At 47.2% G+C, this 63685-nt stretch overlaps 4 protein-coding genes across 10 annotated transcripts; 1 reads left to right on the top strand and 3 right to left on the bottom strand.

The window, feature by feature from the left end:
* Window positions 1–1946: 1946 nt before the first annotated feature.
* CCKBR (cholecystokinin B receptor) lies at window positions 1947–10822 on the bottom strand. The gene is given in 5 exon segments (XM_074335879.1): window positions 1947–3199; window positions 3201–3338; window positions 3648–3897; window positions 4051–4302; window positions 10295–10822. Coding segments are annotated over 5 exon segments (1170 nt in total). The 5' UTR covers window positions 10446–10822; the 3' UTR covers window positions 1947–2820.
* Window positions 10823–23718: 12896 nt separating this feature from the next.
* On the bottom strand, window positions 23719–29044 carry CNGA4 (cyclic nucleotide gated channel subunit alpha 4). Its single transcript, XM_019755830.2, has 6 exons — window positions 28926–29044; window positions 28691–28792; window positions 28390–28496; window positions 27431–28076; window positions 26312–26661; window positions 23719–24630 (listed from the first exon to the last, which is right to left on the bottom strand). The coding sequence occupies exons 1-6, from the start codon at window positions 28985–28987 to the stop codon at window positions 24170–24172; spliced, it is 1728 nt and encodes a 575-aa protein (XP_019611389.2). The 5' UTR covers window positions 28988–29044; the 3' UTR covers window positions 23719–24169.
* Window positions 29045–33244: 4200 nt separating this feature from the next.
* On the top strand, window positions 33245–56463 carry FHIP1B (FHF complex subunit HOOK interacting protein 1B). 7 transcript variants are annotated; one of them, XR_012497494.1, is made up of 12 exons: window positions 33245–33357; window positions 42755–43083; window positions 43229–43867; window positions 44224–44382; window positions 44559–44645; window positions 44859–45026; window positions 48699–48778; window positions 48994–49199; window positions 49581–50360; window positions 52989–53190; window positions 53341–53503; window positions 55940–56463. XR_012497494.1 is itself a non-coding variant. In XM_019755864.2 (12 exons), exons 2-12 carry the CDS (start codon window positions 42946–42948, stop codon window positions 56299–56301), a joined length of 2919 nt encoding a protein of 972 aa, XP_019611423.2. In that variant the 5' UTR covers window positions 33245–33357; window positions 42755–42945; the 3' UTR covers window positions 56302–56463. The 7 variants fall into 7 exon arrangements, 6 of the variants coding, with proteins under 6 accessions (XP_019611423.2, XP_019611421.2, XP_019611422.2 ...); XM_019755864.2 differs by having other exon boundaries at window positions 48994–49157; window positions 52989–53167; XM_019755862.2 differs by having other exon boundaries at window positions 52989–53167.
* Window positions 56464–56791: 328 nt separating this feature from the next.
* Window positions 56792–61691, bottom strand: LG06H11orf42 (linkage group 06 C11orf42 homolog). The gene is made up of 3 exons (XM_019755833.2): window positions 61494–61691; window positions 57152–57950; window positions 56792–56922 (listed from the first exon to the last, which is right to left on the bottom strand). Exons 1-3 carry the CDS (start codon window positions 61563–61565, stop codon window positions 56792–56794), a joined length of 1002 nt encoding a protein of 333 aa, XP_019611392.2. The 5' UTR covers window positions 61566–61691.
* Between the last annotated feature and the right edge of the window lie 1994 nt (window positions 61692–63685).

Genomic DNA, 63685 nt, shown 5'->3' with positions numbered 1-63685 from the left:
GTTAATGTAACTGAGACTCATTGAGATTGAGACTCACTGAGATAACTTGCACAAATCCACAACTTTTAAAAGGCAGGACCACTGGAACCCAGGTCTTCAAGGCTTGAAAGAAAGCAACACAGCATAATGGAAAGAGGAAAAACTTTGGAGGCAGATACCTAAACTTAGTTCTTGCCTTCATTCAAGCTGCAGGACCTAAATTTCTCAGCTTCACTTTCCTCTTCTGTCAAATGAAGAGAAATGCTCTGTAGAAGAGTTCTGAGAGTGAAATTAATTTGTGTATATAAAACGCCTGTCATGTAGCACCGAGAAGCATTAGATTTCACCACCGCTCCCCTCCATCACTCCTAGGCCCAGGCTCAGTCATCTTCCCACTGCGTCATGTTGTTCCCAGTCCAATGTGGGAAATCAGGCAGGGTCGCCAATAACTACTCGTATCATAGAAGAGAGAAAGCAGTAAGTAATGTACAAGCTCATGAGTTTTGCTAGGAGGGTCAAACAAGACTTCATGAAGGCAGCAAAATAAATCTGGACTTGAAATGTTTCGTCACATTTCAAGAGATGGGAAATAGATGGGAGACTCCCAACATTCCACATCTCGTAACTAGATAGGCTGTAGGGAGGAATGATGGATGTGTAAGTATTTCGTGGACTAAAGGGCTGCCCAGTGTGTGAAATGGGGTTATTCGGGCCATGCCTATGTGCTAGATTCTAAGCCAGTCCCATCCCGGTAGTACCTGACCTGACACTCCACGCTGAGGCTGGACTGAGCCCTCCCTCATTGGGCTCCCCACTGCCATCTGGTGGTCATGAGGAGCCCAGGCCCCAGCTGGAGGGGCTCACCAAGGCTGCATCTCTTCAGAAGGGATGGTAATGACAGTGAAGATGGGCGGCAGGGAGGGCAGTGAAGTCTATGGGCAGCCCTACTTCCACCTTCTGGAAAAATTGGTATGAGAAAGAAAGGCCCAATATCTTGCCTTCAGCTCCTCAGACCGGCTGGGATTCTATTTTTAACCAGCACTGTCCTGCTTGACAGCTTGGAACGCCTTCTCTCTCCTTTTCTCTTTCCTCCTGCCTCTTGTAGCCCAGAGCACCGTTGGAAGGGTGGATGGGAGCTGCTTCAGCGATGGTGAACAGGAGACCCACTCTCCTTTCTCACTGTCCTTTGCTCCATCAAGTCTTTGTCCAGTGTAGTTAGTGGGTGGATTTTACAGGCATTTTTGCTGTGAAGCTAATGAGGCTTAAATTTCCAGGTTTCTCACTTGTACAGGCCTCTTCCAAGGGCCTAGTCAGTGTGCTAGCAATTTTATATCTGTAATTTTGTATTCCTTTTCTTTAAAAAGGACTTCAAATGTTATAAGCTCCAGGTGCCACAAAACTTGGCTACCCCTCGGTGGGTATGGCTACTTTCCCATCTCTAGCTTAGCTACATCAATAGGGTTATTTCTGTCTTGCTCTAATTTGCTGTATGATCTTGAGCAGTTTTCTTTCCTGCTCTGGGTCTCAGTTTGCCCCTCTGTTACAGATAACGTCAAAGAAGCCCTCTCCCAACATAACATACTTTTGATTATCCACGTATGTTCCCTTGGTGAGGTCATCTGCTTTTCCCTGTTTGTCATTGTGTGTATGGAGTGATGTTTCTGTCTCTACCTCTCTCTGGGGCTGGATCAGTCTTACAGTCAAAAGGGAGGCTGAGCTGTGGGACTCCTATTCAGGTCCAGCCTCCTTCACCCCCCCCCCACGCCCGCCACCTCGCCCACACACCCTTTGTCATTGCTGGCCAGTAGGGATGCTTCTATGGGGCAGAAGCTTGACCAGGTTCTGCTACTAGAGAAGAATGCATTGAAAAGGCCCTAGCTTTTAATTAACTTCTGTACCTTCTGTATATCTGTCATGGTCTGATTTCTGATGTTTCAAACACACATTGAATAAACTGAGTCTCACTATACAGTGCTTCTTTTATTTTTTCATTAAAATTTTAATAAGCATCTATTAACATGAGTATAGTACCGTAACAATGGCATCACTTTAGGAAAATGTGCTCAGGACTCATGATGTATTATGGATATCCCACTTCCCACCCTCACCCCTATTCTCAGCTACTATGACACTGGTGTGTAGGTGGGTCTGGGATGACAACCCAGAGAGAATACACACAGCCTCATCTAGCTTCAGATCATGGGCTTTCTGGCAGGAGGTCATACTGTGCATGAACTGACAGGGAAGATCACAAAACCCCATGCCGCCTCACCTGCCCCCCAAAAGTCCAGAAAGGAAGTTTAGGAGGAAGCCAAGCCATTTATTATTTCTTGAAGAGGTCAGGTGAGGGAGGAGGGGGCGGGGGCATAGTATTTAACTGGAAAGAAAGGGACTTTTCAGTGCAAATCAGCCTTTTGGTCAGGGATGTGAGAGATGAGGATGGTATTTCCAGTGCTGATTGGGGAAGGGCACTGTGAGGTCAAACTGGGGGCAGCCTGGAGCATCTCAGGAGTCAGCCCCATGCCAGGCTCCTATAACAATTAGTGCCCTTACTCTATGTGTTTGAGAGGCAAGTCACCCATCAGAGCTCCCACTGTGGAGGGATAATCCATTGCTAGGGACGCTGTGCCTGGGTATGTCCTAGGGCAGTGCCATTTCGATGTGCCATGTCAAGAATGTGCCTCGTTTCCTGTGTGGGGGTTTGGTTTATTTCCTGTGCATTGGGTTTAATCCACGCTATTGGGTGTCAGTATCTTGTGTCAGTTTTGGTCTGTGTCTCTTGTGTGTCTGGATGGGTCAGTGCTTGTAGGAATTGGTCTGTCCTGCCTCAGTCCCCACCCCTCAGCCAGGCCCCAGTGTGCTGATGGTGGTGTAGCTCAGCCTGGACAGTGAAGCAATGGAGGGGGTGGGAGGGTCCTCGTCTGGAAGAGGCCTGGGGCGAGCTCGTGGCGGCCGGGGACAGCAGCGGGCGCAAGTATCGAGACAGGCCTGGCGAAAGCGACGGTGCATGAAGCAGTAGACCAGGGGGTTCACACAGGCCGAGGCATAACTCAGCAAATGGATAAAAGAGATGGGAGCACCTGAAAGTGCACGGTGGGCACCAGGGCCATCAAAGGCGCGCCAAGTGTTGGCGCTGTACACTGGCAACCAACAGAGGAAAAAAAGCACGACGATCACTAGCAACATGCGCACCACGCGCTTCTTCGCCAACAGCTTGGCTTCGGACTCGGCTCTGGCTCTCGCTGTCACTGTCACCGTCAAAGCGAAGCCCTAAGTAGAGCTCGCGGGAGATAAGCCCGTAGGCCACTGCCATTACCACACCCGGGATGAAGAACAAGAGCAGGAGCAGCAGTACCGACCTGAAGGCAGAGCACAGACCAACCATGGTCTCTGTCAGCTATAATTACAGGTGGAAGAAGAGCCAAGGATTGATGTTTCTAGGGTTGGTGATCAGGCCCTAGAGGCAGATGTAGGATTTGGACTTGCTGCTGGGAAGGGCTAGAAAACTGCAGAGGGTCCCCAAATAGGAATCTTAGGGTGGTGGGTGAGGAAAGGGAATTGGAGTGGTAATTCTTGGAGCAGCTAAAGGAAGATTCTTGGGAATGGTTCTAAGCATGTGATGGAGATGGAGAAGGGAATTTCCAGGTGTAGGTAAGGGGCACCCTCACCAGGTTTGGCGAACCCGCGCACTGGGCCAGCGATGCACGCACTGCAGCACACGGGGCCCCGCTGGCTGCACCACGGTGTACACGGGATAGGGCACCATGAGCAGTCCAGACAGCATCCAGGTGGCTACGATCACACGAGCTGCGTGGGAGCGCGTCTGCCACACTCGAGCCTGCAGTGGTCGGCAGATGGCGCTGTACCGCTCCAGGGCGATGGCCACGAGGCTTAGTGTGGACACACTCACAGACACCCCTAAGCAAGGGAAGGGGAAAGGGTCACCTAGGAAACTTGTACTACACATTCGCTAGTGTCACATTCCCAACCCTTACCAGGAAACACCCTGATTTCTGCCAAGGACTTTAGAAGAGGAGAGGAGCAAGGGGGCAAGGTGGTAGTCTCACCTACCCATGAGGTAGGAAACCGCCTTGCAGACGACTGTGCCAAAGATGAATGTACCCATGAGATTGGGCAGGAGGGTGAAGGGCATGCAGGCCACAGCCAACAGGAGGTCGCTGACCGCCAGAGAGAGCAGGAAGGCGTTGGTGACGGTCCTCAGGCGGCGGCTCAGTCCCAGGACCACAATGATGAGCACATTTCCTCCAACGCTCATCAGAAAGATCACTGCATAAAGGGTGACTCTAATGGCCAGCTCCAATTCTGGATAGGAAAAGGGAGAGGTGACAATAGGGGGTCTGGCCTCCACTCAGCCAGATCCTCCAATCCCACTTATTCCCAACCCCCACTACCCAGCCAGATGCTCTGCTTTCCAAGAACACCACCCCCCCACACACTCAGTAAATGGTGAACTTGAATTCCTTGCCCTTCTAACCTGTTGGGGCTTAGTTAAATTGGCTTAACTCTACCTTTCCTTAAGACAGCCTGTCTCTAGATATAGAGAACAAACTGATGATTGCTATACAGGAGGGGGGTGAGGGATGCGTGAGAAAGGTGAAGGGATTAGGAAGTACAAACTGGTAGTCACAAAATAGTCCTGGGGATGTCAAATACAGTAGGGGGACTATAATCATGAATGTAAAGACTATATAGGGAGTCAGATGGGTACTGGACTTATGGGGGGATTACTTCATGTATTATATAAATGCCTAATCACTGCACTGTACACCTGATACTCATATAAGATAATATTGAATGTCATATATATATATATATATATATATATATATATATATATATATAGTCACAGGATGTAAAGTACAACATAGGGAATATAGTCAATGGTATTATAACAGCTATGTACGATATCAGATGGGTAGTAGACTTGGTGGGGTTATCACTTTGTGAAGGGTGTAAATGTCTAATCATTATGTTGTTTTGTACATTGAAACTAATAAAAAAACAATAGAGAGGTTATCCAACTAGTCTTAACCAAATCATATGAATCCTTAAAAAGCCAACAGTTTTCCCTGGTTGGCAGCAGAAGAGGAACTTCAGGAAATTTGCTTGTCATAAGGCCCCCAGCCATCTCAAGCCAGCAATACACTGTTGCTGGCTTGAGATGGCTGGGGCCATATGACAAGGAATGAGGGTGGCTGTGGCTCACTGAAAGATGGAGCACAGAGCAAGTACCTGAGAATGGCCTCTAGATGAGAGCAGTCTCTGGGTGACATCCAGCAAGAAAATAGGGACTTCAGTCCTACAACCACAAGAAACTGGATTCTGCTAATGACAAGAATGAGCTTGGAAGCAGATTTCCCCCCAGAGCCGAAACTTATGGCCTACAAGTCTGTGAGCTAATAAATGTGTGTTTTAAGACACACACACACACACACACACACACACACACACACACACACAGAGAAAAAGAAAAAAGAAAAAAAAAAAGCCTGTTTCTTCTCAAGCTTTACTACAAATCTTTCCTAGTCTTTGCAGCCAAACTTCTTGAAAGGATTATTTGCATCTTTCCATTCACTCCTCAACCCATTACAATCCAGTGCCCCATCTGACCCCCCATCACTGTTAGGACACTTCTTCCCAAGGTCACTGAGCTTTAACTGCTAAATCCAAAGGCCTCTTCTCAGCTTGGGGTGTGGCACCCCCGGGTCTGGTCTCCTGGGATCCGCCCAGGTCACCCCGACACCCCTTCTTCCCCGGGGGACAGGTCAGATCATGTCCTTAATTGTCTAAAAAAAAACCACCTTCACCTACTCTCTACTGTCTAAAACCCATTAGCATGTCATCCAGGTTCTCCGAGAACTGCCCTGTTCCTGCTTCTACCTCCTCCCTGTAATGCACCCACTTAAGCTGCTGGATGACTCAGTTACTTGAAGGCATCATGTGCACTCATGACTTCCTCTCTAGCTCATGTTGGTTTCTCAGTCTGGAATGCTCTTTCACCACCCTCCTCCCCACCCCCCTGCCTCCTATCACAAACTTGTTGTCTGTATCTCGTGCATTCCAATTTACCATCGTCCTTAAGACTCAGATCAAATGCCCCCTTTTTTGTAAGGCCTTTCTGGACATCTCATTTGGAGTTAATCTCCCCTTCTTCTGACCCATGCATGTTCCTTACACATTTGTTAGAACCTTTTTTACTTTCTGCCTTGTATTTTAATGATCTCCAAACATTCATTCTCACTCACCAAACATTTACAGAGGATTCCCTTTATGCCAGGCACTGGGGACAGAGAAGAACATGAAAAGAAGGAGGGAAACTCAGATATATAAACAGACAATCGCCACACAGTGTGATAAGGAGTGAGGTTGAGGAATACAGAGTGCTGTGGGAAGTCACAGGAGGGACACTAGGTTTGCTGGTCTAGACAGAGGGCCGACCCCAGATGGGATTTGCATCACCATCTATTGGGAGATTGGTACATCTTTGGGCTCTATATCACAGCAAAGCAGATCCAGACAAAACTGAATTGAATTAAACTGGCCTAGTTACCCATACCCATGGCCTCAGCATGAGGGAGAGAGGACAGAGCCTTCCAGGTTGCCTGTAGAGAAGGGCCCAGAAGTGCAATTTCCTCTTCCACAGCCCCTATATATTGGCTTATTTTTGCCTTAGCCCCCAAATTAAACTGTCTTCTCATCAAAATAACCAACTAATTCAGAAGCTGTCATAACCATCAAATAAATACTATTTACAAGAGATCCCTGAACTGAACCCAGCAGTGACATAATTTACTCAAAGCACACAACAAGTAAGGGGCAGAATCAGAATAGAAGCCAAATCTCCACATCTGTAAAATGCTTGCCTGCTACTGCTCCCACACTTGTCTGTCATGCATCATGCTGCCTCCTTTCCCCAATCAAATCTCAATCTCAGTGCCTCTTCCTTCCTCTGTTCTCTATCATGGCATTTCTCACTACATTATGATGACGTTTAATTCTGTCTCCCTCACTAGACTAGACTATGAACTTCTTGAGGACGAGGGCAATGTCCATCTCGTTCTCCAGCATATCCCTAGCACTTGGCATAATGTCCCACACATAGGTGTTAACACATGCTTGTTGATGAATCTGGAATGAGTCTCTGTCACTCGGCACACAAATGCACCTGCTTTGTTCTTCCTCATTCATCCTTCATCTCTGTGCCTCTAAAGCTTGAGACTGCCCTCTCCTCTCTGCCTCTGTCTTGTTGGAGACAGAAGTTATATCCAAGTATGTGTGGACAGTATTTAAGTGAGTATGGATGTGGGAAGTTAACGTGTTAAGACGTTAAGTGAGATGTTAACCTGAGTGAAATAACTGAGCACCCGAGTGAATATTTGAATCTTTGGGGGTGGTATCTGAATGTGTGAGAGTAATAACTGGAGAAGGGTTACTTAAGTGAGCATGGGTAATATCAGATTGTGTGTGGATAATAATAAAATGAAAGTGAGTGTGTTTGATGGATGAGTAAATCTAAATGATGTGGGCATTATTAATGTGAGTGTGGGTGACATCTGTTTTTCTGTGGGTAGAATCTGAGTGAACATGGGTAGCACTCAAGTTTGTGTGGATTATACAGACTAGTGTGGGTAACATCCAAATTTCTACTTGTAACACTGGAGTGAGCCTGGGTTACAAGCACCTGTGAGAGTAATATCTGAGTGAGCATGGCTAACAGAGCCTTTGTGGTAACTTCTGACAGCCTGTGTAACATCCCACTGCGTGTAGGTAACAACAGCCAGATAAGAGGCCAATTCTTATACCTGTGCTTTGAATCCCTTACATTCTGCTTTCTTACTGTCCCTTGCTCTATTGACTATCTCTGCTATCTTCTGCATGTTCAACCCTCTTGGATTTTCTTGCGTCTGTCTGGCATTTAAATATTGGTCTTTTTCAGGGTCCTGTCTCAGGACCTCTTTTATTTTCATCCTACACAATCTTTGTATAATTTTATCTATTCCCATAGCTTCCATTAGCTCCTCTAGGCAAAGACCTTTCAAGTCTATATTTCTAGCTCATACCTCACCCTTAGGTTCCAGACCCCTGGGTTTAATAGTTTACTGGCTGACCTCACCAGCATTTAAGCTCAGTGTGTTCCAAATCGAATTTATTATCTCCTCTTTCAAATCTGTTTCTGTTCCTTTGTTATCCTTCTCATTATATAGCACCACCATCTATCCAATTGTTCAAGCCAGAAACCTGGATGTTATCCCTTGACCTCTTCCTCCCTCTCCATTTCTTATAAATAGCTAAATTCTGTTGATTCCAGAAGTGCCTCTCAAACATCCACTTCTCTCCATCCCTACTGCCAGTAACTTAGTCTAAGCCAGTATCATCTTTCCCCAGAGCCAGTGTAATATAATAGCTTTCTAAAGTGTCCACCCACCCCCATCCCCCTTCCTTACATGTCTTGTCCTCCAATCCATCCTCTACACTACAGAATGAATCCTGGCAGTACTACTGAAACTTCCAGTAGTTCCATTGCCCTCAAGATAAAATTGACACTCCTTAGGTCTATAAAGCTCTTTAGGCTCACCTTTATTCTGAGTGTTCATTATTCCTTTCTTATAGTATATGTTTCAGGCATTCAGAAACTATGACACACTGAACAAAAGTGCCATGGTTTTAAACTTTGGGCTTTTACATATACTATTCCTCTGCTTGGAGTGCCTTTTTTTTTTTTTTTTTTTTGCCTTTTCTGCCATTCATTTGGCTGGCTTTCTTTCATCCTTTTTATTTTTATTCAGTTCATGCTTTGCCTCCCCAGGAGGCTAACTGATTTCCCAACGATAGGCTAGGCTACAGGTGCTCCTCTTCTGTGTTTCCACAGCTCTCTCAAGGCACTTTGTGCTGCAATTCCCTGCTTACTTGTCTGTCTCATTCACTAAACTGTGAGCTCCATGAAATAGGAACTGTGTCAGTTTTGGTGCCTAGCACAATCCCTGATTCAATAAATATTTGTTGAATAAAATAAAAATCTAAGTGAGAGTCTGTAACAACTGGTATGAAAAAGCATGCATTATTTTGTGGGGTAACAAAGTACTTGAATTATAATTTATTCCCATTTTCCCTTTTTGGGATTGGCATAATTTCCTTCTGCTTAACATTATTTCCTCTCCTGGAATCCCACTTCTTCCTTGTCTGCATAATAAACTCCAACTTCAAGACCCAGCTCCCAGGTTCCCTCTGTGAAGTTCTTGAATCCTTTTGGGTGCCCACAATTCAGACCCTTTTGTGGGTCTTCCCATGCTGACTGTGATTTTTCCATTGGTTTTTGTCTCCTCTCTGCACTTGACTATGGACCGATGAGGGTCCAGACTGGGTCTAGTTCATCCCTATGTCCCCATGGACTACAATAGCAGTTGCCCAGGAAACTTTTAGGGAAAGGAAACATACAGGAAGTAGAAAATATATAACTTGAGCTGGGTCATCAAGAAAATGCAGATGTTGGCTGATGGGAAGAGTGAAAATTATTTTGGGGACTGGGTGAATGGAAGTAGTCTGAAGGGGTAGTGGCAGCACAAAGTGATGGGGTGATGCAGGGTCCAGCCAGGCTCTAGGATGGTGAAACCTAAGGAGAGGCAGTCTGGAGGGGAGGCTTGGAAGGGACTTGAAGACGTTACTTGGTGACAGAGAAAGAGAGAGAGTTCAGACCTTGAGAAGAATTCCATGTTGGGAGGCCGGAAGATTTGAGGATGAGTGAAACGGAGACAGGCAGCTCTACTGAGCAGCACCCAGCCTAATTCAAGTTTGACAATCGCTTGGGGAAGATTGGGGGTTGGGGTTGGGGACACAGGAGATTATAACTCTAACTTCCCACTCAGGCCTTCCAGATTGCTCCCTTCCCCAAACAGCCCCTTTCTTTTTCCCAATCTTGCCTTCTGTTCTTTCTTTCCTTCCCCATTGTGGCCCTGTGAACTGGATGTAAAGGCAAAAGATAGACCTCGAAGGATTAACTCCCCACCCTCTGTGTATTGGGGAAGGTACTGTGTTTGGGGTGTGATTAAAAGCTCGGCTGTGACCCGGGAACCAGGGTGTGTAGGGTTTCTCACCAGGCAGTGTGAGATGGGATGAAGTTTTATGAGGTGAAGGGGACAAATGTCCTCCTCAGGGGAGCTGTTTGGGGACTGAGGGAGTGCCCTGAGGGCATGGTGTGGGTGTTTGAGGAGGCAATGTGGAGGCAGTGGGATCCTCTATTCGTGTCGTGGGGTGCAGTGAGAAGGAGCTTGTGGAGGGGGCTTAGGGAGGCACCCACCTCGTGTCCCGGCTCCGCGGATGCGAGGGGGCTCGCAGCTGAGGTTGCCTGTGCCGCTGCTGTTGAGGAGGGGGACCCCCGGGCGACACAGGGAAGCCCCTGGCCCGGGTCCGGATCCCGGCACGCTCCGGTTCAGCTTGAGCAGCTCCATGGCCCTGGCCCAGCCGGCCCCCTCCCTCAGCTCCTCCGGGCGGGCTCCCGCGGGGGCTCCACCTGCACGCGCTGAGATTCCGCGGAGGCGCCCGCCTCGCCTGGTCCCGCCCCCAACCTTGGCTCCTGCCCTCAGCTTTTCCGCGGTGCGCCCAGCCTGGGCTCGCGTCCCCCCAGCTCGGGTCCTCGGCTGTCCTGCCAGGTGATCTCCGCCCCCCTCCCCGCTCAGGACGTGCCCCCTGCGTGACTGTCCTCCAGGCTTGAGCCCTCCGTACCCTAAAATAAATCTCTCCGTTCTTCTTTTAGAGATTTTCTTCCCGCCCACTCCCCTTCACTACAGTCTCCGCCCCCGGGGAAGGAGAGAGAGAGAGAGAGAGAGAGAGAGAGAGAGAGAGAGAGAGAGAGAGAGAGAGAGAGAGAGCGAGAGAGCGCTGAGATGGAAGGGTGGGGTGGGGGTTGGGGGTGGATGTAGAGATGGTGGGGAGGTTGCGAGGAGGTAGGTTTCGGGGGAGGAAGGGTAAGAGGGGTGGGGTAGGGCGGGGCTGCTGCCGTGAGGTTTAGCATCTTTTCCTGGAGTGTCGGGGGACGTGGAGGTGGAAACAGACGGTGGCCGCGTGCGAGGTCACTGGCTTCGGCGCAAATGACTTAGCTCACAGCGAGCGCTGCAGTTACGATACTGTGCCGCAGTGGCCGCAGTGGCCGCAGTGACCGCGATGCTATCGTTCCCGTAGTTCCCTGCAGCTCCTCGCCGCATCCTGCCTCAGGCCAACACCCAGCCTTCCACCCAAAGCTCCCAGGGAACCCTCAGCAGCATGCGAGGATGGGGCGGGAGAGGCAGCATTTGATCACGGGGAACCCTGGCGGGGGAAACGGCTGCCGGGAGGAAGAGTCTGACTTGGGTGTTGAGGAGTCTGGGGGTGGGGTGGGGTGGTGAAAACTACCTAGGATAAACGGGGGTGGAGTGGGGTGAGGGTTGGGGTATGGTTCTAAACTAGCCCTGCGTAGGCGTAAGAGGGGAGGAGGCTGCTGGTTTTCTTCGTGGTCTCCAGGCAGCGCCCACCGTCACCCGACACGGACGCTCCCTGTTTGTTCTCCGCGCAGGTGGAGCAGCTTGTGTGGGGCGTCAGGTTCCCACGGGAGGGGCCAGAAGGGGGCTGGGTCACTGGGGTGCAGCGGAAACAAAGCTGTCGAGAGCATGCGCAGGACTGAGTCGGATTCAGCTCCTTGGGCTGGACTTGCCTCCTCTAATATTTTAGCCCAAAGAGCAGATTAGATGGGGGATGAGGTCTGAGTTTGTGGGGAATTCAGAGAGCCCTATCCAGTCTTTTGGAAAGGACCTGGTCCGCCTAGCGCCGAGTTTAAAGGGGCTGGGCGTTTAAGGAGGATTTAAGCCTGAGGTGGGTGGGGATGTCGTCACCTGCTTCTCCACCTCCCCTACCCCCACCACACACACTTTCCTCCTGGCACTGCCTGCCTTTCCCATCAGAGAGTCCTGGACCAGAGGATCCTGATTTGCTGTTTGCTCAACTCCAGCACAGGTGGGGCCTCAGATAACATGCTGGACTTTTCCCACATTGGATGACCGGAGAGTGTGGAGGTTGGGGGAGCAAAGGAAATGTAGGGGAGAGGGGAGTGGAAATAGAAGTCGATGGGCATTCGTTTATTTAGCAAGGTATATGCCAGGTATAAGGCTGTGTACTAGCTGTTCCATGCAGTCTGTGCCTGAGTAGCTTCCACTCTAGTGGGGCAGCGAGGAGGGGAGAGAATGACAGGTGAGCCAATGATTAGAAGGTATGGTCCACCAAGATTACAACATGCAACATCGACCAAAATGCACTAAGCAGAAATTTAGGGACCATCCTGGATGCCTTACTGTCTTATGCTTCTTCATCGCTGTGGTGGAGGCTGTGAGGAAAAGCCCAGACTCCTCTTCAGAAGTGAACAATTTATTCTCCAGTTGCTGAGAAGGCTGTTGGAAGGCAGTGCTCAACTGTCAGCCCTGTCAGGAGTTGCCTGAACGGAAGAAAGTCGACTCATCCAAAGTCATGTTCCCTTTCTGGGGCATCCTGCAACCAATGACTGATGAGTAGAGAGGTATAAAAGTTCAGTCCCCTCACCCCAGCAGAGAGCAACTCTGAAAGCTCTTCACAGCTCCTTCTGGAGTTGACTGAGGCCTTTGTTGAGACTGAACTACTGCTCAGTTTCTCCCTTTGTCCAATCCTCCTTTCACCCTCTCTTTCCCACAGGTGTTGACTTGAAGAGCACTCCTTAGTAAACATCCTCCACAGTAATCTCTGTCTTAGAGTCCACTTCCTGGGAACACGACTGCCTCACTCCCATATTTAATCAATCATGAAGCCCTGTTGGTTTTAGCTACTGAGTGTTCCTTGAATCCGTCTGCTGTGTCTCCACTGACATCACCTCACTGTTTCTTGCACTGCTTTCTAAGCTTCCTGAGTGGTCTACCTCATTTTACTGATGCCTCCTTATATCCAACCTCCATTTTATAGCCAAAAGGATATGATCAAGATACAAATCTGATCATGCCACTCTCTGACCTCTGCTTTTGGGATAGAGAAACCTTTTAAGAGAGTTTTTGAAGCCTGCATGGCTTGGCTCCTCCTAACCTCCCTAACCACCTTATTCCAAGTCACTGTGCTTCCTGTTCTCTCTGCTGTAGACACACTGGTCTTCCTATAGTCTTTTTTTTTTTTTTGATATGTGTCCTCCAGTTACATGTCTTTTGCACATGTTCTCTAGAGGCTTTCCTTCCTTATCTAGTTAATTCTCACTCATCCTTCTGATCTCAGTTCAAGGTCCCAGCATTTCTCAGGGGTGTTTTTCCTGGCTTCCCTCCGATGGTAGGCAGAATTATAAGTTGACCCCCAATGACTCTTGTATAATCTTCTATAATCTCACTCTTGTATAATCTTCCCTGAGTGTGGGTGTGAATATGAGGAGATACTGTGAATACGAGGAGATACTACTCCCATGGTTATGTCATATGGCAAAAGGAATTTTGCAGATGTCATTAATGTTACTAATCAGTTGACCTCAAGATAGAGAGGTTATCCACCTAGTCTTAACCAAATCACATGAATCCTTTAAAAGCCAATGGTTTTTCCTGGTTGGAAGCAGAAGAGGAACTTCGAGAAATTTGAAAAATGAGATTCAATACTCTTGCTGGCTTGAAGATGGCTGGGGCCACATGGCAAAGAATAAGGGTGACTGTGGCTTGCTAGACGATGGAGAAGGACACAGAGTAAGTAAGTACCGGAGAATGGTCTCTAGCTGAGACACTCTCTGGCTGACATCCAGCAAGAAAATAGGGACTTCAGTGCTACAACCACAAGAAACTGGATTCTGCTAATGACAAGAATGAGCTGGGAAGCAGATTTTCCCCCAGAGGTTCCAGGAAGGAATTTAGGCTGGCTGACACTTTTACTTCAGTCTGTGATACCCTGAGCAAAGAACCCAGCCATCCTATACCAGATTTCTGAACTACATGTCCGTGAACTAATAAATTTATGCTTTAAGCTACCAAATTCATGATAATTTGTTACAGCAAGAATAGAAAATAACACATTTCTCATTTTAGAAAGTAGCAAATGCACGCCCTTACAAGCCATGCAAGGAAGAAATGGGGGCATTGGAAATTTGTTAAAATTTAGAAAGATTTGGAGAGATTGCAGTGGCAGCTGGTGAGGAGAACAATTTAAGGGGTGGGATCAATTGGGAGTCTATGGTAGTAATCAGGTGAGAGATGACAGTGGCCTGATCTAAAGTCGTGGAGTTAGTAGAGAAGATGAATTCAAGAGCTATTTAGGAGGAAGAGGGACAGAATTTAGAGGCCATTTGCATGTGGAAGGTGGGGGAGCAGATGAAATTAAAATGAGTAAGGTTTCTGGTAACTTAGGATAGGAATGGTTTGATGATCAACTACTATATTCCAAGCATATCCTCACCAATAACTACAAATCTAGGTCCAATAGTATTGATGACTATTTTAGACAGAAAAACAAAACACCCAAAACTGGTTCAGAGAGTTTTAGTAACTTGCCCAAAGCCACAAAGCCACTATGTAAAAGAGCCATAGTTTAAAGCTAGGGATTTTGGAAGTCAGAATTCAGATGCTCATACTGTGCTGCTTCCCAGAATGAGTAAATTTTACTAAAAGTCTCTGATCACTTTCTTTCTCTCATTTTATAAATATTTTTTTCAAATTTTCTTGACTCACAAACTGTCTAATTTCACCACACACACACATACACACACACACACACACACACACACACACTCCCCACCCTTCACTCACAATAAGTAAGTCAGCCTCCCACTTCATAGAGAAAATAGTAACTATCAAAATAGTTACTATCAAACAGCAACTCCAAGCAGCAAATCTGTTCCATTTTGGACACGTTGAGTTTCAGATGCCTATTAGACATCTAAGTAAGAATGCCAGTAGGAAGCTGAATATATAGGTTGCAGAGGAAGTAATGTAAACCATAGCATTAATGAGAGTGTGCTGAATAAGATAAATGAGGAACCAGCTCAGAAGTCTGGAAAAAAGCATTATTTAAAGGTTGGATATAGAAAGACCAGCCTGCAAAAGAGACCAAGAGGAGCAGACAGAGGGGTGGGAGGAAAACAAGGAGAGCAAGGCATCATAAAAGCAAAAAAGTGCTGAACTGATTCAAATGGACCAAGACAGCAAGAACAGAAATGCTCTCTGAATTCGGTGACCTGGAGACCCTTGGTAACCTTGGAAAAAGTGCCATTGTGGTGAGGTTGTAAGAGAAGTTAATCACTAATGCAAAATTCCTGAGAAGGCAGGGAGGTATGGAACCCAGAGCACATGTGCAGGGTTCTAGATTTTGATAGGAGTGGCGATTCAATTGTAAGAAGAAGTTAATAGAAGAGAATAATTATAGATGAAAATAAATCATGGCCAACTTGGTAACAACTATATCTCCTAGATTATTTTTGCAGCTAAGTGTGACTTTATGACTATGTTCTCGACAGTGATTGTGGGTAGAAGTGATAAATGCAGCTTTCAGGTCAAGCTCTTAGAGAGGAGAAATGGCTTCTGTCTTCCTTATTGCCCTTTCCTACAGGTTGAATGTGGATGTGGCGGTAAGCTACCTTTAGTCACGCAGTGAGGGTAACACACTAAGGATGGCAGAGTGACAAGATGGAAGGAACCTGGGTCTCCAATAGTCTCAATCCATTTTACCACCCTTGGTTCTCCAGTATGAAAAAGAAAGAAACTACAATTTTAAGGCCATACAATTTTTTTCTCTCTCTTGTCATAGCAACTTGATCTGTATCTTAATTAAGAAAGTAGGTGTGTAGATTTGGAGGGGAGAGCTGCTGCTGTCTGATACTTTCTATTTTCTCTATGAAGTTGGATATCTGATTATACTGAGTGGTGTGTGTGTGTGTGTGTGTGTGTGTGTGTGTGTGTGAATGGATAGGGTTGACATTTTAGGAGTCAAGATGGTTTGAGAAAATTATGTATAATGGGAAAGGGAAAATGCAGACCAGAGGAATGCTGTAACATAATTAGGAAACCACTGAGGACCCACCGAAGAGTTAATAACCAAGAATATCTAGTGGTGTCAGTTTCTCCAGCAGAGATGGTTGGATGCAAGCATGGAGAATGTTGGTGGCTCAATTCATCCAAAGTTAAGATTTTACCAGGTGGGTGGGATGGAAAACCAAAGGGACAAGGATAAAATAATGGGCCATGAAATCTCAGATGGAACATGGAGAAGGCAGAACTATGAGGTAGGTGACAAAGTCTAAAGTGAGTAGTAAGTAGGTTCTGGAAGGGTAGGATTTGTCAGCAGTGATAAAGGGAAGAGGGTTGCTCAGTGAACATCTGAATGTCAAGGAGCAGGGCTCTATTGGGAGTGGAGAAGCGGCATCCATAAGTGCAGAGGACCCCAAATCTACATACATGGTTTGTGAGGGGATGAGAAACCACCCCTTTTTGCATCATCCTTCTGGATTGCTGCTTTTAGTTAACACAGGAGTTGGGAAAGTATTTGAAAAAGTTGGGGATATGAGTTTGCTAATGTTGGAAAAAGAGTTTTAGACGGCAAACTCCTCTGAAAGCTTTCCTGAACCCCCACAGGTGTGGGGTAGGTGCCTCTCCTGTGTACTTCTGTAACACTGTACCTATCACGATGGTAATTCTTACAATTACATGTTTTGTACTTTTCTTTTTACTGTTTATGTTCCAAGGGTCTGCTCCTGTCCATTTCTCCTACAGTCTCTCAAACTGCTCTCCATACTACTCACATTACTTATTTTCTATTTTTTCTTTATGCTCAAGGAAACTTGAGTTGCTTGTGGTTTAATGGTGCATTCCATATTTTCACCACCCTTGTACCTCACTCATAATCTGCCCTCTAAATGCAGGTGGGCGATGGGAGGTGAAGGCCAGGAGATGGTGGAAATATATTATCTCACGAAGATGGTTTGTAAAGAGAAAAAAACCTAAGTAATCACTACAGTGGAAGAGGGGTCCATACCATGAGTAGAGGAGGGGGTGAAAATGCAGGGCTAAGAGTGTTGAAGCTCATTTCCCAAATCAGGAAATTCCATCATGCCTGGGATTAAGTCAGCATTCAGAAAATGGGATTACTCAGGAAATGGCCCTTTAGATCAGAACAAGGAGGCAACTGGAAAGTCAGTATGGGTAGCCAGAGGAAAGAGACCTAGACCCTTGTCCCAGAACAAATCAGACACCTCGGAGGTCAAGGAAGCAAGGTGTCTTGAAGCAGAACCAGGCTCAGTTCTGAAGGAAGCCGCCTTTCTGACTCAAGCTTTGACCTTCCAAGGTTGTCAGTTTTTTTGTTTTTTGTTCTCTCTCTCTCTCTCTCTCTCTCTCTCTCTCTCTCTCTCTCTCTCTCTCTCTCTCTTTGTGTTTTGGAGGGGGTGCTGGCCCACTTACCTTGACTCTTGTAGCTAGAACAATTTATATTCTCTTGGGGAAGTCTCAATCACCCAGCTACTGCCCCTACTGGCCCCAGAGTGGGCAGGTCCTTTTTCAACATTCTGTATCACAATGGAGATAAGGGGAATATTTAGACAATACTTCAGTAAATGTTGAGCAGAAACATCTAAAGTGATGAGAATATAGCTCCTAATGCACAGCCAGATAACCTGCCTTACAAGGTATTGCTTATTCTAGGTAGCTCGCAGGCCCACAAAATATCAGCACTTTACTCAGGAAACCCAGTAATAACACACACAGAGGGGTGAATGTCAGAATAGGCTTGGCCTTGGGTGCTCCTGGCAGGTGGGATGAAGTGTAGGAGAGAAACCAGTCACAATTTAGTCCTTGGGGTGTCCACTCCCCCATTGGTTCAGTCCCTCCCTCTGTGGCTGATTAGGCTGCTTTCTCCTGACATCTTTCAAGGCCTTTTTTTCTCTGTATTTCTATGATATGCAGATATGCTTATGTGCTGAGCTCCTGCCCATGTAGGAGGCCCTTCTTTTGGGATAAGGAAAGAAGGAGGGGGCTGAGAAGACAGATGGGCTGGAACCAGAGCAGGCAGGAAATGTTGGGCAGAGATAAAAACCAGGTGACAGGACAGGCCTTCCAGAGCCTGGGGCTTGTGCTGGGGAGAGTGAAGGCACACCCCTAGGGGCTGGCTCTTACTGGATGGTTACGCTTGGCTTCAGACATAGGCTCTCACAGGTGACTCAAGGGGGGCCTGGATCTTCCCATCAGGGCTGAGGGCTGAAAAAGTCACAGGAAAACTCTCTCAGGAAGTCACCCAGAGAGAGGGCTTCAGTGAACACATCCATGTCATTAGCCTCTGGGGCATTATGGGACCTGTTGGTCAACTGCAATGCTGAGGGCAACAGGCCAAGGCACTGACATTGGAAAGGCAGTGCCAGACACATAGAGGACCCATGCCTTCTGTGGGAAAAGTGCAAGGATTTTTCAGGCTGTGTGGAGGGCAGTCCTGAATGCTCCCAGCCAGTAGATGGTGCTGCCCCCAACAGGGCTGCCTCAGGCTCTGATTTGGCATGGCTTCCTCTGTAACGTCTCTCAGCACCACCACTGGTGCATTTTAGTCTTTAACAATCTGAACAAGGGTTTTCACAAACCAGTCGAGACCACAATTCTGTCCCTAAGTTTCCATTTTTCCCTGGGTAATTCTCCCAACTTTACAAAGCAATGCAATCCTGAAGCCTGGTACGGAGCAGGAAGGAGGGGAGAAAGAAACTTCTGTGCCCTCTGCTGGCCAGGTCTGGCATTGCCAGCACAGCCCAGAGGCTCAGGGTTAAGCAGGGCCAGACAACCTGTGCCCCAGGGCCCCTCAAAGGCACAACTGCTGCTAGAGGGATAGGAATAATGGTCATAGCTACTATTCATTATTAAGCAGTTGCTATCCGCCAGGCGCTTATAGGCAGTTTATATTCATTATCTTGTTTACATTTAATTCTCCAAGTGTTTGTTTTTCAAAAACCCTGAAAGATTTTGTAGAGGGCTGAGAATCCCCCAGCTAGTGAGTGATGTTACAGAACTAAAAGCTGACGCTAATTGGCTCCAAGCACCTGATTGGCTCTAAGCTCTTTTCCATCTGTTGTGCTTTAAGGTCGGCCTAATACTTGCCCTGACTTAGGCCATGATTCTGATCACAGTTCTAACCACGATTAACCATCCATCACTGATCCAAGCCTCAAGCCAAACCGTAGCTTCAGCCCTAAACTAGAATCCACCCACCCTGCCTTCTGCTCCTGCTCCTAGTGTTTGCACCAGATACCTCCTTTGGTTGAATGGCTCCTCTCCCTATGAATCTGATTTCCTCCAAGCTTGATGCTTTATTTCCATCTGTCTTTGGGGGCTGGGAGCCAAATCCTCAGGTTAAAAAAAAAGGATAAAGTGGGAAGGGCCAAAGAAGCTTCTGTAGGGAGTAGCTAACTGGGAACACTGAGGAGGAGTATATATCCCAATTCTTAGCCAAGCCGAGGTGTCCTGAGGTTAGTGACCCAAGGAGGGAAGTGGATGAGGCTCTAGGTCCTGTGGGAGGGAGAAGAGCTAAGCCAGAAGCAGCTGGGCTCTCAGTAGGAGGGCCCTTGGACAGTTCTTGACACCCCTGTAAGCATCTAGCAGTGACTCCAAAACTCCTGCCCTCCTCCCATAGCTGCATGTAAGCAGACAGGAGAGCTGGAATTGGCAGTTCTTCTCTAAAGCAGTGGGTAGTCCCTTGTCTTTGGCTGCAGCCCTGAGATCACACTTCAGCACATTAGGCAGGCTTGCTGGTGATTCCCAGTCTTTGTTCTGTACGACTGGCTCCTTCTCCCTGGTTACCACTGTTACTGTCTGCAACAGTCATGCTCAAGAAAGGAAGGCAGCTTGCCTGGCCTCAGCTTAAATTGCGGTAGCCTCTTCCTTTATCTCTCTAAAAGAAACAGTAAGGTTTCATTCCATGTGACTTAGGATTCTTGTGATATTGGGCAAGTTATCTAATCTCCCAAAGGCTTAGTTTCCTCATTTCAAAATGGGGGTAATACTAACCTCTTTTTCATATAGTTGTAAGGATTAAGACAATACACTTAGTCCAGGATCTAGGATAAAATGCTTTACAATAATATATCGTATCTAATAGTTTTAGTTGCTCTATGGGCTTCAGTTTTCTGACCTGGAACAGTGAGCATAATAACAATTTAAACTTCCTAATATTGTTCTAAGAACTAAATGAGATAATATATGTGTAGCAGTTATTCAATGAATGATTCCATAACAGTGTGTTAAAAATTAGACATTTCCTTGATTCTGTCATTTGTGTTTTGTGGTTTTCTTTCCAGTCTCTTTCCCCCCCAACTTAGTGTCTTGCATAGTCTCTGGGGATTTTATATTGGACACAATATTTGGAGGTGGGGACGGTCCTGGCCTTCAGACCATGCTGGTTATGTTGGTATGCATCTTATTTTAAAAGGCTCTCCCCCTAGGGGGCGCTGTCTGAGGCCCCAGTGCGAACTAGGAGATCTTCCTCCAGTTTCCAAGACTCGATTCTTAATGTTCCCTATTCTGAGATCCCTGTGAAAGTGGGGTCCACGTTGCTTTCCTCCCCAGAAACCTTGTGAAAGGTAGAATTTGGGCTCCCATTACCTTTGCCCTCTGGTGTTGTTCCTGTGATAACAGCAAAAGGAACTTTGCAGATGTAATTAAGGTTAATAACCAGCTGACCTTAAAAATCAGGAGATTATCCTGGATTATCTGGGTGGACCTAATCACACGAGTCCTAAAAAGCAAGACCTTTCTCAGCCTTGTAATAGAAGGAGAAGTAAGAGATTTGGAGAATGAGAAATATTTAACACACTTATGTTGTCTTGAAGATGAAGGGGCCATAAAAGACCTCAGTCCTACAACCAAAAGGAATTCAATTCTTCCAACGACTTGACTAATCTTGGAAGCAGATTCTTTGTCAGAGCCTTTAGAAAAGAGCCTAGCCCAGCTGACACTTTGATTTTGGTCTTGGGAGTCTGTGAACAGAGGACTCAGTTGAGCCATACTGTGCCTGGATTTTTGACTCACAGAACTGAGAGATAATAAATGCATGATATTGTAAACTGCTAAATTTGTGCTAGGATGTTACAGCAGCAAAAGAAAACTAACATAATGTTCAAGAATCCCATTCCTTTTCTTAGTCTTGGGAAATCTCTCCTTGGGTTCAGAAGGTCCTGCTTCTTTAACTCTAAGCCCTCACAGATAATTGAGCACAGTTGGTTGTGAAAAGTTAGAAGTCCTGCTTTTCACAAACAAAAGCTAGGGCAGAGTTTCTGAAAATTTCTATTTTTGATGCTGCAATTCAAGAAGCTTTAAGTCCATGGGATACAAAGCTTTAGGTGCTTTCCTATAATGGAAGGAGGGATAAAATGTATCCAAACGAATATCTTAGCAAAGTTTTCTGCCACATGTACTCCTATAAGAATTTAGCTCAGTGCTTGATACACAGTAACTGATATTCTTTGGACTACAAGATTGTTTTTGTTTGTTTGTTTGTTTTTTTGCTATGTCAGGAACTTAAAATTTGGATTCCCTTCTTCCCATCCTGACCTAGCTCTACCCAGCTTAATTTTAAATGGTCAAAACATTGTCTTCCACATAGTGATGGAAATCACTCCACAACTAGAGGACCCCAGCATGGAATTACTGATATTCAAGGTATCATCTGGTGTAGTGGCTCCACCATGAGGAATTTGATATTATCCCAGAAAAGCAGAAGCAAAGCAAAATGTTCACCTGGCCACAGGAAAGTTTTGTTTCTGCATCCAGGATAGGGAAGGTGGCCAGTTATCACCCTCTTTGTGCTGTAGACCAGGATTCTACGGGGTGGCAGAGCTATGTGTTCTAAAAAAGCCTTCATTTCACTTGGGACAGGTGTGCACATTGTAGTATGTCAATGAAAAGCTTATTCTCAGCCCTAAATCCATCAGGTACGACCAAAAGGGCCTTCATAAAATACCCACGCATTCTAGCTCAACATGATTTGAGGGCAGAGATGGTAGGGAAATCTCTTGAGAAGTTAACACACATCTTCCTCCGACATCAGGCCTCTGTCTACTTCAACTCTCATCTCTTTGTTTGCCAAATGCTTATTTGGGTACTTACTATGAACCAGGTACAATTTTGACCCTGAGGGTCCATAGATAAACAAGACAGACTGAGTGTCAGCTCTATGGATCTCATATTTTGTGAGGAAGATATCACAAAATAACCACATATTTAACATAATTTAATGTGCAATGTCCCTCATAGTCTCTTCTGACACCTTGACCTCAGCTCCTATGACTATTTGTGAAAGTGTTGTTCCAAGTCCTTCATATCTGAGTGCATCTATGTCACCTGTACCCACCATACCCAAAAGGTTGGTCACCAACAGCTCTGGGGGACTGTGTCCATGACCACACATCAGCAGATGCTCCCCACACATGCAGCCCTTCCAGCACTGAGGACTCTACTTTACATTCTCTTGTACCACTTGTAATAACCATTCTTGTTATTCTGTAATTGATGATTTGGAATCTTGAAATTATGTGCCAAACTAATGACCAAACATCTCCCTGTGGTCCAGCTTTTATGGGTGCTTAGAAATCATATTATGAACCCTCCCCAAGCTCCGAAATCTGTGTTTCACTTCCTGCCTAGTAGGAGACATCCCCACCTAAAAACTTCCCACCGCTATAGTAATAAAGGCTTTTTACCCATGATTTCCCCTCTGTTTTTCATGTGTTTGTTTTTTGTTTTTATCTTTTAATCAATTCTGGTTCCTCCCCATGTGGTCCTGCATGGTACAGTGTGCCCTCCCCTCTCCTCTTGGGGATTGTAAGTAATAAGTTCTTTCAATGGCATTGACCTCTCTGTGTCATCACTCCATCATATTGATAATTAAATTCCAGGTACATTTAAAAATACCACATGGCACAACTCACACACAAAGCCTGGCTGGGCCCTGGAGGAGGTAAAGCTGTGACTAGGTACCAAGGTGAATCTGATTTAGAGATGACATCAGATTCCTCCCCACAGACCCCACAACACCTTCCCAGCCCCAAAACTGCAGACCTCCTTCCAAGTATGTTAAAATCCCCAAAACACTTATCTCCAGTTGTCCCCAGCCATGATATTCCACTCCACCTAGTCTCTCTCTGCCACCCTATATTTTGGAATACTGTATATAAAATGAGGGCTAGATAATATAAGTATCAAGGCCAGCTCCAACAACTGGCGTGGGAGTACAGGGCCAGGTGAGTGGTTCTGGGAACTAGTCTCCCCTTGAAATGAGTCCTGAATGCAGGGTAGCCCTGGCCCCAGGTTCCAGGCTGGGCGAGGGGAAGGAAAAAGGAGCAGAGCTATCTACTCTGGCTCACTAAGCTAGATCAAACTTCGCAGAGCTCACAAGGTTGAGGATGTACACACTGCCATGAGATGCAGTGATCAGTGTGTGTACAAGTATGTGAGTATACCTACGAACACATGCACACTCTCACAGCAGTGTGATGCATAAGCTTGCTTGCCTAGTTCAGTACTGGTTCTCAATTCACCAGCTACTTCAGCCCCCTTTGAATCCAACACACCAGCTACTACAGAGACCATGCCCTTTATCGTTATCACTCAGAATTTAGAGAGAAGTCACCCTGGCCCATTGTTAAACCAATAGCCTTTTCCTGTCAGCCCCATAAATGCTTAGTGAGGAGGCAAATATTTTATTGAAGTGCAACTTGCATGGTACACTTGTGACCACATATGGGTGGCATTAAAAGGATATTTCGGAACAAGAGGGCTGTGGGTATGCTTTTATGTGTTCACAAGTGTGTGCACACCTGTGGAGGGTATCTGTGTGTTTATTGGTGTATGACTCTTAGTATGTGTCTGTTTATGAGATTCATGATTGAATGTGTACATATCACGTGGGCATAAGACATATCTATGTGAGAAAACATGTGCGCTCTGAGAATGGGAACTCCAGAGCACTTTATATGGAATGCAGTCTTGGTGCTGGTGTGTGTATGTGCAACTGTGTGTGTGTGCTGGTAAGTCGGGGATGAACTTGTGCCGTACGTCTACATCGCCAGGTGGGCATCTGCAGACCCATTCACTCCCATCTCTGTAACCTAACAGATACGATGGCAGAGTTTCTGCAGGCAGACTTTCCTACAACCCTGAATTCACTTGAAGGTGGGGGCCTAAGGTTAGGGATGGGGTCACTCTGGGCCTGGGGTTCCTTTTTGGCCAGGCATGTCCTCTCCACCCTTGGAAGTTCCCTCCCCAGGCTCGCCCTCATCATCGGCTTCGGCTGTTTCCTCAGGCATTGGCCACTCTCGAGTCTGCCACTCCAGCCGTTCAATACGATAAGCAATCTTGAGTGCGCTGGACTCCAGCTCAGCCAGGAGGCGAGCAAACTTGGTCTGGAGATCATCCAGTTGCTGGTCCAGGCCTCGCAGCCGGGATTCCGTGGCCTCCTGTAGGGCGATCTCAGCTGCCTCAGCGTTTACGTCCAACTTGTTCATTTTGAGCAGGATCTCACGGCCCTTTTCCTCCATGACAGCCTGGGCCTGTGGATACTCGCTCAGCACTTCCCGCAGGTCCTCCTTGCTCAGGCAAAACAGGTCCGAATAACCAAGACTCTTGATGTTGGCTGTGCGGCGGTTCCCAGACATGTTCCCTGTGGTTCATGGGCCACAGATGGAAGGAGAGTTAATTAGAGTGGGTGTGAGGGAGCATTTCACTCCGAACCAAGACCCCCACCCTCCATATTTGTACTTCTGTACCTCTCTTTCTGCCTCAGTAATGCTTTCATTCTGTAATGTACTGGGGATTACGCCCTGTGCTGGGTGGGTATCAGTGACCTGCCTCCAACAAATCACACCCTAGAGGAGACAGACATTTAATCGGATAGTTACATATCAATATAGCTGGTGCAGTGCAGATGTATGCATTTGGTAATGTGGGAAGACAGGCAAAGAGCCCATAACTGTAAGGCAGAGAATTTAGGGAAGCCTGAAAGAAGTGATGCCTGACTGAGTGGGAAGTAACTTGGGGAAGAAGGAAAGGGGGGAGGGCAGCTAGGAAGAGGGAGGAGCGTGAGCAGAGGGATGGAGGTAGGAAAGAGGTAGGTGGGTACAGAAAGCAGGAAGCAGTCCAGAGTGGCTGAAATGCAGGGTGTGAGGACAATGGAAAGAGGAGGGGACAGCCAGGTAGACCAGATCTCCTAAGCCATGGTAAGGAGTTCAGACCTTACGCTGAGGGTGGAGGGAAACTAGGGAAATATTCTGAGCAGGTCATACCATTTTTAGGAAAGCATTGGTGGGGGATGGGTGGGTGGGAAGGTAGATTAGGCCAAATTTTGTACAGTCTCAGAGCTAGAAGGACCTTAGAAGGGGCAAGAGAGCTACCGTTTGTTGAAAACATGCTATATGCCAGGCGCTGCTCTGGGTGCCTCACTCACATAGCTCATTTAGACCTCACAAATAACTTTTTGGGTTCTTAATATCATCCTTATTGGAGAGGTAGGGAAACTGAAGTGCAAAAAAAGGAAATGCCTTGTCCAAAGTCAGGTAGACAGCAGCAAACTGCATAGAGGATATGGAACTTGAGGGGGCCGTGGAGGACAGACGTGAGGCCTTTAGGGCAGCTGAAGAGTAGGATCCCCAGGCTGAGAGCGCATCTAGCCTCAGTCAGTGACAGAGGGCTCACCCCCTTTCCAGGCTTTCCCATCTCCCGTGGCCTCAGTGTCTTTACCTGTGATTAGGCATAACAACTCCGACTGCACAGGCGCTAAGAGCAATACATGAGCCTGTACAGTACAGTACCTGGCTCCAACTGGAGTTGATGTTCAGTAAATGGGAATTCCTTCCTTTCCATTTACTGTGAGAAAGTTGTTCCTTGTACTGTCCCCAAGTGTGTGTACTTATTGCCCGTTTGACTTTGGACAAGTTCCTAAACCTCTCTATGCTCTAATTTCCTTACCTTTAACATGCAGATAATAGTACCTACCTTATAGAGCTGCTGAGAGAATTTGAGTTGGTACATGTAAGGCACTTTGAACAGGGCATGTAATAAGCATACAATAAATACTATTACTATTTCTGCCACTTTGCCCTGGAATGTTGGTGCCTCAGGTCGATACCCATAGAGCAGGTCTATTATCTCTTCCAAACACTCACCCTGTTCATTGACCTTGGCTCAGCTTCTTCTCAGGGAACAGACCCTCTATGATCTTCTTCTCTCCTGAGCCCTCTTGTGACTCAGGCAAGGGCCAGTGTCCTTACTCTGTAGGCCCTGAAGTACCATCTGGTCTCAGTACTGGGTTCTGCTGTCCCCAGAACAAATGTTGGGATGCCCACCTTTGATGTTGATGATGCTGATCTCCCCGAAGTAGAGCCCTGCACCAAGCACAGCATACTGTGTGACGCCATCATCTGCCACCACGGCCAGCTGACCCTCGCGAATGATGTACATCTCTCGGCCAATGTCGCCCTTGCGGCAGACATATTCACCTGGTGAGTAAGTCTGAGGTTGCAGCTTCAGCACCAGCTCTTCCAGCAGGCTGGCTTCACAGTTCTGGAAGATCTGCACCCGGCTCAGAGTAGACAGGTGTACAGACACAGCAACTTCTGCCCGCAGCCTCTCGGGCAGGTGCTGTAAGATGGCTACCTCATTGGTCATCTTCTTGTTGATCCGCAGGTGCTGGTACCTGGGGACAAGGACAGCACCAATTCCTCACCAGTGTCCTACATCCCTCCCTCCACTTTCCCCATCAGGGTTCAGTTGAGCCTCAGCCAAGAGCCCAACCACACTGAGATCTCACAGGGATCATGAGAATACGTGACAATTGGCTGATGAATATCTTTAGTCCACAGTCTCCTTTGCTGGTCACAGATATGCTTTGACTTTTTCTCCCTCACCCAGGGAGGAAGCCTCCATCAGCAGACAATAAATAAGACAACCTTTACCTCCTGTCAGGTTCTACCCTATCCACCAATTAATGATGTCTTGTACCATCCCCCTGATATCCAGTTCAATCACCAAGCCTCATCTTCTCTAGAAGTCTCTGCTATAGTTGGTGACACTTCCTTTTGTTCAGCTCACAGTATAGACTACCATGACCTAGTAAACCATCTTGTTGTTGGCCATCTCCTGGGGGGTATTGCTCTTCTCCCTTACTCCTTCCAGGGCTTTCTGAGCCCTACCAGGCAGTGGCAGTTCCCATCCGCTGGTCTCCAGGTTATCCTTACTTGTGGTTAAGTTCCTGTCCCTATCAGTCTCTCACCCAACTCTTCCCCTTAAGTACAGATTCAATTAGTGGACAACATCCTTTTCCAAGCCCCACCCACTGAACCCCACAATGAATGCCACTTCCTGATGGCCTTCCTGACCCACAGGCAATAAGAACCTAGCCACCTGCCTCAGATTCCCCCCAGTACACCTCTCCCTGTCCTGGTCTGGATCCCCAGCATCCTCACCAGTCAATAACTCGCCGCTCCAGCCAGCGGTTGACGTGCTGTAGCTTCATGTACTTCTTCACCAGCGCGTGGTCGGGGTAGAAAGCCGCATCTGCCGTGTTCATGTTGTAGATGACAGAGCTCATGCTACCCATGATGGTGGCGAAACCCATGACAGCCAGCAGGAAGTCGCCCACCATGAAGAGGTACTCCTCCTCCCGCGCTGGCAGCGGCGTGTCGCCTACGGTGGTCAGGATCAGCGTGGAGAAGTAAAAGCTGTAGAGATACTGGCGCCGAAGGCGCTCAAAGCCAGGCTGAGCAGGGTCCGGGTACACCCAGGCGTCACGCCCGAAGCCCAGGTACTGGGACAGGGCAAAGTAGAGGCAACTGTTCCAGTGGATGACCACAAAAATGTAGAGCATCAGCTTGGCGATGCGAAAGGCGTTTGGGTAAGCTGTGCGGGTTTCTGTGCGATCAAAGGCCTCAAAGAGGCGGGGCGCACGCAGAAAGCGGTTCAGCCTCAGCATGGGTGTGTGCACGCCGAGACGCACGTAGGCCACGTCAGTGGGCAGCAGCGAAGCCAGGTCCAAGAGGAAGCTCCAGGTGCGAACGTAGCGACTCGATATCCTGCCCTTGTCCACCACCAGGATGCCCTGTTCCAAGAATCCTGGGAAAGGGAGGGGAGGACTGGTGGGATCAGTCATGGGATGGGGTCAGGTACGGGGCTAATTCAGGGCACCCGTCTGCTCCAGCAATCAGGGTGAGGGTGGGCAGGTCAAGAAAGGACAGGAAGACAGTCACCGGGACAGGGTGGGGGCGGGTATAACGCTGCCCCAGGGTTTCTGGGGTGAGCATAAGGGATGTTGTCAAGAATAGAGGCATGTAAGAGTGCCGTCTGGGAGGGGTCACTTTCTTGTTAGTAAGAGGCTCTCTTTACAAAAGGAACTGGGAACAAAGGGCAAGTACTGGGACTCACTGACCCGTGTGGAAGCGGACCATGACGTCCAGTAGGTACAGCAGATCACTCGTGTAGTCCAGCACAAACCAGGCCACCAGGTAACCGTGCTGTAAGTCAGGAAAGCAGGCTCTGTGTGGCGGGGACATAAGGGATTGGCTTAAGGGCACCCTCTGTGTGTGAGACGATCTCCCAAGCCACTGAGCACTCCGCCCCGGGTTCTCACTTAGGCCCCGCTCCTCCTCCGGCCCCGCCCCTCTTCTGTGCCTCCCTCTGTAGCTCTTGTCACTGCTAAGGCCCTTCCTTCCCTTAGTGCCCTGCCAAACCTGCACACGATGATGATGAGATTATACATCACTGGGAAGAGCATTGTGTTCAGCCACCAGTAGTAGTAATCCCCAGATGGGTCCAGCACTGGCAGCGACTTCCTGTGGGCAAGAGGGGAAGTCATCTTTCATTTATTCATCATTAATGTTGAAGTTGTGACTGGAGGCACCAAGAAGAATCAGGCTCCATCCAGTGAGGCAGACAGATCTGACATGGGAGACCAGGATCTCTCACCTGGTCTTGGATGGGGCAGAGGGGCTGGACTCTGTCGTCTTCACTTTGCTGTCCTGGCTCATGGTTCTGTGGACTGGTGCCTAGGTGTGAGATAACGAGGGCTTCTGCCTGTAGACAGCTTCAGGAGGTGGGGGCTAGTGACTGAAAGCCTCAAAGAGGCTGCCCTTGGTCTCCAGCTGCGACTCCAGTGTTTTTGGCTTCTGAAGCTCTTAGCAACACAGCCAGGGCCAGCACCACTGAAAGGGCGGAGGCAGTGTGGCTCCAGCGCCCTGCACTGTCTCCCAGGGCCTGAGTTTACACCTGCACAGCTAAACATTGCTAATGAGGTCCCTGGAGATGGTGGGGGTGCATACTTCAGCAGTAAGGCTGGGCCTTGTCTCCTCCCGCCAACTCCAAGCTGAACTATATAGGGGTCCTCTACTCAGGAGACCTGGGTGACAGTGTAGGCTCAGACATTCATTCTGTTTTACTTTGTGCAAGTTCCCTGCTTGGGCCTCATTATTTATTCATCTAATAACTATTTACTGAATGGCTCATTTGTGTCAGGTACTGAACTAGTCTCCAGGGACAAACAATACTTGTCAGATAGACGTGAGCTCTGTTTTCGTGATCTGCACCCTGTCTTACAACCACACCCACCTTACTTTATTTCTGCTGGATCAGTGTGACGGGGGTGGTTCTGTGGTGTTTTTGCCCCATTTCTTTCTTGTTATCTCTAGTGCCTGATCCCACCAACTATTCCCTGTGTTTTCTGGAAACTTAATCTCTTTCAATTTTCCCTTTCTGTGAACATGGTTAAATCCCTCCCATACCAAAACAAAACCCAAACCTAAAATTTCTCCTTTAAGTTCATGTCCCTTTCACTATTATCATCTTTCTCAGTCAACAAGTCATAATCAGGACAGCTGCCATGTGTCAGGCCAATATTGTACTAAGTATTGGAGATGAAAGATGAATGAAAGACACTCCTTGTCCTCTGGTAGGGGAACAATCTGGTAAGGGAAATAGCTGGGTAGGTAGGTAATTTCACATCAGTCTGATGGGTATTCTATTAGGTGGGTACACAGACGGCTATTACAATACATAGGAAGTGTCCCAACTGAGCCTGGGTTCTGTATAATGAATAGGATTTAGTCAGGTATAGAGAGGGTGGAGGGTGGAGAACACTAGAGGCAAAGTGCATAGAGTGTGCAAAGACATAGACTTCAAAATGCATGGGTAACTGGGGGTGGATGGGTGTCTCATTTGGTTAGAGCACGAGCTATGGGCAACAGTGTTGCCGGTTCGATTCCCACATGGGCCAGCAAGCTGCTCCCTGTACAACTAGAATAAAGACAAAGAGCTGCTGCTGAGCTGCCACTGAGCTCCTGGGCAGCTGGATGACTCAGTTGGTTGGAGCGCATATTCTCAACCACAAGGTTGCCTGTTCAACTCCGCAAGGGATGGTGGGCTGCGCCCCCTGCAACTAAGATTGAACAACGGCAACTAGACTTGGAGCTGAGCTGCTCCCTCCACAACTAAGAGTGGAAGGACGACAACTTGACTTGCAGCTGATGGGTCCTGGGAAAAACACATTGTTCCCCAATAAAGTCCTGGAAATACACAGTTTCCCAATAAAATCCTGTTCCTCTTCCCCAATAAAATCTAAAAAAAAACCCAAAAACAAACAAACAAAAAATGCATGGGTAACTGGGTGAACATTAATTGGTTTTTGTTGAGAGCCTAAGGGGCTGGTGGTGAGAGATGAGGCTGAATGGTGGAGAGGATAGCTCAGGGAGCTTTGTCGGCAATGTTATAAAGCTAGGATTTTATCTAAGGGCGATGGAGAACCTGTGAAGTGTTCTGCACAGTTAAGTGATATGGTCCGGTTTGTGGTTTTGGAGAGTTTCTTGGAAGGAACATATATAGTCCCCAACATTTTCAGTTTTTTTTGAAATCCTCTTTTCCCATGGCTTCTGTGACACCCAACCTCTTGGTTTTCTGTTTATTTCTTCTTAATCTCTTCCATAAACCTTTCTGCCTATCCCTCTGTGTTGGTGTTTTTATAGGACTCTGTCCTAGGCCTTCCCTTTTTCCATCCTCCCGACTCTCTTTGGCCAATCTCAGTCACCCACAGGATATCCTTTGCCATCTAATGATTTCCAATAACTCTTTCTGAGCTGCAGGCCTATCTATACCACTCATTGCTCACTGGATGTCCCTGCCTGGATATCCTACAGTCATTTTCTGCCCATGGGTCTATAACTGAGCTCATTATCTTCCTCCATCTGTTCTTTCTCTTATAATCCCTATCTTTGGCTTTCAGCCAAAACACCTAGTACCAGTATTTGTTATTACTTAACATTATTATTATTGTAAGACACTGTGGCAGTTTTTAAAAACAGTCACAAATTATTTGATACCCTGTGACTGTTTCAACAAAAATAGTATAGCAGGAGTGATGTGTGTGACTTCTGAGGCTAGATCAGAAAAGTCCATGCAGCTCCCTTCTGGTTCTTTAGGAATGCTCGTTGTCCTGAAGCTCCCTGTCAGGATGACCCCTCTTGGAAGCTAGCTGCCATATTATGAGAAGTCCAAGTCATAAGGAGCATTCATACGTCTGTACTCTGTTTGACAGTCCCAGCTGAGGTCAGCCTTTGAGTTATCCCAGTCCAGGTATCTGACATATAAATGATTCCAGTCACCAGCCTCAAGTCACCTCCAGGTGTTTGAACTTCCTAGATGAGGCTCCAGATATCATGAAACAGATATACCATTCCTGCTGTGTCTTGTTTGAATTTCCAGCAGAATAAAATGGCCATTGTTTTATACCACTAAGTTTGGGATGGTTTGTTACACAGCATAACCAGAACAAACAACATACAGAAAAGTACATATTTCCTACATATATAGTTTGACGAATTTCACAAGGTGAACATGCTCATGTAACTATCACTCACATCAAGAGCAACACTCTGCCCTTTTCCAGTCAGTGCTCTCTAGTACCTGACCTCTGTCGGTGTGTTCAGCCTCATCTCACATTGTTTCCTCTGCATGTTCCCTAGGATCCAGACAGGCTGTACTGATTCTAATTCCTAGAGCACGCCCGACGTGTTGTCCATTCTCCTTTGCCTTGGTATGTGCTGATCTTTTGAGCTGAAACTTCCATTTCTTTTTCTTTTTCAATACTTTTTATTTTGAACTAATCTTAGGCTTACCAAAAAGTTACAAAAAAAGTACAGAAAGTTCTTGTAAACTTCTTACCCATTTTACCCTGTTATCGTCTTATATAACCAGAGTACAATGATCAAAACCAGGAAATTAACATTGATACAATAATTTCAACTAAACTACAGACCTTATCTGAAACTTCCAAAGCACTATCTCAGTTTATCTTACTCTTGCTTGTTTCACAAGACTGCTCAGACATCACCTCCTCTTGGAAGGCTTCCCTAAGGCCCGGCGCCTTTCTTTTCTCTCATCCTTTATACACACAAATCATGCCAAGTGCTGTTTCTCCATGGCACTTATTACACTATGTTGCAATTGTCTGGTTAACGGGCTGAGTCCTGGAGGGTAGAGGCCCGTTCTCATTGATTTGGAATACCCCCTGACATGGAGGCGCTTATTCCGCGTTCCTGAGTGACTGAATAAGATAGTACCCAAGGGATCATGGGGCAGCAGGTGTTGAGAAGCCGAGAGTAGCGGTCATCGTCCAGGTACTATTCAAGCCACGCGTACAGACGGGGCAAAAATGACCTAGATTGTTCGCAGTCAGCCCTCTCTACAGCTCCGCTTTTCCACAGGCCCCGCCCCCACACTGACTCCACCCCTTCAGACCTACCCTTTCAGCTAGCCCCGCCCCTCCCACGCCCACTCTTCCACTCTAAGCACCTCCCAGGACCCGTGGCCCCGTCCCTTCCCTGCTGGTCTATTTCACTCCCGTCTCTCTCCAACGTCCCCGCCCTCCGGTATTTCCCGGGTTCTTAAACAGTAGTGTCCCTCTATAGGTCCCGCCTTCTGCCCTCTGGTTCGACTTTTCCTCTTCAGGATCCGCCCCTGCCCTGCGGGCCCCCGCCTCCCAAGAGGTCTTCCCCTGTGATACATCGGAGTGGTTCTGAGGGGCGGGGTTTACAGCACGAAGGGGCGGGACCTGGGGAAGAGGCGGTGCTTCTTTCTCTACCGGCCGTCGGCGACCCCGCCCCTACGCTCAGCCGTTGCCAGGATACAGGCATCGACTCTCCTGCTTTGGTTGGGCCCGGCCAATGAGCTGGCACGCCACTGCCCAGTCGTGCGTCGCTGGGTGGTTACGTGTGGTGCGCGGGGGCGCGGGTTGCGTGGGGCGCGGGGCGGGGCGCGGCTGGTGCGCCTGAGAGCGATGGCGGCGGCCTGAGCTCACCTAGTGGCGCCGTGGCGGTCGGGCCTGGTCAGGGTAGGGGTTCCGTGAGTAGCAGTAAGTATGGGCCGGAGAGCCCCGAGAGGCGCGTGAGGGGATGAGGGACGGGGCCACGACGGCCCCAGGTTTGGTGACTACGGGTTATGAGGGGACAGGGTGAGGGGCTAGCATGTGGTGAGGGGTCGGTTTTGAGTGTCTCAGGTGGGAGAGCAGGGTGGGAACCTAAGGGTGAGTGGGCAAACCAGGAGCTGGCTTGTATTGAGGGACTGCGGTGATTTCCGAGGGGCCAAGTGGAAGGGACTTGTGAACACGATTTACCGAGAGCCTGGGGCTCCTGTAGGCAGAAATGAGGGACAGTTCCGGGACCCGAGTGAGGGGGTGAGGCCTGTGCGGGTTGGGGAGAGGAAAGGGCGAACGCGGGAACATGCAGGCTGGTGGTAAATTGATGAGGGAGTTGAGGGCAGGGCATGGGAGGAAGGACTGAGGGTTGTGAGCCTCAGATAAATAAGGGTGAGAGCTTGGTTGGTTCTGAAGCTTCCTTCAGTGGACTGCCCTGCCCAGTGAGAGCGCTAGTTCTAGGTTGAGTAGGACAGCTTGGGTGGAAGTGTTGTGCACTTAGCTCTTCTGCGTCCATGGACTCGACATATATTGGAGGGCAAAAAAAACAAAAAGTCTTGGGCGATACTATGATAATGAAATAATTTTTGAGGCTTAGTCTTCAACAGAATAGTTACTGGGACCCACGTTCCCTCAGGTTCCTCCTTGGGACAGCAGACTTGAAGATGGTTCCTCTCAGGGCGGTTTTTTGCCTATGACTGCCTGTTTTTGTTTTCTCTCCACCTGCTTCTGGGCAATCTTACTCTCCTGCTGCTCCTCACCTATACTGAGCTGTGGGGCTTTGATGGTTTTTATCTGTATTGGACTAACCACGTTCACTTGCTAATTCTATTTTGGTGGAAATCACATGGTTTGTTACATACAACACTACATTTAGGCTCCCAGACAGGGTGGCTTTGCTCTCATTTTCTTACAGTTAAATTTTCTGAAAAACTACTTAATGGAGGTAAATTTATGTACAGCTCATAAATAAACTGCTCATATTCGAAGTGTATGTGTTTGATGAATTTTGACATATGTTTTCATCTGTGAAATCAATACCACTTTCAAGATACTGAATATTTTTACCACCCCCAAAAGTTTTCTCCTGTCCCTTTGCAATTCATAGCTTCCTCCACCACCTGATATTGGGTTCACTTTGCTAGCATTTTACAGGTCCCTATCTCCCTGCTAACTCACATGCACATGAAAATTTTGAAAGTTCTGGAAAGCTGGATTGGCACTGAGTGACAATGACCACTTTTATACCACTAAATTTTCCTCTTTATTGACAGTGTGCCACAATGCCTAGACAGCTTCCCCAACCTCAAGAAGAGTTAGGCCTTTCCTATCCAGAACATTCTCTCAGAATTAGGGGCAGCCCAAGTTCCCATCCTGTTCCAGAGTCTCAGTATCAGAGCCAACTACTTTTCTGTCCCGTGGTATATTTTCATCGCTCCTTTCTGGAGGCCAAACAAGGTTTCATGCTTGTGGAACCCTTGGCAACTTGCCCAGATGGTCAGAATGCTGTGAAACCTTACATGTATCATGACAGGGTTTAGAGCAGTGATTCCTAAACAGAGGGCCTAGGATGTTGCCAGTCCATGATAAAGTTCATCCATCCAAGGTGGAAGGAGAAAAAGATAACATAAGAAATATGAGTTTTTCATAAGTTTATTCTGTGATTATTATTTCTGTTATTTTGGTGTTTAAATGCTCTCCCACTGATGAAATAATGATGACAGTAGATGATGGGTTTAAAAAATGGTCTTATTTGTTAAAATAAGCAAGAACCCCATTTTTTAATTAAATTACTTCTACTGGCTCATGAAATCCAGAAACTTAGTGATAATGATGTGGCTGTTGTGTTATATTGAGGAAGCATGCATTTATACAATAATTCTATGTAAGTTCTGACATTTGAACAGCGTTGTGGTCTACATAGCAATCACAAATTGTACTGGATTTATATAGATATCTTTTGAAGTAGGCAAGGGCAGGAATTCTTATTTTAAGGATGAGGAATCAAGTTCAGAAGCCAGAGGTCAGATAGTGATAAAGTCTCAAAACAGAACCCAAAATATGGTCTCCTGAGAGTGAGTGACTTGAGAAAGAAAGTTTGTGAGACAGAGTGCAGGTGATGTGGACTAACACACGCACGTGATGTGTAGGAAGGTTGTGATATCATGGGGGGCATTATACTGCCAAGAATCATTTTTTATGATTCCTAATGCTTCTGTTTCTAAAAAATTAAAGCTAGTTTGAGGGTGACAGGGATGAGGATTCTGTTTAATATTGTGGCAATGACATAGGAACAGGTACATATATACACGTAATACCTGGATCACATCGTGATAGTGATAGGATGAGTCAAGTCACATGTCAGGGTTCTTCGGGACGGTCCAAGTTCTTGGGTATTCTAGAGAAAGCACTGGGTTTGGTAAACTTAACTGTTTGCTGTACTGAACTCTTTGTTGACATAGCAGTGCATTAAGTATCGTGGATTTTGACTTATGACATATAGCTCAGTGGTATATTTGAGAAGAAACATAGATGAGAGTGATGATGTAGAGATAGAAACACGTTTGGGCCGCTGTGTGTAACCATTTATTCCACATCTGCTGTATGCCGGGCACTCTACCAAGTGCTGGAGGACAGATTCATTCATTCATATATTAATTCATTTATTCATTCAGCAAATACTTCTTCAGCATATAGCCTGCTCTTGTGATGCTCATATTTTATGAGATGTATAAGACACGGCCTTCTGAGTTCTCAAGGAATTCTCAATCTGGGTGGGAGAGATAGATACGTGAAAAGATAATTTCAGTTTGGAGACTATGAAATATAAAAATCTATCATGATAAGGTAATTACTTCTCTATATCTAGTCTCAATCTCTCCCTATGTTCCATCATATATATTTGGTGATCTACTATATATCTCCACAGGTATCTAAGTATCGCCAAAGTAACATGTCCAAAACAGAACTCATTGTCTTTGCTCTGAAAGCATGCTTTTCCGTCTTATGCTGCATCTCAGTCCATTCAAGTTTTGAGTGTTATCTTCCATTCTTTCTGTTCCTTCACCTTTTGACTTTAATTAGTCACTAAAATCTTAATACATTTTTTTTTTTGTTATCTCTCTTCATCTCCACTGCTACAGCTTCACTGTTACAGCTTTAGTTTACTTCCTCCTCATCTCTCATCTGGATGTTCCCCCCCCCCCCCCCCCAACAATCTCTTGCCTTCTAACTTGCTCTTTTCTAGTCTGTCCCTAGAATGATCTTTCTAAAAATATAAATCGGATCACGGAACTCCTCTGCTTAAAAACTTTTGGCTCTTTGTATTCTGTAGGACAGCATCCAAATTCTTTAATATGGCATCATTTGGCCTGAACTCACCTCTCCAGCCTCATCTGCTACTCTCTACTCTGTGTTCTAGCTTGAATAAATTGTTCACAGTTTCCTAACAAGCTCAAAATCTTTGTAGTAGCTGCTTCCTCTACGAGGAATGCTTTCTCTTCTCTGCCCAGTGAACTTCCCTCATCTTTAGGATCTAGTTCAGCTTTACCTCCTCTTTGACATTTTCTTTGTCACCCTCATCCAATGGAGTAGAGATAACCACGTGTGACGTGGGGATTCACTGTTGTAAAGGGGAGTCACAGTGTGATTCAGGTTGACATTGTTGAGTTACAAGGGCTCTGCTGGAGTCGGATGAGAGGATTCCCTGTAAGAAACAGGTGGTACTGGGGAGAGGTGAGGGAGTGAGTTGGGACCATTTGTCCCATTTGATAGCCCATTTGTCTATCACATATAGGCTGAGGGACAGACAAGCAGGGAGGAGATGTGTAAGCTAAGCTCCAGGTTGGTAGTCTCCTTTGAGGTGGTTCTTCCCCCACTCCACTTTTTGTATTCCAATGAGGTTTTAATCTGGTCTTTCTATGTTTAGTATGTAGGGTAACAGCCCGTCCATGCCTCTTGTATCAGTATCAGTCATCTTGTTTCGGGAGAGCTGTTGTAGGGAGAGAAGTGTTAGGACTTTACCAATCTCTTCTTGGAGGTCATTCTGGTCCCTCCCTGTGTGCTGTAAGTGTTGCAGGTGTTTCCCTGCCCCCAGCTCCCTCCCTCGTTTTGCCTCTCCCAGGGCAAAGGTTCAGAAGTGAGGCTGAGCCACTTCCTGCCCTGTGCTTGCTGTTCTGAGGTTGGTGAACACGCTTGCCAAATGTGCCTGGAACGCTATATTTTGGGCCCTAAGATGAATGTCTGACCTTGGCTGTTTGTGGGTCCGAAAGATCATCTTCTTTTTCCCTGTGACTGAACGTGAAGGTAAATCTCAGAAGAGGGGGTATACTTTTTTTCTAGACTTTGCTGTGGAGGAAGGAGCATAGTAATAGGGTGGTGATTCCAGAGTCTTCTTTGTCTCATTCTAAACTTTGCAGGGTTAACAGGGAGTCTAACTAGGTGATAAGGGACACTAAGATATGGTCTTCTCTGATGTATCCGCATTATGCGAACAGGGCCCATTAAGTGCTGGCTTCTGGGTTATGAGGCACTAATTCCAGCATGCCTCTTGTCCTTGAGGTCTTTGAAAAGAGATGGGGTGGGGACAAGGAAAGGCACTAGAGGCCATTCCCCCTTGGGTCCTGAGCAGTGTCCTTTGTTGGTCCAGCAGTGGAGCAGAAGTGGGCATCCCAGGTATATTTGCATGGTAGGTTTGTTAATCTTTGGAATTGTGTTCTAGAAGCTGGAGGCAGTTTGGACATGTTAAGGCCTAACTTTCTTGAGACTGGATGCTTGGCCTTTCTTGTCTAACCAGGATATGAGTGTGAGGTGGTGAGGATGGACGTGTCAGAGCAAGTTAGATCTTTTTTCTCAGTCAGAGATGAGGGCTCCTTGGTCAAACAGGACCAGGAGAGGGAAGTGGGGAAAGGTAAACGTCATTTATAGAGCACATGCTTTATGCCTGGAGTGCTACGTAGATTATCTTATTTAATTCTTAAAATAGTAACCACTATTTCATCAAATTTATAGATGAAGAAACTGAGGCTCCAATGTGTGAAGTGATTTATTTAAGGTCACACAGCTGGCAAATGGTGGACTGAGATTCACGCCTTTGTTTGAGGGACTCTGGAGCTCATGTTTTACCTACTTCGTGTTTCTCTTGATTGACCTTAGGGACTCTGTTTGTTTTCAGTACTCAAGTGCCATGCGATTGAGACAGTGTTCTGTAAACAATAATACTCTTGTCTCAGTCAGGGTCTTTGCAGGTAGACGATGGCACAAATTGGGTTTGGGAAAAATTTAATAAAGGGATGATATTTACACATAGATGGGCAGAATTTAAGCAATCCAGCAAGGGGTGATGCAGTATCCCAGGGCTAATAACAATGAGAGGGGTAGTAACAGGAGACTTCTTACCAGAATGCTCAGTTGTTCGCTTTGCCTTCTCCAGCCCAGGTCTACCTGGGACCATAAGTATTTGGGCAGATGGATGAGTACCTTTTCCAGTGCATCCCTGCTGCTGATAGCTAGTAGTCTGTGTGACTGTGTTTGATGGTTTGTAGGGAACCATGTGTGAAAGAATGAGCATTCTGTGGCTCTACCACCTTCTCACCCCTTCTTTTCTCTCTGAACCCCACTTTCTTAGGTGAATGAGGGAGGGACGGTTGGGAGGGATGATAGTGGTAGATATTAGCTTCCCTCTTTCACATTTCAGATTTACCTGAAGTGGCACCCATCCTTTATTTATTATTGTTGTCCTCCTTTCTTAAAGTGGTATACCTCATTTTTCTGTCAGTTATCCCCATCTTATTTACCCATGATCTGTTGCTTTCTTCAGATTTCTTTTCCTCACTTGGTTAGCACCTTTGAGGCTCTTCCATCCTAAAACAAAACAAAACAAAACAAAACAAAACAAAACAAAACAATAAAAACTCTTTTATCTTGACTCCCCACCACTCCTCTCAGCTTCTTTAAACTATTGCCCTATTTTCATCCTTCCCTATATTACGGAATTTCCTGAAATTTCATCTTACTTGTCTTTGGCTCCTAGTCATTCTTTAGCCAATGACTTTCCTAAGTTTATCTAAAACGTGATTGCTAAAACCGACCATTTTCAGTGTTTATTCTACTTAATCTCAGTGTAGACTATACACTATGGGCAAACTCCAGTTTTTTGAAACGTTTTTTTCCTTGATTTCTAGATTACCACTATAGCTTAGATTTCTGCTTCCATTTCTGGCCACCTTTACAGTTTGTTTTTAAGACTCCTCCTCCTTTGCTTTCCTAAATCCTGGTTTTCCCCAGGATGTCACTGTTAGCGCCTTTCATGATCTGCTGATCTCTTTGGATGATTCCATCCACTTCTATTGCTTCATCTGCCACTTATGAGCTGGTGACTCCTGGATTTGTATCTGTAGTCTTGATTTCAGTCTTGACCTCATTATAATATTTTTACTTGCTTTCTGGAGTCGTGGTTATCCTACAGGTGTCTCAAAACTTAACATATCCAAAACTGCACTCATTTTTTTTTTCTGAAACACATTTCCCTTTGTTACATGTTCCTAGTCTGTTAATAGCATTACTTTTTACTGAGTCTCCTGTACTTCATATTAGGGTCTTCTCCTCCGTTCATTTGCCAGGTCTTATTGCTTCTACTTCATGAATAAGTTAAATCTGGAGGCAGATTTTCTGCATTTGCATCCCAGTCTTGGCACTTACTAGCTGCCCAGCTGTGATCATTTATTTAACACTTCTAGGTTTTGATTTCCTCATATGTAAAATGGAGATAATAGTACATCTGGGGTTTTTATGAGATTTAAATGAGCTACTACATGTAGTGCTTAGGCTAGAGCCTGGCACACAGTAATGTTAGCTGTTATAATTACTTTTAATTCATCATTCAGTTTCACAAGAATTTTTGAATGCCAGGCACTGTTTTGCCAGAGCTTCAAAGAATGAATGATATGGTCACTTTTGTCAAGGAGCTTGCTATTAATGGCAGAAATATTACAAGTGTAAATAATTTCATTATCGCATGGGACATGCTAAGATAGAGGTGAATCTCAGATTTATCTTTTCTAATCCTGCTCTTACCACCTTAGTTCATGCCATCCTTTTTTGCGTCCTTTAAAACAGACTATTGAAACAGGTTCTTATAAATTGTCCACTGTCATGTCTGTCTGTCCACCTTATATTGCTATCTAACTTATTTTTTAAAGGCAAATTTGATCTTGTCATTATCTTGTTTAAAAACCTCTTTTGTCTCCAGGGTGTCAATAGATAAAACCCAAATTTCTTAGCATGATATCCAGTGATATTTATAACCATCAACCATATTTACGCTTCAACTCAATATTGTATCTGTAGTCTGCAAGCCACACTAAACTTGAAACTGTTCTTCAAATTTGTCATAGTGCCATATTTTTGTACGTAGTGTTTTTAACATAGTGTTTCCCTCTGCTTCCCTTTGTACATAGTATTTTGTACATAGTGTTTCCCTCTGCTTTCTTTGTGGCCAGTATCTCATTGTTAAGATTTAAGACAGATACCACTTCCTTCCTGAAATCCTCTTACAGCATCCCAGGCAGAATTAGTTGCTTTCATTCATACCCCCTACCCCCTGTGACACTTTTGTAAATACCTCTGTTTTTAGTATTTATTGGAGTTTCTGTTTATGCTCCTCCCAGCTGTTTTTATCCATCTTGGTATTTCTAGTGTTTTCGTAGCACAGTGCCCAGTATTTTCATCGGTGGGGATGTACATTGAGTTAATCAGTGCGTGAGTCCAGTCTGCTGTTTAGGACTGACCCCACCCCTTGTAAGACTGTCTCCTCTTCTGTAGAAGGTCTGCTTAAGCGTAGTTGCTATATTCCTTTAGCTGTGAGTTGATGATGGCGAGAGGGTATCTGGGTGGAAGGAGATGCTGGTTACTATAACCCAAGAACAAAGTGTGGGGCTGTTGCCAGGTCTCTGGGTTTCTTCAGCCCTTGTTGAGTATAAAGAGGAAGGACAACTGAACCACACCTTTCCTCTGCAGTTTTGACATTCTTTAGAGACAATACTGCCGAGGGGGTGGTGGGTGTTATGGAGAAGGAACTGTGAGCCAACAACTATTTTGGTGTTTCTTCCGTTTCTTTAGTGAGGGTGTCATGCCACGTCCCCAGGAGTGAGTGTTGCTGTATCTGACAGGAGTGGGGTATATGTGTATGTGGGAATGTGTCCTTGGGAGAATGAAAATTGTTCTGCTCTTTTGGTGGGCTCTGGATTTCCATCTCTTAAGAGTATTCAGGCAGTTAAGGGTCTATTTGTTCATTTCCTGCTGGGTGGACTTCTAGGGAGGGATCTTTGATAGGCAGAACAAAATTTTTTCCTTAACAGTCCCAGTGGGCTGGAGTCAGATCAAGACTGGGTTTCTTGATTATTTGTTCGTTTGTTCATTCATTCATTCACTTAAGCATTCACACCTTCAACAAATATATATTGAGTCTTTAGGCACTGTTCTGGGTACTGGGGATACAACAGTAAATAAAGCAGACAAACCCTGCCCTCAATGAGCTTACATTCTAGTGGGGAAGATAGACACGTAATTTCAGGTAGTAAAAACTGCTAAGAAGAAAGTAGGATTAGAAAGCTAGAAAGTGAAAGTGGGAAGATGTACTATTTAGATAGAATTGTTGAGTAAGGCTTCTCTGAGGAGATGGCATTTGAAAAGCACTGAGTTATACAAGCAGTGTGAAGATCAGAAGAAGAGAATTCCAGGCAGAGGGAATGGGAAGTATTCACACAGGCCTGTATGAGGAAAGTATGAATGAGGAGGAGGATGGTCGGTTATATGGATTAGATTATCTAGGCCAAGGCAGGGATTTGGATTATTACTAGTGTGATAAGAAATAATTGGAGGGTTTTCAGCAGAAGACAGATGTAATGTAATTTATGTTTTAAAAATATCACTCTGGTTGCTGTGTGGAGAATAGACTCTCAGGGAGAAGACTGGAAGCCTGGCGACCACATTGGAAGCTATTGCAATAGTGAGACATGTTTTGAGGGTATAGATGATAAGAGTTTGCTGATGAACTGGATATTGGAAGTAAGGAAAAGAAGAAATGAGGGTGATACCCAGCTTTTTGGCCTGAGCATGTAGGTAAATGTTGATGTTTATTGAGATGGAGAAGGCTGGGGAGTAATAAGCTTGGTGGTAGAAATGAGTTGTTTTAGACATGGTAAGTTTAAGATGCTGACTCCATTTGTGCATGTGTATGTGGAGTTTGCAGTGGAGTGGTGGTTCTGAGTTCTTCCTGCTGGGGAGTGCAGAGAGGCAAACTTCTGTTGACCTCTTCCATTCTCTCTTTTTGAATTAGATTTGTAAGTCTGGACTGGTCAGTAACCTCTGGGCTTGCCACTCCAGCCTGGTGTATTTTCTGGCTTCATGGCCAGCTACTGGCTCCTACAGACCGGATGAAGCAGACTGGAAACACAAGTGGAGAAAGCCTCCAGCTGGCAAATTCTCAGAGTGTAGTGCTCTGGCCGCTGGCCCTGTCCAGCCTGCCTAATGGAGAGGATGAACTGGCTGAGCAGACTGGCCTCCCGGGGCGCTGGGCACCGTGTACCTCAAGGGGCCAGTCTGCAGACCCCTGTCATGGCTGACCCTGAGACTTGCCTCATGGTCTTCAAGAATCACTGGTCCCAGGTAGGAGACTATATGCCAAAGGGCCTAGTTTATTGGCTTCCGCGGTCCTCCTAACCAGTCCTCCTAACCTTCTGTGTTCTCTTAGCATCCCATTTAGTTACCTCATCATCTTAGATTCTTTCTGTCTTCTGTCCTGTGTCCCTAGGTGGTGCGAATCCTGGAGCGGCAAGGCCCTCGGGCAGCTCCTGGGGGTGCAGACGATCTCAGTGCTGTGCGCAACCATACTTACCAGATGTTGACACTGCTGGTAGAGGATCGTGCCGTCCCTTTGTCCCCCACTGCCCCTGGCCCCCTTCTGGAGTTTGCTCTGCGTGAGGATCTGCTAAGCCGTGTGTTGGCATGGCAGCTTCAATGGGATGAGCTTGGGGATGGGGTTGAAGAACGGCGGGCTGAGCAACTGAAACTGTTTGAGATGCTGGTGAGCGAAGCTCGTCAGCCACTGTTGCGGCATGGTCCCGTTCGTGAGGCTCTGCTGACCTTGCTGGATGCCTGCGGCCGCCCTGTGCCCAGTAGCCCAGCACTGGATGAAGGCCTGGTGCTACTTCTCAGCCAGCTGTGTGTGTGTCTGGCCCGGGAGCCTTCATTGCTTGAGTTCTTCCTGCAGCCACCTCCTGAGCCTGGAGCTGCCCCCCGTCTCCTCCTCTTTTCTCGCCTTGTTCCCTTCGTTCATCGAGAGGGCACCCTGGGCCAGCAGGCCCGTGACGCCCTACTCCTGCTTATGGCTCTGTCAGCTGGGAGCCCCACTGTGGGCCGCTACATCGCAGATCACTCTTACTTCTGCCCGGTCAGCACCTCCTGGGATGGGGGGTAGGGTCTGGTGTGTGGGTGTGGGCACTGGACAAGAGATGTGGAGGGCTGTGTCCCAGGGCTCTCTCCTCAGGAAGTAGCCCCTGGGGTCTGAAAGCCTGCCTGGAGTTGGGGTGGGGATGAAACATGGGCTTAGGTAGATAGGGCAGGCACTAAGCCTCTTCGTGGGCCAGTGTTCCCAGGGGATGGCCTGGCACCTTGGGTAACTAAATACCTGCTCTGGTAGTAGCTCTTGCCCCTACTCCAATTAAAACTCTGGGTTACTAGCTCCCCTGTTCCCCTTTTTCATAATGTCTGAGCTGTGGGTAACCTATCCTTGGGGACGGCCCCCAGGTGCTGGCTACAGGGCTGAGTGCCCTGTACTCTTCACTGCCTCGAAAGATTGAAGTCCCAGGGGACGACTGGCACTGCCTGCGACGGGAGGACTGGCTGGGGGTGCCAGCCCTTGCACTGTTCATGAGTTCCCTAGAGTTCTGTAATGCAGTCATTCAGGTGGGACTGGGGTTCCTTGGACATTCTGGGGAGATGGGGTGGGAGGTGGTGCATTCCCTGAAGTTCTGCTATTTTGTCATCTTGGGGGTAGGGTACCTGCTTGTTTTGTACCATCTACTCCCTTCCAGACAGTGGTCCTCCTCACAGCCCTCCTCCTCTTTCTCGCACTCCTACAGGTGGCTCACCCTCTGGTGCAGAAGCAGCTGGTTGACTATATCCATAATGGGTTCTTGGTCCCTGTCATGGGCCCTGCCCTGCACAAGGTGAGAGTCGTGGGTGGCAAGGTAGGCTAGGGCATTAGGCTGATGGGTGGTAACTCAGCGCCAAGACCAGTGTGGGAGGCAGTGGGCTACAGCACAGGAAACTCCTCCCTTTTCCCTGTCTGCTCCTCGTTCCGCCTTAGGACCCAGGGAAAATGACTCAGTATATGTGCAGGGAAGCCCTAAGTCTCCAAACTTCCCTTTCCCTTCATCCAGACCTCTGTGGAAGAGATGATCGCCAGCACCGCCTATCTGGAACTTTTCCTACGGAGTATCTCAGAGCCTGCCTTGCTCCGTACCTTCCTGCGATTCCTGCTGTTACACCGGCATGACACCCACACCATCCTTGACACCCTCGTTGCCCGTATTGGCAGCAACTCCCGGGTATGGCCCCTACCTCTGTCCCAGCTTACCTGGGTGAGCCATCTCCTCTCTCTGACCTCTGTTCTGGGAGGGTGGTACTGCCCTTCTTTGGCCTTTGTCTCCAGCAATCACTTCAAAGTTAGGTGGCATTTACTTTCTAGTATTTAATTTTTAACCATTTTGGGTACAGATTTTAAACTATTCCCTTGCTTTTATAATATATGACTCTAGAACCCTGAGTCATATGTTTCCTTTTCTGGATGACTTTGGCTGCTAATGGCTGTAGGTTTTGCCATTGTGCTATACTTGTAATGTAGCATTGGCCTGAGGAGGTTCTTTTCAGCTACAGTATGTAACGCTCTGTGGCCTGTTGGGGGTAACTCAAGATTACTGTTTCAATTTTTGCGTCTGCTTTGATAGATGATCCAGCTGCTACTGGTATGCTTACTTTTTCTCCCCTTTGGATTTGCTGCATTTGAACTGCTATAACTTGGAGCTCCCATCCATCCACCTACCTACTTACATTCATTCCTCTTACACATTTGTGTTGAATGTTCAGTATGTGCCATGCAGTTCTCTGGTACCGAGGATATAATAGCAAACAAGGTAGATACGGTTGCTGATGTCATGCACCTTCCTTTCTAGAGGAGGTAGACAAGCAAACATTACTGAAATAATAGAAAATTGTGGATGTTGTTATGAAAAAATCAAATAGGGTGCTTATAAAATAATACAGTGACATAATAATGTGTGTCACTCTCTGAGGAGGTGACATTGAGCTGAGACTTAAAGGTCATGAAGGAGTTAGCCTCTTGACAAGCAAGTGGAAGAGCAGTCTAGACAGAGGCAGCAACATGCAAAGGACAACAAATGGAGAAGAGCTTAATGTGTTTGAGGAAATGAATGACCAGTGTGATCGGAGGTGTAGTGAGCAAGGGGGAGAAGCATATGAGATGAAAGTAGAGAGGTAGGTAGGAGTGAGATTGTGCAGGGCCTTGTAGACCATGGTAAGAAGTTTGGGTTTTAACCAATAAAAATGTATATAATAGGAGTAAATAATTTCCAAGTAATAAAAACCTGAAGTCTTTCTGGGGGAATAAAACATTAATTTAGCCGTGGACTTTATGGCATTTATTTCGGCTCTGGAACCATTTTTGTTTCCTTTTATTACAAATAATTTTAAGTTCCCTGGGTCCTTGTGTTTAAAACAGAAGTTCTTGGATCACTAAGGGTTCTAGAAAACTGTTCTAGATAATTGAGGCACCTGGTAGTAGGATTCTAGGTAGGTGAGTTTCTCAGATAGCTGTGTTTTGTATACGTTTGTAGGTGAGGTTTTTGAATAGCTAAGTTAGGGTATATATGAGATAATCAAGACTCACTTTGGTTAGACCAGTGTTTCTGAACCAAGCGTACGCTTCAGAATTTGAAAATGACTACCACAACAGATTCTAAACTCTGCCTTAGAGCTCTTGAATTATACTCTTTGGGAGTAGGCCCATGGCTTGTGTATTTTTAAAAAATCTTCCAAAAAGTAATCATGATACATGCCTTGGGTTAGGAATTACTGGTATAAACCAATAGAGAATAGATGTCAAAGCTTTAAGTTTACAAAGATATCAAAATATTTCTCATTATGCTGAAGTTACAGTGTGGTCTTTCATCTGTTTGACCTCAGGGAATGTCCTGCTCATGTTTCAGGACAGTTGATTTCCTTCTTGGGGTCGATTGTTTATTGTTTATTTTTTTTGTTTCCTGTGTTGGCCTCTATCCATCTTGCTTGTCTTACTGTTATCCCAACTTCTTTGACACTCCCTCGTTGTCTTTAATCTTTAGCATATATTTCTATTAGTCTCACATTTGGTCCTCTGGTCTCAGGAGCCTTTTATGTTGTTGGGGTATTCTTGGTTCCTGGTTCTTTGAAGAACTGGATCTCGTCTGATTTCAGGATGCCTGTGTTAAATGTGCAGATGCTTTCCTTTCCACTGTTTAGTCCCTTTAAGCTTGATTCTGCTGGCCTGACCTTGTAACTTCTGTAGCTTGTCTTTTGTGGCTTAAAGTGAATCATGTTGGCTAGTCAGTCTCTGTGTGCATGACTACCGGTATTAGTTTCCTCTTGCTGTCATAACAAACTACCACAAGCTACCACATACTGACTTAAAGTAACATAAATTTATTATTTTCCAGTTCTGTAGTTCATATGTCTGACACGATCTCACCAGGCTAAAATTAAAGTGGTGGTGAGGCTGCGTTCCTTTCTGGAGGCTCTAGGAGAAGATCCATTTCCTTTCTCATTTGGGTTGTTGGTAGAATTTATTTCATTGCAGTTATAGGACTGAGATTCCAATTTTCTTGCTGGCTGTCAGCTGAGGACCATTCCCAGCTTCTGGTTGCCAACCACATCCTTGCCTTGTGCCTCCTTCTTCCATCCAAAGTCAGTGGTGGATTGAGTCCCTCTGATGTTTCAAATCTCTCTTCCGTCTTTTTTGTTGACCCAGCTGGGAAAGAGTCTCTGCTTGTGTGATTTGATTGGACCCACCTTGATACTTGATAATCCAGGATTATCTTCCCACGTCAAACTCTGTAACCTTAATCATATCTGCAGAGTCCCTTCTGCTATGTAAGGTAAAATATTTACAGATTCTGGAGATTCGGACCTGGACATCTTGGCAGGGCGGTGGTGGGTAGGGTGGGTAGTGGGTATTTTTCTCCCTATCACATAACCTTTCGGTGAGTCTGAATGTTTTCACTGCAAGTTAAAATGATCATTTTGGGTAAACCTAAACATTCATACTATCCAAAATGTGAACTGCTGTGTCATCTGTTTCCCGCCGTGGCTGGCTTTGAATTCTCCCACAGTCATTTAGTAAATGATGAGCACCTAGATTGTGCAGGTCGTGCCCTAGACTAAGCGCCATAATTGTCTTCAGGGAGCTCAAGGTATCTGACATACTTGCAAGTGCAGAGAAAGGGCTGTGGGGATTCAGAAGAGCGGAGGAGAGCTTACAGGTCGGTGTCTGTTCTCTTTGTCTCGCTGGAGACAGACCACCCGTCTTCCTTTTCTAAAACAAAGTTTCCCCTGTTCTGGACCCACCTGTTTTTTCCTTTTTCTGTCAGCTGCCCTTGAGCTTTTCTTTATCCTACCTTCTGAGAGAGACACTGGTGTTGGAAAGGTGACTCAGACTCTTGTTCAGAGCCCCGCCCTCTTCCCAGCTGGGATTTTTCCAGGTTCCTTCAGTTTTCTCCTTGGTAGCATTCAGTTACTGTGCTGCTACAGTCTCTACTGGCAGGCATTCATCTAGTTATCATGTTGCTGTTGTCTCCTGCTAGTCCATTCTTTCTGTCCTAGTACTTCCTAGGGTCTCTTTTCATGGGTATTCATTCCATCTCAGTGCTGCTGGAATCTCTGCTGACCGGTGAATATAGCCAGAGAGCCTGCTAACGTGTGTATGGTCTATAGGAATACATTGAATGTGACACATGGTTCATTTCTAACTGTGAGTAATGAAGTCTTGCTCACAAAGATCATGTGATCATTTATTTAATACTTAAATGTTACGGGCCAGGCCCTGTGCACGTTGTTCCTCTAGGAGCGGTTGGTTGGACCTGGGGCTGAGGGGGTCTTCCCATTTGGTAAACATCTTGGAGGGTAGAGAGCTCTTATGGTGACTCCCTCCCTCCTCCCCCACCCCCCAGCTCTGCATGGTCTCTCTGAGTCTCTTCAGGACCCTACTGAACCTCAGCTGTGAGGATGTCCTGCTGCAGCTGGTTCTCAGGTACCTGTGGGGGCAGGGCTGAGGGATGGCTGATCCTGGACCCTCAGGGCCGTCAGCGCCTTGTGCATTACTGGGGCGATGGGTTGTCCTGGGTTGCTCATGTGTTTCCTCTTGGAGCCTGGCTTAGCCATATAGTTCCATTGGCCTGATGTTCTCCCAAGCCCTGTGCTTCCTTCCTGATCTGTCCTGTGTCCCTTTTCTGCTGTCTTTCCCAGGTATCTTGTTCCGTGTAACCATGTGATGCTGAGCCAGAAGCCAGCTGTGCGTGACGTGGACCTCTACGGACGAGCAGCGGACAAGTTTCTCTCCCTAATCCCACGCTGTTGTCGGCACCATGCCCCCAGCCCACCCCGTCCAGAGCATGCCTCGTGGGCACGAGGTGGGCCTAGCAGAGAGGCAGGGAGAAGGGAGGACACCACGGGTATGGCCTGGATTCTGGGGGAGCCTAATAAGAAGGGGTGAGGGGAGGGAGGTGGCCGTGAATGGCATTCCATCTTTGGGGAAGTCAATGAGGGGTCTTGCAGGGTGGATCCTTAACGCTACCAAAGAAATTTAGCTTCTGAGCAACGCTGTTCCTCTGCAGCCCTGTCCTCTTCCTATCTCCATGGTTTCTTTGATGGTGGTGGTGAGACAGGGTGGTGGATGAGGAAAAGCTTCATTTAGAGGGTGGAGAGTCAGCTGTATGAATTGGTCCCGTGTTTCTGCTGCCTCCTTGCTTGCTTTCTCAGTCTCCCTAGGTGTCCTATCCCTCCTCCTGGACCTTGACTCTTTAATCCCTCTTATGGTTTTTTCCCCTCTGCAGGCCCTGGAAGCCCAAGTGTTGACTCCTCTTCTGTGGTGACAGTACCCCGGCCCTCTACGCCTTCTCGTCTGGCCCTTTTCCTGCGACAGCAGAGCTTGGGTGGCTCTGAGTCTCCAGCCCCAGCCCCTCGCTCACCAGGGCTTGCTGCATCCCCGGCCTCCAGTCCTGGCCGACGGCCCAGCCCTGCCGAGGAGCCTGGTGAGCTGGAAGACAATTACCTGGAGTATCTGCGTGAGGCGCGCCGTGGTGTGGACCGCTGTGTCCGAGCCTGCCGTACCTGGTCTGCCCCCTATGATGGCGAGCGGCCCCCTCCTGAGCCCAGTCCTGTTGGCTCCCGGACTAAGAAACGCAGCCTCCTGCCTGAGGAAGACAGGGACAATGTGGGGGAAGGGGAAGAGGAGGAGCTGGGGAGTGGGGGACTGGCTGGGGGTGCGGGGGAAGGCCCCAGCCACCTGCCTCCTCCCCAGCTCAATGGGATGCCAGGACCATGGCCTGACGGGGCCAAGAAAGTTCGTCGGGTGCCACAGGAGGAAGCTACAGAACTGCTAGAGGGCACCTCCGAGGGCATGGCAGGACTAGAGGGCTTTGGGCAGGAGCTCCGGGAACTGGAGGTGGCACTGAGCAATGGGGGGGCTGGCTCAGAGCCCCCACTAGAGCCTCCACTACCTCTTGAGGAGGAGGAGGCCTACGAGAGCTTCACCTGTCCGCCTGAGCCCCCTGGCCCCTTCCTCAGCAGCCCTTTGCGGACTCTCAACCAGCTGCCAAGCCAGCCCTTCACTGGTAAGCTACTTACCCTCGGCCTTCTCCTTTGTGTGCTCTTTGCATGCTTTCAACATGTTTGTGCTGGTCTCGGAGACTTCTTGGCCATGTCATTTCTGTGTACTTGCCTAGCTCCTCATCCATTTTGCTTGGGTTCCTTCCAGATACATATCATGTAATACTTGTGTCTCTTGTGTCTGTGTGTACATTTTCCATGCTTGTGCTGGTTTTAGTATTGACTTGTGTCTGAGCTTTGTATGTCTGTCCTATGTGCATGTTCCTCCTCTTCCCAAGTCTGGCCATTTACTGGGATTTGTGATTAGGTTATTGTGCTTAGTGTTTCCTGGTGAATCACAGCAATATACCTGAACCACGTGGAAGACACACCTGCTGTCCTGTGTGAGGCACCTGTAAACCACGCTGTGATACTGTTCCCACCAGTATATCCATCTGGGGCTTAGGCCTCCGGTCAGCTTTTCTGTGGCCCAGGATGAGCTCTTCTGGTGTTCTTTCCCTCCCCAGTCCTTGCCTCCTTTCTGTCAGCCTCTTTGCAGAAAGAGTTAATTTCACGTGTCTCCTGTTCCCTGTCCTCGTATCTTGTTGGCTGCCATGACTGTCCTGTAAGACTTTCTTAAGGATTTATGGTTTGTAGTAAGGACTGAAACAGAAAGAGTGAAATACCTCTTTTGGGCAAATGACCAAGTGTGGCTCTGAGTGCCTCACCTGAGTTCTTTCGTCTCTCCAGGACGCCCTTGGAGCTGGACCTGACCTGAGTATCTGGGCTAACTCTCCTTTGTTTTTGTTTGAGAGCCAGTTCTACCCAGCCCAGCCCTCATCTGGTTCTTATCCTTACTCCACACCCGAGTTGGGGGGAAAATAAAACAAAAAACCCCCTCTGGGAAGCAGTGTAGTGCTTTGGACTAGACATAACCTTGAGTAGTGTTCCATTTATGTCACTGATGCATGTAAATCACTTACTGTGATGCTGGTACATTGTGAGAACTAGGCATGTGGCAGCTTTTTATTAGGATTATCATGTCTTGGGTGCATGGCAGATATAAGTTGACCAAGGCAACCACCCATCTTTTGGTTGGCTGAGGTCAAGTTGTCATGCCTTGATCAGTACATGTCCTAACTGGGCCTGGGATATGCTGCCTTCTTATTTGCATAGCATCAGGCCTTCTGCTCTGGAGTCATGATGACTCTGTCTTGCAGACTACAGAAAATACATAGTTCCATTTATTTATTCAGCCTTTGCTTTGCTCCTTGCTGCTCAGTACCACTAGAAGGTGGTGTGCAGGTTTTACCACATTCTTGAAGCATTACTTGAAGCTCTGTCCTTTTACTTCTTTGTAAACTCATCTGAGTGTGATGTCAGAGGGGTAGTAGGTTGGGGGAGGAGGGGTTATCACTTTGTGAGGGGTATAAATGTCTAACTATTACATTGTTTTGTACACCCGAAACTTAAAAAAAAAAAAGTTATGCAAAAACAAACAAAAAAGTTTCTCTGACCTTTTTGAATTTTCTCTTGCAAGAAAGTGCCAGGAAATGAGAGGAACAGAAGGACAAGGTTACGGGGTGTCTTAGGACCCTCTTAAACTAGAGCTGCCTTGGAGTTAAGGCTGGTCATGTGCATCTGGAGTGGAGACCATCCTGGGATCTTTTCCAGGATTCACTGCCTCTTGTCCTTCATTGTTCTTCTGTCTCAATTCACAGTGCAGTTCTTGGGTACAGTCCCTTTGCCCCACAGATTCCTGATTGACAAACTGATGGTTCTGGAGTCCTAGTGCTGGGGATCTGGCTCCGTTGAGGCCGGTTCTCCTCTAGACCATTCTAATCCCTTCTGTTTTCTTCTCCCCCATCAAAGAGCCTGCCCTGAATCGGTTTTCTCTAGCTCTGAAGTAAGCTCTTTCTTCCTATAGCTTCTTATCCACCTTCTTATTTCCAGCTCCTAAACAGAGCTGATTTCTTTGGTCCTCCAAAGATTTCTCCCCCAACGTTCAGTCAGCCCATATAGTCACCTTCTTTGCCTTCATTACACTTTCTTCTTTCTTTCTGACCTGTCTAGAGTTAGCCTCTGTTTTGTGTGCAACCCGAGTCTTCTTTTGGTCCTAATCACTTTCGCTCTTGTTCTTACTTCTGTGCCTCTTGGATGAAGCTTTTAAAAAAAACTGAGAAATATGTAGTTTATAGCTATTATCGAATACTTATAATTTGCTAGATCTTAGGTTAAATGCTCTATGTCAGTCTCTCTTTGACCTTCTTATTAATAATAACCTTATGAGGTGGGTATATTTTCTTATTTTACCAAGTAGGAAACTAAGCTTGGAGAGTTTTGATTCATCCAATAGCCAGTAAAGGGTAAAACTGAAGTTTGAAACCAGGTCTGTCTGACTCCAGAGCCTACGATCTGGCTCTTCAGCTCAAGTGTGTGTAAAGCTAAAGCTGGCGTCTGAGTTCTTCTGAGTCCATGTGGTGCCTGCCATTTTATCTCCTTCAGAATAGGTGGTCACGGGATATTTAAACATACCTAGAGACTGACATACAAATAATTTTCATCTTGTGGGGGGGTGTCTCTTGTTTTTTTGGGGAGGAATGCGTGCGATGAGCATTGTGTTCAGGCCTGGTATCCTTGTGCCCACCCGCCAGGCCCCTTCATGGCTGTGCTCTTTGCCAAACTCGAGAATATGCTGCAGAACTCCGTCTATGTCAACTTCCTGCTGACGGGGCTGGTGGCCCAGCTGGCCTGTCACCCCCAGCCCCTGCTCCGCTCTTTCCTGCTCAACACCAACATGGTCTTCCAGCCCAGTGTCAAGTCCCTGCTGCAGGTGTGCGATGCATGCATGCATGGGTGCGTCCAGGCTCCATGGTGGGCCAGGCCCGCAGCTGGAGTGGTCCTAGGGCGGGGGGGTGGAGGGGGAGGCTGGGAACAGGCCCCGTGGGACTAGAAAGGACTGTCCATCTAGAGCCACCCAGAAGTACCATGAAGTTGTGCTTGTAGGTGCTGGGCTCCGTGAAGAATAAGATTGAGAGCTTTGCGGCCTCCCAGGAGGACTTCCCAGCACTGCTCTCCAAAGCCAAGAAGTACCTCATTGCCCGTGGCAAGTTGGACTGGGCCGAGGGCCCTGCAGCAGGACCTGCTCCCCGCCGCTCCGATCCCCTAGGTGAGGCCTACCCCCAGCCCATTCCCTACCCTCTCTAGACAGCTAATTAGCCTCGGTTAATTGGAGTCTTACTGAGGGTGAAGCGTTGTGCTGGGAACTGGGAAGTTGCAGAAAATTGAGTCTCGGTGTTCATCCTCAGGCTTCTGGTCAGAGGATAAACATACTTCTGTCCACTAAGAGCGAAATCAACAGTACCAGCAAAAACTGCTCTAGTAGTTGGGGACAGAGAAGGGGACATAGTCTCTTCTAGGTTGAAGTATTGTTACATCGTGGCAAAGGACATGGCATTTCACATGGGCCTTGAGAGATGGGACTTGGGTAGAAAAAGGAGTTGAAGCAGGGGATTTGGAAGGTGGTAGAATAGTTGGTAGTAAAGCTGGAAAGATTTGAGCGGAGCAGAAGGTTCTCAGAGTAGAAGTTGGGTTGGGTAGAAGTTGTGATCTTTTAGGCAATGAGAAGCCATTAGAGGTTCTTAGATCTGGGAGTGGTGAGATAAGTATTATATATTAATATTAGTTCATGTGCTAGGTAAATTGGAGCTAGGGGAAAATGTAGTCAGAAAGAGCAGGCAGGAAGATTCTGCAGTAATGTAGATGTGACCTGTAAGGCTTGAATTAGAATAGTGGACATAGAAAGGAAGAATTTGGAAAAGTAGAAATAGGATGGGCGTATTGGCAGAATTTGGTGAGTGGTTGTGGGGGTATAAGGAAGAAGGGTTAGTTAAATATGACCATGAAGTTTCAAATCCTCATCTTTTATCAACAAATATCTGAGCACTTGCCATATGAGCTAGGCATTGTCTTTGGTCCAGGGAACTCATGGAGGTACAAGATGAGATCTCTGCCTTCAAAGAGCTGATGGTCTAGAGAGAGACTAGAGGAATGTCATAATCGAGGAGCAAGGTTCCAGAGTGATGGGAGTAGTGTGAGCCAGAGCACTGGGGAGGGATTAACTTTGGACAGGAAAAGGTGGTTTTTTCCCCCCTTTGAGGCCAATGAGGAGAGATCAAAGGAAATGTACTAAAGAAGTTGTGAGGTGTGGAAGGGAAGGTTAGGGAACTGAAGCCATCCTTTAGTTAATCAAAGTAGGAGGCAAAATAGCTTGAGAGCAGGAGAGCGGAGGTAAGATGGGGGCTTAAAGAGAAAATGCATGGGTTGGGAAGAGCGTACCAGAAGGGTATCCAGCTGTGAAGACCCAGCGAAGTTCCTTAGCATGAGTTCCTGACAGTCCAGTACTGTGAACATTTCTTGCTTCCACAGTTCTGGTTCTGTGTTCTTTGTGGAGGGCCCAGGGATACAAAGGTAAATGAGACAGAGGCCCAGTCCTTTAGCTCACAGATTAGTGTGTGAGGTAGGTGACATGTAAACAGGGTATTAAAATACAATGTGGTAAGGGCAGGAAAATGGGAAGTCAGTGGAGGGCAAATCAGAAAGTTTCCCAGAGAGGTGGGGATTGTGAAAGAAAGTCAAGGATGAAAACTGTAGGGAGAGCAAAGTTAAGGCAGAGGGGGCTATAGAAGCATTGTAAGAGCCTGGAGGGTTCCGGGAAGAGCAGAAAGGTGTGGATACAAAGGCAGGGTGGGGAGTAGAAAGTTTTGAGAAGAGGTTGGAGAGGGAGGGTGAGCCTGGTTGTGAAGGGTTCTGAATGCCAAATTTAATAGATCTGTGCAGTGTCAGTGCAGCCAGTAATAGAGGTAGAGAATGGGGACTGTATCATGATCTAGAGACTAGATCCCTAGAGTTTAGGCCTTAGGTATTAGACGTAGGTCCAGAACCAGGAATCTAGACAGAGAATTAGAGGAGAGAGGGCAGTATTCTAAATGGCTCATCTGACATGAAGTTGTCTGCCCACAACCAGTGGGAGGGTGGTTTGGGTGAATATAAGAGAGGGACTGGTAGGAAGAAGCACAGTGGCACAGGAGAGCGGATCTTGGAGGGATAGTGGAGTATGACAGAAATGATACGTCACTGAACTATGACTGCGTATGTAGCCTCTGTGATACTGAAGGAGCAGAGGCTGTGTGGGTCACGTGTTACAGAGGCAGTGGGGAGGTGGAAGAGGTTGACTCTAGTTCAGGAGGGTGATAGGAAGCATGAAGTAAGGGCATGTTCTGGACTAGGGAGAAATAGGTTGGTGATGGTAGAATAGTGATCGGAAAGAGGAGTTGTAAGAGAATCCCCCAGGGTGAAGGCGCATGGAGAAGAAAGGGATCTGGCTGGGAATGAAGTGGCCGAAGTGTTGACTGGCTAGGAAGGCTGAGGATGATGGTTTGCTGGGTGGGGAGGCTGGATAGAGAAGAAGGCTGGGCAGGTAGCATTTTGGTGTTCGAGTCCTCATTGAGAAGTCCATGTACCTGGGGAATGGGGTGGGGAAATCTCTTCCAGACGCAGGGAGCTTGCCTGACCCCAGCACCTCATGAGCCCCGTTTGTTTGCAGTGAAGAGCCGGAGGCCGTCCTTGGGAGAGTTGCTCCTGCGGCATGCACACAGTCCTACCAGGGCCCGGCAGGCGGCACAGGTGGTTCATCAGCCTGCGAGAGATGGCGCAGGACTTGGCCTAGGTGGTGGCTCCCCTGGGACTTCACCTCCTGTTCTGACCCCCCGGGGCGGGGTCCCCGAGCGCCAAGGCGAGGCTCTGCGAGTCAAGAATGCTGTCTACTGTGCAGTCATTTTCCCCGAGTTTCTCAAGGAGTTGGCTGCCATCTCCCAGGCCCATGCTGTCACCTCGCCTTTCTTGTTGGATACTTCAGAAGAGGGATGTGCCCTTCCGGTCTCAGGCTTCGTGCCCCTCAATCCTTAACTTTCCTTCCATGGACAATCAGGGCCTTGAGTGGCCTGGGTTGGGGCCAGGGTACAGGCTCCTTTTTACGTTTGGAGGCAGTGGCAAGAGGACTTTTTAATTTATTTCAGATGAATGTTTTATGGAGAACTTGTTGCAATATGTATAAAAGGGAAATCTCTATTCTGTGCTCATTCTTCTTTCCCACCCTTTTTCTATGGTGTTGGGCCCCCAAGAAGGTTGTACATAGATGGGGAGGTGGTCAGAGATATTTTCTCTCTGGTAGGAACATTGACGCCAAAGTTTCAAGGTGCTCCTTCTTCCCTTAAAGAGTGAGGGGACATGACACCTGGGGAAAAAAGTAGGGACTCTACCCCTTCTCCAGAGCCCTGAAGGAAGAAGCAGCAGGACCACATGGTGGTTTGGGGGAGCAGCAGCTGATGTTTATTGGGGACCAATATCCCTATGCCAGATCTTAGAGGCCTTGCCCCCTGCACCTCTTGCCTCAGCTTCAGTCGTCGCTGTCGAACTCCGAGGACAGACCCTGCAGCAGGGGCAGGGACATGGAGTGCCGGTCGGGGTCCCCGGGGCCCCCACCCTGGGCTCCTGGTGGGGGGCTGCGGGGGCTGAAGAGCCAGTTCTCTGCCAGGGTTGGGGATAGTCACAGCTTGACTCATGCCCTGCTCTTTCAGTCTCCCTGGTCCCTCCCTCTGGTCCTCTGTACTGTACCCACCCCGTCATCAAGATCATGCTTCCATCTCACCCTCCCTGGCTCCCTTCCTCCATCCCCCTCACCACAGTTATGGGTGTCCCACATTCCTGGCCCTCCACCTTGTCCCGTCCCCCTCAGAATTTTTCCCCCCAGTAGTACCTGACAGTGTGTGTGGCCCCCTTCGGAAAGGGTTTCGGCCCTTATAGGAGAATCTGGTGAATCTGCCCTCTAGCCCTTCCTGGGGAGGTGGTGTAGGTGGGGCTGGGACAGGTAGGGGTACATCAGCAGCTCCGGGGATGTTGTCAGGGGCCGATATGGGGGCCAGAGATGGCATGATATTGAGGTTGGGTCTGACCCAGTGGGCTCCATGGAGTAGTGGGTCTTTGCTCAGGGGCTTCTGTGGTCCCAGCACTCCCTTGGGCTGCAGTGAAAACTTGAGGCATGAGAAGGCAATAGGCAGTGACCGTTGTAACCGGAGCAGCTGGGGCTCACGGCCTGTAGGCAACAGCCCCAGCTGCAGCCAGGCACAGGAGAAGACCTGGTAGATGACATAGATGCTGTGGGTGCTTCGGAGCCAAGGGAGAGTCTTCTGTAAGCCCACCTGCCCTGGTGGCAGCTGCAGGAAGGCCACCTTCTTGCGCAGACCACCCATATGTAGGTGGATCCGGCAGGGCTGCCCATCCAAGAGTCGCATTTCTTCATAGGCTATCTCTGCTCGGCCGTTTGGTGAGTATTCCCGAGTGCAGTGGGCAAAGGCACCCTCGGACCCTGCCTGCTCCAGGAGGTTCGGTAGTGGTCCCACTGGTTGCAGTGCCCGCCTTCCCTGCCGACCCGGCAAAGCCAGGCGGGTGTGGGCTGGGCGGGACTGCTTCACTAGCACACCCAGGAGGTCATAGCAGGCTGCATCCGACAGGAAAGGTACTGCCACTCCATTGGGCCCAAAGCGCTCTTCGATAACCTGTAAGTGGCCAGTTCATGGGTCAGGAGTTGGTAGCCTGCTCTAGACTGACCCTCCCTCTGTCACTGTCCAATTACATCTCCACAATGTACTCAGACGGTCATGCCTTCTGCTTATCTCCCAGTTCTTTCCTGTAACAAAACCTTGAATGTATACTGTGTGCCAAACTGCTAGATACGGGGAATACATAAAAGAAGGAGACTTTGTCCTTGTCCTAATATAGCTCAGTCTAAAGGAGGAGACAAAAATTTAAACAAACAGTCACAGCTAAGGAAAATAATAGCAAGCTGTGGAAGAGATGAAAGGAGATTTAACAGCCTTGTCTGCGGTTAGTTTTCTAGGTGGTAATACTTGAGCTTTGAAGGGATGAACCAGGCGGAATGGTTAGTCCAGGCAGAAGGAATGGCCAGTGAGAAAACCTGAGCTTGCAAATAAGAGGGGCACATCAGGAACATGTCATTTCATATCGCATAAATGTAGGGTATGAGGAGGAACAAGCACACAGGAAGTTGACTAGGAAAAGCCTGTGTTCACCCTAAGTGATGGGAAATTTATCCTGAGGTCCATGGGAAGCTACTTGAAAGGCTCTGGTTAGGAGGGTCGGGATCAGTTAGGCATTTTAGAAAGCGAATTTTGAATAGAGAGGCAGAAAGAAACTAAGGAGAGAGAGAAAAGTCAAGATAATTGAGAGTATTGTAATACTTCAGGCAAGACGGGGAGCCCCTCAACTAAAATAATGAGGGAAGAGCTGCAGGTTATAGAATTAGTAGTACTTGGTCACTAATGGGGTGTGGGAAAGGAATCCTCAAGGATTATTGTTAGGTGATTATTCCTAAATGGGTAATGTCATTAACCAAGAAAGGGTGTACCAAAATAGGTTTGGAATATCCATTCTTACACTCAGTCTATCACCCCTTAGAAGACACTACCCTAGCTGAGGGTTCTTTTAAGGATCTGAGGCCTCTTTGTAATGCTAATTCCAATATGCTTTTAGGGATTCCGCTTCCTCTTGGTTTTCTCCTACTTGTCTTGGCCTTTTTGAGTTTGGTAACCCAGTTCTGGAAAGCTTAACTTCATGACCAACTGCAAAACACTGTAAGGTCCTCTGCAGTAATTGTACTTAGGTAAGATAACTCATCCAGGATATTGTTGGCTGAGACTTCTGGCTCTGTGTTCTGCTAGGAGAATACAAAATTCCAAAATTTCTTTGGGTCCCTTTCATGTTAGAGCCCTGTTCTTCAAATGCTGTGTACTTTGCTCCCCTCCCCCAGCCCCCACATCTCACATGTCTGTGCCTCTTCTGATGGTATTGCCCACTTGGCTGGCCTTCTGGTAGAATTCACTAGTGGTCCCTTAAGGCTGATCTGCTTCTTGCTACATAAAGCTATTTTGGAAGTGCTGCCCTTGAACATAAAAGAAGGATAGCTAATTGATGGAGTTGTGTCTGCATTTCCCGCAAGCTCCGGTAGCTTGAAGACTACTGTCTTTTGTCACCTAGCCGAGAAAATAACTGGTGCTCATACTTGATCTGCATGGAAGAATTTCCCATCATTCCTTCTCGCTTGCTTCACTGAGACATGGAACCCTTATTTTTGGGTGGGGGTATCAGGCTGAAGAAAAGGGCTCTGAGAAAGGCCAGTTGGGTTTCCAGGGCTGGGAGCAGAGCACTGGTTGGGTTGGTATTTATGTATAGAATGCTCTGTCCCATGACAATCAAACCATAGTCACCAAGCATAACTTCAGAATCCTACCCCAGCTCCTCCATTGGTGCCTAGGATCCTAAAGAAATATGACAAATGGGAGTGTCTCCAGAAGAGGTCCCTCTAACAGAAGTGTGACACAACACTTGGTTCTTATGGTCCAGGTTTCTGCTAAAAGGTGAACCTCTGGGTTAGCTGGAGACTGTCAGAACATAGACATGAATATACCATGGAGGTTTATTAGGTCTTCTTTCTTACCCCTGAAGGGCCCCAGTGTTATCCTCAAATAGGAACAATAAGGCACTCAGTTCTATGCTGGGGTGACTGTATTCTTGATAGAATCACCGTTTGAGACTAGTCCCTGTTTCCACTGTACTTTTACTTCTGGGTAGAAGTTCTATGGAACTTAGAGGACTGCAAATTTAGATCTTCTAGGGGCAGCCCAGGAAAGTGATGGTGGAAGATTCTTTTTGAATGTACCTTGGCTGGTTTGAATTCTGAATGGGGACCTCTTAAGCCACATTCTGTTTAACCAAATGTTCTACAGAGTGCCCAATAAACTGTCAGCAGTTCCTGAGAGAGGAAAGCAGGTCACTCAGAGGTGTTTTGCTTGAATTTGCCACATACCGCTAGTGATTTATCCTGCATGTCTCTACCCCAACTTTCCTGACAATTTTCTATTTAAATAGGATAGGGGTGTTTTCTGGTGCACAGACATGGTGTAGCTGTCTAATGGTTGAAGGCTGCATTTATTTTCACGCTAATTCTGATGGATCTAGTCCAGGGCCAACCTTTTCCAGTGCTGAAACCAGTTACTTTAAAACTTGGGAGGACCTTGGCTCTCGTTTCTGCTTCCCTGGGAAGCTGACTTTTGTGGTGAGCTGCTACTCCATGTCAAATGGGAGCTACATGCCATTAAGGCTGCTTTGAGTATGGTAGGCACACTTTTAAGATGGTTGTTTTATTAAACTTGGTGGGCTGCCTTCTACGAGTGCTTTAAATTCACTCTCCTTCAGGTCATATAACCAGAACATGATCCCTAAATTCTCACCTCAGAAGTTTTTAACCATCTGGATTTGGTGGGATTTGTTGGATACCTACAACTCAGGCCAAGATCTACCTGCTCCTTGAAATCTACATATATGGCTGAAAACCCAAATTTCTCTTTCTGTGGAAGTTAAGGTGGAGGGAGTGTCTGTGAAGAAGTCGAAGGTAAAGTTAAGGTTCTTCAGAAAACTTAAAAGGCCTTTCCTGATCAGCCCCTGTACATCTTTGACCTTGTTTTTACCACGATTCCTTTGAACTCTGCTCTAGAGGACTATTTGTAGCTCACGAATCCACATTTCTCTTTTTCCTCTCCTGGCTTTTACATATGCTCTACCTTTAATTGGCACACTGATCACTTACCCCCCTGCTGATCATGAACTCCTTCATGTGAGTTCATATGAATAAACACATTCAAGTGTTTATTAAGCAATGATTCTATGTGAGTAGTCGTCTTCCTTCTATGCGTGAATAACTCCTACTTACCCAGCTAGGATGTCACTCTCTTCAGGAAGCCTTCCTGACCTCCCAAGTCCTACCCCTGACTTAACAGTTTTCCTGTCTGCTCTCATAGCTCCCTATACATTCAAGGAAAATTTCTTACTGCTTTCGCAATTGTGATTCAATTGGACAGTTTGTGCAAAGCAGTTAGTGCAGTGCCTGGACCATAATAAACAAGCACTGAGTAAATGTTAGTTATTATTGTCTTCAGGCTTCCTGCTGCTTCCTGTTCATAAGCTTCTCAGACCCAGCTAGGTGACACTTTGTTACTTCGCCTTTAGCCTCGTGCTTTACCTACCTTATCCTTGATGAGGGTCCAGGCGGCATCAGCTTCATCCAGTGTTAGCAGGTGGGGGGCACCAACCAACATGGTGAGGTATGGGAAGGGTTAGGCAGGGCAGTGGCTGCTGCAGGAGCCCCAAGCCGCCTAGGAAGGTGAGGCCCAGGCCTTAGGCTCTGACCTACTACAGCATGAGGTCATAGAGGGCCTGGTAGGTGACAGAGCCTTGGGTGAGGAGAGGGCAGTCACTCTCCTAGCCTCACTATTTTCATAGCCCAAGTCCATACTCGAGTCACCTATCCATTCTCGGACTTTAGGGGAGGAAAATGCAGATATCTGTTAGGATGTCTGTATATGTTTGCGTGTGTGTGTGTGTGTGTAGTTCTCGGTCTGAGTTCTTTAAGGAAAAAGGACCAGGTCCCTCTTCCTGTCAGCAGCCTCCATGAAACAATTTACTATGGACCTTGTCACCTGCAGATGACTTTGTGAGGTTGCCTTGGGGTCCTGAAAGTCCTGAGAGAAGTACAGATCAGGACTTAAACAGAATCAAGCCCTGGTTCTCAGCCTTGGCCTTACTTTGGAAATACCTGGGAGCTTTAAAAATTACTGTTGCCTGGATTCTACCCCCAGAAATTCTGATTTTGGTCTGGAATGTGCCCGGGCATCAGGATTTCTAAAAGCTCCTCAGGCAGTTTTAATGTGTAGCCTGGGTTGAAACCCATTATTAACAAGTGGGTTAAACTGCAATGAAAACCAGGTGTGTGTAGGAGGGAGCCATGCTGCACGGTGACAATGTGGAGGATAAGAATCTAATTGGGATACGGTTGCCTTAGTAACGAGAGAGAACTCTCAGGAAGCCAGAATTACCCAGGTACATCTGTGGACATTGTTCTTCATGCTCTACTCCCTGTCCTAGGCTCTTCTGTGTCTCGTAGGTACTCCTACTGCAGCCCTAACCTATGTGTGATTTCCCCTTGTGTCTCTGTCCAGCGATCTCAACCTGCTGTTTTGCTTGAAAAGAAGAGTGGTTTTTCTGCAGAGAAGAACCACTCTAGAGAACCTTTCTAGTACTCCTGTCCACTCTGCCCCTCACCAGTCCAGAGTGCTCTCCCAAGTCCTCCTGCAGAACCTCCTGTGGGCCCAGGAAGACCTGTCATGTGTGGGGAGCGTCCTCCCCTATCCCAGCTCGGTGTGTAGAGCTAGCCCACAAAGTGGGCCCTTGGCTGAGCTGGCTGAGGTGGTGTGAGTTTGGGGAATAGAGAAGGTTCTACAGTGGTAGGAGAGTGTTGCCAAGAAAAGTTTCCTGAAAGAGATGTAAGTGGCCTTAGGGGAGGGTCTCCCTAGACAGAACTAAGGATGTGATGCCAGGCCTTTGAGCAAAGGTTTGACAGTGTTGTGGGCCCATGCTCCAGGAGAGGAATTAATACCAAATATTTGTTGAATTCTTAAGTGTTAGGGGCTGTGCCAAACATTTTGAGTCCATTATCTTAGTTAAACCTTTTAGTAATCTGCTGAAGTAGGTTCCTATCATTTCCCCATTTTACAAGTGAATGAACAGGCTCAGAGAGGTTAAATAAGTGCAAGTCTGCCTGATTCCAGCTTTTATCATTAAACAGTAGTTCCTTTTGGTGAAGGGAGAAACCAACATATTCCTTCTACTTACCTGAGTGTGTGGTGGAAGGGTTGCCTGCTAGATGGAAGTGCAAAGTGGTGGCATGAAGAGGAAATGGGCAGGGTGAGAGGAGAGCTGCAACAGAACAAATTGAAACCCCAAGTTTCCCCTTGAGACAAGTGAAGCCAAGTCCTTCCAACGCCCATTAGCACATTTTTTATCACAGTTGACCAGGAGAGTTCACCTGGGGGAGTATGGTTGGCACTCCTGTTCCTTGCAGAAAGGAATCCTGAGTGAGGTAGACAGAGGGAGAGCGAGAGAGAGATACACGAGGACAAGAGACAGACGTGGGGCAAAACCGACGGTGGAAGGAGACAGAGATGCAGAGGTACAGAGACCATGAGAGTCACTGATAAACGGGCAGAGAAGGAAGCACATCCATAGCTGAGGGGGTTCCAGAATGAGAAGGGCATGGATGAGGTAGGGGCAGGGTTGATGGGCTGTTGGTGAAATCGGATGAGGTCTCTCAGATTTTTGTTCATCGAGGGGGCTGAGCAGGGAGATTGGGTACTGATGAACTCTGCACCAAGAAGCCCAT

Source organism: Rhinolophus sinicus, linkage group LG06 (assembly GCF_036562045.2).
Source record: "Rhinolophus sinicus isolate RSC01 linkage group LG06, ASM3656204v1, whole genome shotgun sequence".
NCBI classification, from domain to species: domain Eukaryota; kingdom Metazoa; phylum Chordata; class Mammalia; order Chiroptera; family Rhinolophidae; genus Rhinolophus; species Rhinolophus sinicus.
The sequence above is the reverse complement of the archived record's forward strand: the minus strand, read 5'-3'. Positions and strand labels throughout refer to the sequence as shown.

What these genes read in the sequence shown, in the direction of transcription:
- CNGA4 (XM_019755830.2), bottom strand. Translation starts at nt 28,987, where the DNA reads ATGAGCCAGGACAGCAAAGTGAAGACGACAGAGTCCAGCCCCTCTGCC. An exon ending in TCTGCCCCATCCAAGACCAG is followed by an intron (nt 28,793 to 28,925) that starts GTGAGAGATCCT and finishes TCTTGCCCACAG; the next exon opens with GAAGTCGCTGCCAGTGCTGG. An exon ending in CTCATCATCATCGTGTGCAG is followed by an intron (nt 28,497 to 28,690) that starts GTTTGGCAGGGC and finishes CCCGCCACACAG; the next exon opens with AGCCTGCTTTCCTGACTTAC.
- FHIP1B (XM_019755860.2), top strand. Translation starts at nt 42,946, where the DNA reads ATGGAGAGGATGAACTGGCTGAGCAGACTGGCCTCCCGGGGCGCTGGG. An exon ending in CTGCTGCAGCTGGTTCTCAG is followed by an intron (nt 48,779 to 48,993) that starts GTACCTGTGGGG and finishes TGTCTTTCCCAG; the next exon opens with GTATCTTGTTCCGTGTAACC. An exon ending in GTGTCAAGTCCCTGCTGCAG is followed by an intron (nt 53,168 to 53,340) that starts GTGTGCGATGCA and finishes TTGTGCTTGTAG; the next exon opens with GTGCTGGGCTCCGTGAAGAA.
- LG06H11orf42 (XM_019755833.2), bottom strand. Translation starts at nt 61,565, where the DNA reads ATGTTGGTTGGTGCCCCCCACCTGCTAACACTGGATGAAGCTGATGCC. An exon ending in GGACCCTCATCAAGGATAAG is followed by an intron (nt 57,951 to 61,493) that starts GTAGGTAAAGCA and finishes GGCCACTTACAG; the next exon opens with GTTATCGAAGAGCGCTTTGG. An exon ending in GGGGCCACACACACTGTCAG is followed by an intron (nt 56,923 to 57,151) that starts GTACTACTGGGG and finishes CAACCCTGGCAG; the next exon opens with AGAACTGGCTCTTCAGCCCC.